At 65.9% G+C, this 66,465-nt stretch overlaps 5 protein-coding genes across 8 annotated transcripts in view; 3 read left to right on the top strand and 2 right to left on the bottom strand.

Moving 5' to 3' along the window:
• LOC109501063 (translation initiation factor IF-2-like) overlaps nt 1–2,348 on the top strand; it is a 3,387-nt gene extending 1,039 nt beyond the window's left edge. Inside the window, exons 2-4 of one of the 2 annotated variants that reach the window (XM_023256128.2) lie at nt 1–103; nt 699–716; nt 1,852–2,348. The exon at nt 1–103 is cut by the window's left edge and continues 267 nt beyond it. In XM_023256128.2, coding sequence (XP_023111896.2) covers nt 1–103; nt 699–716; nt 1,852–1,905 — 175 coding nt within the window. In that variant the 3' untranslated portion in view covers nt 1,906–2,348. Of the gene's footprint in view, nt 104–698 lie in introns of both variants that reach the window. The other variant, XM_019833722.3, reaches the window with a different exon arrangement.
• CEP170B (centrosomal protein 170B) overlaps nt 1–9,125 on the bottom strand; it is a 26,739-nt gene extending 17,614 nt beyond the window's left edge. Inside the window, exons 1-2 of one of the 3 annotated variants that reach the window (XM_045060627.1) lie at nt 9,042–9,125; nt 5,597–5,728 (exon numbers count right to left, since the gene is read on the bottom strand). In XM_045060627.1, coding sequence (XP_044916562.1) covers nt 5,597–5,701 — 105 coding nt within the window. In that variant the 5' untranslated portion in view covers nt 5,702–5,728; nt 9,042–9,125. Of the gene's footprint in view, nt 1–5,596; nt 8,034–8,259; nt 8,424–9,041 lie in introns of those variants that run through there. The other 2 variants (XM_045060629.1, XM_045060628.1) reach the window with 2 other exon arrangements.
• A 23,752-nt stretch (nt 9,126–32,877) lies between these two features.
• Nucleotides 32,878–35,964, top strand: LOC111560935. The gene is made up of 3 exons (XM_045060625.1): nt 32,878–33,014; nt 33,244–33,426; nt 34,233–35,964. The coding sequence occupies exons 1-3, from the start codon at nt 32,976–32,978 to the stop codon at nt 34,956–34,958; spliced, it is 948 nt and encodes a 315-aa protein (XP_044916560.1). The 5' UTR covers nt 32,878–32,975; the 3' UTR covers nt 34,959–35,964.
• ZBTB42 (zinc finger and BTB domain containing 42) lies at nt 35,604–39,228 on the bottom strand. Its single transcript, XM_023256126.2, has one exon. It carries the CDS (start codon nt 39,008–39,010, stop codon nt 37,787–37,789), a length of 1,224 nt encoding a protein of 407 aa, XP_023111894.1. The 5' UTR covers nt 39,011–39,228; the 3' UTR covers nt 35,604–37,786.
• A 5,976-nt stretch (nt 39,229–45,204) lies between these two features.
• On the top strand, nt 45,205–66,083 carry AKT1 (AKT serine/threonine kinase 1). The gene is given in 14 exon segments (NM_001322435.1): nt 45,205–45,317; nt 47,786–47,925; nt 57,686–57,814; nt 60,386–60,497; nt 60,664–60,811; nt 60,935–61,066; nt 61,136–61,201; nt 62,642–62,710; nt 62,903–63,028; nt 63,099–63,227; nt 63,313–63,527; nt 64,071–64,158; nt 65,647–65,749; nt 65,996–66,083. Coding segments are annotated over 13 exon segments (1,443 nt in total). The 5' UTR covers nt 45,205–45,317; nt 47,786–47,879; the 3' UTR covers nt 66,076–66,083.
• The last annotated feature ends 382 nt before the right edge of the window (nt 66,084–66,465 follow it).

The following is a 66,465-nucleotide window of genomic DNA, read 5'->3' as shown; positions in this document are numbered from 1 at the left end:
CCACAAGACACCCGGACCTATCTGCAAGGGCACGGGATGGCCCCTGGCCCAGGACCCTAGTGCCCGTGTGACCATGCCACTCGAGGGTCGTCAGCTCGCACAGGTGAGTGCCCAGACCTTCCCTCCCCGAGACAGCCGGACCCACAGAGCCCGCTTCCTCTCCGACACCCTCCACCTGCTCAGCCCCTCTGGCACCACCAGGCTGGGGCCCAGCACCTCCCACAGACTAGAAGCCCCTAGGGCAGGGCCTCCTGCCTCACCCAGAGACCCAAGGGCACAGCAAGGTGCAGGTGGGGGTGGACACGCGTTCTGGCCCCGCTCTGCCCTGCCCAGGTCACTCTGCTCGGCAGATGGGCCGAAGGCTCTGGAGAACAGACCGTAGTGGGTGGGCAGGGCCCCAGCAGCAGCCTCCAGCCCTGCCTGCCCACCAGAGGCCCCGTGCGGCCAGACCCACAAGGCTGCTGCTGCAGTGGGGGGTCTGGGGGGGGGGAGGGGCATGAGGAGGGGAGGGGGCGCAGGCCACGGGCCTCCGGTCCTCTGGAAGGAAGCAGGGCTGCAGGGGCGATCCAGAGGACAGAGCAGCCTGTGGGGCCGTCCCAGCACTGCGGAGGGAGGCAGGGGCCAGCCCTGCTGCGAGCATGTGCCCTGGTCAGCCCCCGAGCTGAGGCTCCCAGTGCCAACACATCTGCCTCCCACAGCAGCGGGCCTCTGACCGGGTGAGTCTAACCTCGAAACCCACGCCTCACCCCCCGGGCCTCACCTCTGCCCCCATCCTGGATCCCTCATCCAAAGTGGGCACCCACGCCAGCCAGGTCCTGGCCACCCCGGCCGCGGCCTCCTCCCTGGATGCTGGGCACCACCTCCTCCACCAGACTCTCCTGCTGGTCCCCGACGCAGGCCCGCCCAGCACTCACCCACCCCCACAGCCGGCCCTAGAGACCCTCCACGGCAGCCCCCCACTGGCCCTGGCCTGGGCCTCCCCCACCTGGCACGGGGCTTGCTGGGGGACACTGGCACTCCCTCACCTGGGCCTCAGGCCCCTGGCTGCAGGTGGGGTTGACAAGGACAGCAGCTCTCTGGGGGACCTGAGTGCTCAGCCCGCCTCGCCTCGGGCCGGGTAGCCGTCCCTCGCGAGTCTGCCGTCACAGTGCCGAGAGCCCGGCCTGGTGGCGGAGAGAGCTAGTGCTGCTGGGGGTCTGGGGGCTTGCCTCCACCCGCGCCCTCTCCCAAGCTCAGCCCAGGGCTCCAGGACAGGCCAGCTGCCCGCCTCTGCCCTGCCCGACACTCTGGGTGCCAAAGGAACCCCCCCCCCCGCCTGTGGAAAGTGAGCCTGGAGCCGGGCCTCGCCCTCTTTGCAGCCGGGTAGCAGATTTTGGGGGGGGGGGGGCAGCTGCAGGCCCGGGAAGAGCCCTGGGAAGGGGCATGCCATGGGGCTCTTGCCAGCTCCATACCAGGAACTGGTGCCACACGGGGCTGGCCCGAGGCAGCAGCAAGGGCACGCTGTCCCTCAGGGTTGGAGACCCCCTTTGCCAAGGAATAACCCCGCTGGAGGGGCTTCTGGGCTGACCCCCAGCCTGAACAACTCCCTTCCCTCCCCAAGCCTCACACCCCCACTCCCGGACACGTCCCTGGCTACCTTCCGGGCGGCTCAAGCCCAAACCTGACTCCTCCCTCCCTGCCCACGGCCCCACAGCCTCCCCCAGGAACACCACCAGCTGAGGGTCCACCTGTCCCCGCCCTACCCTCTTGCCCCCAGGCACCCACTGGCCTTCCTCCCCAACCCGTCCCCTCCGCAGCCACCTTCCTCCTATCCTCTCGGCCCCCATCGGTCCTGCCGTCTTTCTTCTGCAGAAACTTCCCGGGGCTCCAACCAGCCGGAGAGGAAAGGCTGGTCTTGTCCCGTGAGCCGAAGGCCCCGGAGGCCTCTCCGAACCTTCCTCTCCCTGCCCTGCCCCCGGCCAGCCCTCTGGCTCCTTGCTTGCCACAGTGCCCTCATCTGCACCCACGGCCCGGGCTGCCCCATCCAGTCCCCAGGCCCGCCCTCCACTCCCAGCCAGGGCTCTGGCACCAGGACCGATGGGGAGCAGGCGGAGAGGGACCTCTGGAAGCCTCCCTCCCAGCCCTGACACCCCAAGCCCGAAGCAGACCCCAATTCCACCACGCTCCGGTGCTCAGAGGCTGGGCGTCCACCATGGGAGGGGGAGGCAGCCCCTTGACCCCCCCAGCCGCCCCGTGGAAAGCAGCCTCGGCACGCACTAGTAAAATAGCCCCGAGAAGCTCCAAACGTTTCGAGCTTTGGGAAAAGGTCTAGCGACACTTACTTTAAAAGAAATAAAGACGTGCTTCCAGACTCTGTGTCTGACTCCCCCGCGGGAGGAAGCCCCGCCCGGCCAGGCTGACCCTGGCAGTGGCCAAACCCCGGGGCTCCGGACACGCCCTCCTGCCAGCCCACAAGCGCCCACAGCAGACGGGCTCGGCCTGTCCGCCCGCCCGGGGCTGTGGTTTCCGAGGAAGGATCTGAGCGGACAAATCCCAACAGGCTGCGACCGGGCAAACCGGGCGGAAGCGGAGACGACACCTATCCACGGGCACGCGCGTGCCTGTTACGTCCACGGGTGCACCCGCACAGGCCCCCACGAGTGTGCCCGGTCCCCCTGGGGGCAGGAGCCACGGCAGCCTGACCTGGGACCGCGTCCACACTCACGTCTGTGTTACTTAACACACCCTGGAGGGGCACCAGCTCTGGGCCAGGCTTGCGCAGCATGGACACGGTGGCGAGCCGCCCGCGGGGCTACTGGAGGACACGAGGTGGCACGTGGCCAGGTGGCCGTCTCTGCCTCCGGAACGCTCTCCCCACGTCCTCTGCCCCCGGGGGCCAAGCCACAGCCCCTCCTGCCTGATCTGCGGCACAAGCCTCCCGGACAGCCCCGTGCTCCCCGGCCTCCTCCCTCTGCCCCGTACGGCGGCCCCAGCTGCCTGGCACCCCTGCCAGCCCTCCACACCTCTCCTCCTCCTGGGTGCTCAGCTCCACGGTCCCCATCCTGTCCCCAGGGCCACCTCTTTTGGGCCTCTCCCCTGGTCCCGCTTACACGTGTGTGGCCGGCCCCACCCCTGGAGCGCTGACCCGGGCGGGGCGGGGGGGGGGGGGGTGCGGGGCGGGCAGGGTCTCTGCGTGGCCGTCCCAGCGCCAGGACAGGACGGTGCTCCATCACAACTGTTGAGCCACAAATGTGGGAACGAGGACGAGGACAGTGCAGAGGGAAAGCCCGGGCCCTCCGGGAGCATGAGGCAGGGAGCGGGTGAGGAGGGGCTGGCTGGTGAGGATAAGCAGGTGAGGGCACCCGAGGAGAGGTCCCAGACAGCCAGGGCAGGTGTAGGACGAGGCTGGGCCCGGTGTGCCTGTCCCTGAACCTGGGTGAAGTAGCAGTGGCACCTGCGGTGGCCCAAAGCACAGGTGAGAGAGGGGAGGTCAGGGCTGGTCCCTGGACCACTGACGGGGACCCTGGCTGGGACCCCGGTGGAGGGGAGGATGATGGGTTTGCTCAGTAGCACACAGCTTGGGCTGCCTCTGTGATGTCCAAGCAGGCTATGAACACAGGGGGCTCGAGGCTGGGGGCGGGACACGTCGGGACGCCACGTGAATCATCTGAGCTTGGGTGTGGACAGGACCCCAGGGAGGTGCAAGCTGCGGCCATCCCAGCATGCTCAGGGTCCGGGCAGAGAGGGAGGCTGCAGGGGCGGACGGCATCCCCGCACCCCCTCTATGCCTGCGTGAGCTCCTGGAGCCTCAGTTTCCCCATGTGCCGGAGGACAGCCGGGGGAGAAACACAGGAACAGCCAGGCTGGGGGCTGGCTCCCACGAACAGCTGAGAAGCCCTCACTGCTCCTGGCCCGCTCAGGGCTCCACCACGGGCTCACCAGAACTAGGAACTGGACCCCAAGCCCTGCGATGAGCCTGACCCCCGCCCCCTGACCCAGAAGCCTCTCCACCAACACCTGGGGAGAGAAGCAAGCAGAGTGAGGGTCCGATGCAGGGGGACAGAGCCAGGCAGTGGGCAGAAAGAACGCCCACAGAGGCCCCCTGTCAGGCACTGACTCCTCCAAGAGGCCCTCCCGGCCACCCTAGGGAGACCGGCAGAACCATCCATACGCTACACAGGCGCACAGCACCTTGCCAGGGGTCCGGGACAAACGCGGTGACTCCGAAGCCAGCACACGTTCGGATCTGCCTCCCATGACAGAGAGCAGGGGTCACATCCCACGATACCACCCGGGGGGAGCAGCGGCCACATCCAGACCCACGCGGGCCATCCCGGAGGCCCGGACGCACCCACAGCTGCTGCCTGCCTCGTGGGGACCCAGTGCCGTGAGCGCTCTTTACACTTGTAAGCAGTTTCTAAAGGTCAAGACCCCTTCGTGACCTGTGGGAACCATACGAGATTGATGTTTCAATGCCCATAAGGAGCATCCTCCTGGTCCAGCCGCGTCAGCTGGATTACCACCGCCAGGCTGCCACATCTGGATCCCGGCAAAGCGGAGTAGCTGCCGTGGGGACGTGCGGCCCAGAAGGCCCCCAACAGACACCCAGAGCTTTACAGAAGACACGTGCCCACCCTGTACAGTCACCGACTCGGTCCCTCCGGCATCCACAGGCGTGAAGAGAAATACAGAGACGGACTGTTCCGGATTAAAGACGCTTAAGAGGCCCAGCAACCAGACACGATGTGGGAACTTCGCTGGTCTGCGGTCAGGCAAGTCAGAGGACCTTGGGGAGAAGCCCGGGTGTCCAGACCGGGATGGGGTCTGCCCTCGGGAGAGGGAGACACACATGTGCTGCCCACGTGAATGTGCACGTGGCTGGGAGCCCCGGCCCCACGCGTCCTGGGGAACGGGTAGCAGCAGCCAGGTTTGCACAAGGAACCAGGGCCGTGCGGGCAGTGCACCACCCCCAGGACACCTCTCCTTCCGAGAGTCCCACAGCGGGTGGCATGGGGCTTGAGGGGCTGGGGGGCAGGGGCCCATGGGCCACAAGGGGCCGGGGCCGCGGGGAGCCTGACTCCGTCGCACCATGAGGGCAGGAAAAAGGACACCAGAACTAGGATGAACCCTACAGGGTCGTCCACCTCCCTTCCCTCCTCGTTCCCAAATAGCCAGATGCGTGAGCCCCACAGAAGCCAAACTCGGACTCTGAATCCCAGGGCCCGAGAAATTCCTGACTGTCAAGTGCCCGTACCCTGACTCCACCGGCCTCTTCTACCCCAGAAAGGCCTCTTCCCCACCCCAGGGTGCCTCAACGGGCTGCCCTGGACAGCTCTCATGGTCCGAGCTGGCCCCGCGGCTCCCCACTCGGCTCATGGCCCAGGTGGGGCCCCCGGACAAGAATATGGACATATCCACTCTGCGGCACCTTCCAAAGGTGGGTCCCTGACACCTTGAGAACCTGATAGAAGCCTAAGCAACTTCCGGTCAGAAAGCGCCAATGCGCAGGCGCAGGAACCGGCCCTGTGCACATGCTCAGGCCCTGATGCGCCCAGCCATGTGTGTGGTGCCCTCTGGCCCCGCCCCTCGGCCCCGCCCCGGAGGCGCCCCCACTCACCTGCAGCATAAGCTCACACTCATCACGCCCCACGAAGATGAGCTCTCGCGGGAGCCGGTGGCGGGTGCCGCCGCTGCTCACCAGGAACCAGGAGGTGACGCTCATCTTGGCGCAGGCAAGGCCCGTCCGGCCCTGAGGGGAAGGAGTCATTAGGGCAGGCGTCCCTCCTTGCACCCCCGCTCCAGGGCACGCGCACTGAACCAGGGGATCTGCTTCCCCGGCTGAGGGCAGGAGGGCCCGGGGGAGACAGCTGAAGACAGGAGTCCTGAGCCGTCAGTACACCTATCACCTCGAGGAGACCGAACACTTTGGGGGCAGAGGCCTCCACGCAGGCCAGCGCCAGGTGGCCAAGGAATCAGGTGACCCCTCCAGTGCCCAGGAGGGGGGTGCTTTGGTGCCCAAGGTCCTGGGGGCATCGGTGGAGGACGGGTGTGAGGGGCTGGTATGGTCAAGATGAGCAGGGAAGCGAAGGCAGGTGGACGGGCACAGTGGGGACAACCTGAGTGGCAACAAGGGCCAGTGTCACCCCGAGACCAGGCCCTGGGGCAGCCGGAGGCCCCCATGCAGCCAGCATGCACACGCTGTCACACGGAGCCCGCTCGCGCGGAGCCCCGGAGCCGAGCTGCGCCATCACGGCAGCACAGGCACTTGGGCCCCAAACACGCACACGCTCATGGGACACACGTGTGCGCATGGGTCACACCACACCTGGAGCACCGCCTACGAGCGCCCTGGCCCCTCTTCTCTGCACAGACACTGCTGAAGCGCGCGCGCGCGCACACACACACACACACACACACACACACACACACACACACACACTGGGGCAAGTCGTATCATGAGGGCCACCGCGTGCTGAGCGCTGTCCTGGACTGTGAGCAGCTGTGCCCTGCATCAGGGGCTCTCTCCAGCTGGGCAGGCCACAGCAAGGCTGAAAGGCTCTGAGGAAGTGTGAGTGTCCCAGAGGAAGAACAGGCAGGGGGAGGGGGAGTGAGGGTGTCTGGGAAGGCGCCCTGGAAAGCTGACATGTAACACCAGGAGGTGGATGTGCATGTCCCAGGCAGAGGGACAACCAGTGCAGAGACGTGGGGTCATAAGGCCTGTGGCTGGAGCCAAAAGCTGGTTCCAGGACACGCTTCACCTCTGGGGGGCTCAGCGCAAAACCCAAGTGTTGTAGTCTTGTCCAGAAGTCATGAAGGATTTCCAGTCAGTGAGAGCAGAGCACGGGCCCAGTTGGCGCCTGTGTGGCCAGCCCTGGAGGTCCCAAGGCCGCGATGTGACTCACAGGACACAGCACGGACGAGAGGTTAGGCAGACCAGGGTGAGGCGACCGGGAAGAGAGAGGAAGGTGCCGCCACCCTGGTGGAAGCAGAGGGGGTCCCCAGGCCCTGTCCCTTTGCTACCCGCACCCAGAGGCCCAGGTCTCAGCTCCCTTCTGGGCAGACAGTGAGCAAGGCCAGTACCAGCACATGCCAGTCCGGGAAGGCCCGAGTGGCCATGTGTCCCAACGCATACCCTCATGACACCTGAGGCAAGCAGGTGGGAGCCGTGGGAAAATCCAGCCCAGAAGGCAGCTCCAGTCCGCCAGAACCCCCTCCCCGGGGCCTCGGGCGCTCCCTGAGAGTCCAGCCAGAGGGGCAGGAGACCGAGGCCAACGGGGTGGGACCTGTGGAGGCCTCCCTCATTAGGGCAGCTGGGGGAGGGGACAAGGCTTTCTAGGGGAAAGCCCCCGCCCCATCATTGCCCTTCCCAGCCCCCACATCCCACACTCTTGCATCACCTGCTAAGGTCTCCAAAAGGCAGCGACCCCACCCAGAGGAGGCCACAGCCTCGACTTAACAGCAAAGGGAGGCCAGGCCCCCAGAGCCTGGTTTTGCGGCTGTTCCAGAGCCCACCCAACCCTGCCACCACCAGCCCATCCAGAAAGGGCTCAGGCCAGGGGAGCCGTGGACGTTCCCAAACAGCCTGCGGCTGGTTCGGGGCTGGGCTGGCCACCGTTGCTAGGAGGGAGAATAATAAACACCCCAAACTTGTCCCCCCGGTCGCCCCAGCCAGAAAAGCCACCCGCCAGGAGGTGAGGAGGAAGGTGGAGCCGCCCGGGGGCAGGGGCTGGGAGCGGCCGGGGCTGGGAACGGGAAAGGATGGGGGCAGGGGCCGGGAGCGGCAGGGGCTGGGGCTGGGGCTGGAGCGGGCGGGCGGCTGGAAGGAGCAGACGGAACGGAGGCCGGGGACAGGCCGGGAGAGGAGGCAGGGACCGCGGAGAGACGGCGGCGACATGGGAAACGAGGAGGAGGGAGGGACCGCGGGAGGAGAGACCAGGCCGGGCGGCGGCCGGGCCCGGAGGGGGAGGGACAGGCGCCTTCTGAATCAGCGCTCTCCGGGGCGGCCATGGCCGAGCCGGTGCCTGGGCGGGGACCCCGGCGCCCAGGCCTGCGCGCCCCTCTCCAGGCCGCGTAGACGCGCGCCGGGCGCCCCTCCCGGCCTGGCGCAGCCCTGGGCCGCCTCCGCGGCGGCGGGGACCGGCCCGGCCAGGTGTGCCCGCGGCCGCCGTCCCCACGCCTTTGTCCCGCCCGGAGGGGACCTGCCCCCCGGCCCCCCGCCCCCTTCCATCCCCGCGCGGCGCCGCAGGCGCAGGTGCGGGCGCAGGGAGGCCCCGGGCTTACCTGCGGCTCGGCCCCGGCGCGGCCCCGGCCCTCCCGCCCGCACCTGCCGGCCGAGCGCTGGGCGGGGCCGCCGCCTAGGACATGCCCGGCGCGGCCCGCACGCTCGCGGCAGCCCCGGCCGAGCCCACGGGCGGAGCGGCGGCCCCGCGGCCTGGCGCGCGGGTCCCTGACGTCTGCGGGCGCGCGCCCCGCCCCGCGCCCTGGCCCCGCCCCCTCCCGCCCCGCGTCCGGGCCCCGCCCCCGCCCCGCCCCCGGAAATCCAGGTTAGGGCGGGCCCCGGTGCCAGGTGAACACCGCCCTCGCCCCTCGCGCGCTCCCCTCCGCGTCTCCGCGCCCCCCGCAGACCCCTCCCGTCTCCGTCTGCGTCCCGGCCCCCCGCGCCCGCCCACCCCCCACCCCCTCCCCCTCCCACCCTGCCCGCAGATGCCCTCCCCTCCCAGTGTCCGCCCCGCCCCTCCCCGGCCTCGGCTGGGGGACCTGCCCCCGCGTGCCCGGCGGACCCTGGGGCCGGGAGCCGCCCGCAGTCCTGGCCCTGGGCCCGCGGCTTAACGCTTCACCGCGCTCCGGGAGCCCTCCCAGCCCCTAACCTTTAGCCCCGCCCGCCCAAATGCGGGTGGAGCCTGGGGGGAGGGGAAGGGAGTCCCCGAGGCCCGCCCGGGGCCTCCCGCCCGCGCCCCCGGCGCCCAGGCGCGGGGCGTTCCGGGCTGGGCTGGGGGCGGGGGTCGTGGGCGTCGGCTGGGGGCCGAGGGGCGGGTGCGTCCGGGCGCTCGGGAGGTGCTCACCGCTCCCGGGGTCGGGGCCCACGGGCCGCTGGCTCGGTGCTGGGCGTTACCGCAGAGGCGTCGTGGCCCGGGAGCTGGGAGACGGGGGAGGGCGGGGGCAGCGTGGGAGACGCCTCGCGGGGGGACGGCCCTGCCGGCAGCCTGCCTTGCAGGTGCGGGGAGGGCCTTGAGCGAAGGTGAGCCGCCGAAGGCCGGGGCGACGCCGTGGGGGCGCTGCGCTGGGCGGCCTGGGCTGTGGGACGGCCGCAGCCGCCGGGCGCTCACTGCCGCGACGGCGCCCACCCGCCCTGCACCTGTGCCGTCTGCCGCCCTCTTGGTCACCAGGCCCTGACCTGGGCGTGGGAGCGAGAGGAGGGGCACACGGGGTGGAAACCCACCGCGGTGGGCGGGGCTAGGAGGGGGCGGGCTGCCCGCGGCACAGGACCCCTGCGGGGAGCACCGGAGGGGAGAGGTCCGGGGTGAGGGGGAGCAGGCCGGGGGAGGGACCCGCATCTGGGTGGGCAAGGAGTTTGGACTTCATCTCAAGGACAACGTGGCGCCGCACGAGGGTTTGATGCCAGCCGAGACCTGCCCAGATCAGGGTGTTAGAGAACCCTGGGTGCCGAAGGGAGTGGGTGGGGAATCGAACCAGAGGCCCTGGGCTGGAGAAGGTGGGGACGGGGGAGAGGAAAGAGGTTGGACAGGGTATTCCGGTTTGCCCCCCAGACCTGCCGTCCTCCCGCCGCTCCCCGCCCTGGGCTCCGGACTACAGCAGTGGCCCCATCCCCCACGCCCTCTGGCTTCCGGGTGAGTTTGGCCCCCGGCCCAGAGGTTGGGGAATTTCCCCAACTCTTTGCTGGGCACAGACCTGCTCTCTCCCTGAGGCCCCAGCCCCTGCCCAGGGGCGCTTTTCCTTCCCTCTCAGGGCTCTGGGAGCAGCCCCTACCCAGAGCTTCACCTGCCCCTTGTACACACCTTGGGAAATGGCCCTTCATAAAAGTCCTTTTCTCTCTTTGTGTCTGTCTCCTCCCAGGATCCTGACTTCCTCCAAGGTGAGGGAGGGGGGAGGCAAGGGTGGTTCCCAGCGGTCACCTGGCCAGCCTGGGACCAGATGTGCAGGGGTCAGCCCTTGAGAGAGTGACACAGGGGTGCAGAGCCTAGAGGACAAGCAGGTGAGCTGTGCGGCAGCATTTGGGAGCTCAGGACTGAGCTAGAGGGTGGTTTTCGGCACCATCAGGTATGGGAGTACTTGGAGCCACAGGGAGGGGGTGGAAAGAATGAGGTACACGGAGCCAGGAACCCAGAGGAGAGCGGAGAAAGAAAGCAGGGTGAGCGGGGCCACAGTCCCACCCAAACTGATCTGTACATTGAATACAACTCAGCAAAAGCAGCCGCAAGATGTTGTTTTAAAGCTACATCAACCAGTTCTAAAGTCCAGGTAGGGAATAAAGATGCGAGAATAATAGCCTGGAAGCGCTGAACAGACGTGTCCCCAAAGAAGGTGCTCAGTGTCGTTAGTCACAGGGCAGGGCAGGGCACGTCACACCACACGAGACGCCACCTCTGGTTGAAGCTGCTATCGGAAAAGATAGGCAGACAGACAAAATGAGTGCTGACCAGGATGTGAAGGAATTGGAACCCTGTGCACTCTTGGTGGGAATGTGCAGTGGTGTAGCTGCTGTGGGAAACATTATGGCCTCGAAACCTTAAATCCAGAATTTGTATGATCCAGGATTTCCCCTTCCGAGCAAACACCCGAACAGCCGTGTGTAAGTCTCCACTCACAGCAGCGTTACTCACAGTAGCCAAAAGGTGGCAGCACTCAAACGTCCTCTGATGGACGAATGGCTGAGCCCGCGGAGTATTACTTGGCCTTAAAAAGGAAGTCCTGGCTCCAGCTTCAAGAGGACACCGAGCGGCATAAGCCAGTCACAAAAGGACAAACACTGGGAGTCCACGTCCATGAGGTCCCTGGAGGGCTCAGACCACAGGGAAGGAAAGCAGGATTGTGGGGGGTGGGGAGGGGGAGGGGTGTTTAAGGGGTGCAGAATTTCAGTTTGGGAAAATGAAAACGGTTCAGGAAGTAGGTGGTGGTGATAGCTTCACAAAGACGCGAAGGTACCGATGTCCCTGGAAGGTAGCCTTCAAAATGGTTAAAACGGTAAATTTTATGTTATCTGTACTTCACCACAATAAAAAAGAAAAAAGATGACTAAGCAGAAGGTTCTGGAAAGTTCTGGAACAGAAGGCTCTAGTCCTCCCGGAGGGCAGACCATCAGAGAACCAACCGGAACGTTTTGTTATGGGCAGTTCACCACACACACAGATCAGAGGTTTCTGTCATCATTCAGCATACGATTGTTTGGCATTCAAAAGCCACGAGGAAAAGGGCATTATTTAATTAAGGGTTTGGGACAACTGGCAGCCATCTGCAAAAAACCAAACCAAAACAAAACATCGGACTCCTACCTCCACAATAAATTTCCTCTGGCCCAGAATCAGGACTGCAAAAAAATCACAACCACAAAAGCATTCCAAGAAAACAGGAGACTTCAATAGTCTCAAGATGAGGAAGGCTTTTCTCAGCGTGATACAAAAGCAGAAACCAGTTAAGAAAAGAGTTTATCACTCTAATTAAATTACAAATTGTGACATTTTGCATAGAAATAGCCTTAAAAATTTTTTTTGATGTTTATTCATTTTAAAGGGACAGAGAAAGAGAGAATCCAAAGCAGGCTCCAGGCTCTGGGCTGTCAGCACAGAGCCCACAGCATGGGGCTCGAACCCATGAGCTGTGAGATCATGACCTGAGCTGAAGTAGGACGCTTAACCGACTGAGCCACTCAGGTGCCCCGAAATAGCCTTTTAAGTCAAGGATGTGTGACAAACTGGGGACGGCTTTGTAACTCACATGCCCACCACTGGGCTGACCCCCTCCCCCGCCAAGGAAGCACTCTCATGAGTTACTAAGGCCCAGGCCGCAACCTCCTAGAAGCGGGTCAGGCAGTCTGGGCGTTTGGCAAAGGAAGCAGGAATGGCTGTCTGCGGAAAGATGCTGAAGTCCACCCGTAACCAGAGAAGTGAGGGTACACGCCGCCCAGAGATAGTACTTTCCCCCTGGGGAAGCTAGGCAGTTTGGAAAAGGGTCAGGAGGGGACGGGCAGAGAGACAGGCACCCGCTTACCCCAGAATGGGAGTTTGCAGTTTGGGGTGGGGAGTGCCTGTCAGCCTTATAAAGGCTTGTGTCCCGCCAGCCCGTGTCCTTCCTGGGATCCGTCCTGTGGGAACATCCACATGGGTGACCGTGCACGGCCTGATTTCCATCACTGCCCTGCTCCTAAGGGCAAAGCCAGAAACAGCCTGAACGTGGGTCCACGCAAGGGCGCCCCGGAATAAAGCTGGACCGTCTGCAGCCTCAGGCACAATGTGGCAGCGTCCTGGGCTGGCGCAGGGACATCTCCGTGATACTCAAAGTGAACCCACAGCCCCTCCGACTCCCCCACACTGTGCGGTCTCCATGGTGGCCTCTGCATATGGGAACTGGGGGCGGGGAGACCTTGATCCCACCATCTGCCCTTGGCTCTGCTTGAAATGTTTTAAACCAGGAAGCCGTATCAAGGATGACAAAATTTGCTGTATCTCTTAGGGAGGGGAGAGGAACGGGGCGAGAGTCCCCCTGCGGAATGTGTCAGGTCTAGGGAGTGTCCAGCGGGTTGGGTGGGCTTGGGCCGGGGACACACGGCTTCAGGGCCAGGCAGGGCCTCATTTGGTGCCTACCGCTTCAGATGGAGTTTGCAGACCCCTCCAGGGGTGGAGTGGAGACAGGGGACCAGTCAGAGAGAGAAAACGGGGGTTGTCTGTCCCCAGCCCCAGGGTCCTGTGGCCCTTTGAAGCCATTGGACTCAGCAGCCTCCAGGTGGGGTTGGGGCTGGGCCCGGCCTCCTCCTGGGCCTCACAGCCCGCTCTCCAGAGTTTGGGCCCGGAATCTCTGGTGGAGCCCAGCCGCCTCGCCTTCCGCGGGGAACTCTTACTGTCCCCTTGCCTTGGGACTTTTGCATTCAGCCGCTGGTGTCACGGCATTAAAAGCTTCGAGTCTGAGCACTGGGCATAGCACAGCGAGCAGAAGGCACCTTCGGGGCTGGCACGCAACTTGTGACGCCGGGGCGTCCCTCACACAGCCGGCGAAGGGACCGCACACGTCCTTCCCTTCCCAGCGGTCAGTCTGGGCCTCACACAGCCCTGCCGGTGACCAGAAGCCAGGGACCAGCTGCAGCCAGGCGCCAGGCCTTCCTGGAGGCCAGGCCAGGTGACATCTGCTGTGTCTGCGTGGGCCTGTCCAGCCCTGGAGAGGAACCGTTGTTTGTCTGCAGGCCCTAATCCCGCCAGCCCGCAGCTCGGGAACCCTCTGTGGGGCTTGTCCGGGCAGCTGGGGCAGGGGCCGTGCTCAGGGGCTGGAGACGGTGGCCTCTCTCCCCTTCAGAGGCATGGAGACCCCCCGGCTGCTCTCCCAGGCTTGCTGGCTTCCTGGAGACCCGTCCCCGAGACTCAGCCTGATGGCCGGGGTCATTATCTGCAGGCAGCGGGAGGGCAGGGCCCACAAACCGACCCCCCCCCCCCAGCAGCACTGAGTCCGCGCTCAGTTATTCGCCCCAGCTGAGACCCAGGCACAGAAAGAGGACGCCGTCGACTCTGGGACCGGGGCATCCGTCCTTCCAGGGCCTAGCTTGGGAGCAGCAGGGCACTGGGCTGGGGCAGACCTGGCACGAGCCCCAGGATGGGTGAACCTGAGGGCTAAGGCGCGGGGGGGGGGGGGGGGGAGGGGAGTGGCTGCGAGCCCACGCCCCCTCAGGTCCTCTCTGAGCCTCCTCCTCAGGGAGTTAGCGTCTGCCTGCACCCTCCTGGAAGTGATCCCTGCACAGGGGTCCACGAGCAGGGAAGGCAGCACCCCACTGCCCCCCACGTTTCCGCCCCCGCCCCGTGCTTCCCCCACATATCCAAGTCCCTCCCCCACCCATACTGCCCCTCCTCCTACTCTCTTGCCCCCTCTGCCCCGTCCCCCCACATCCATGTCCCCACCGCTATGGGACAGAGAAGGACGGTGAGAAGCCAGAAGGTCTCTTGCACACTCAGCCGGAACACAGAACCCGTCTCTGCTGAGCGCCAGGCTCATCACACCTGCCCACGGCCCTGCGGCCCCCCTGGTGGACAAGGCAGGTGATGAAGGGCTGTGGGAGTTATCCCCCCACCCATGGGGTCTTCTCTCAGGGTGGCCCTCAGACAGGAAGGGGTGTTTTGCTCACCTTCCACAGTTCACAGCCTCAGTCTCTCCCGGCTCGGCTGCGGCAGGTGCTGGTGCACGGGGGTTGGGGGAGGGGCAGGTGTACAGGGGGCGGGCAGGTGCGCAGGGGGAGCAGGTGCATGGGGGGCAGGTGCGCGGGGTGGGGGCAGGTGCATGGGGGGCAGGTGCGCAGGGGGAGCAGGTGCATGGGGGGGCAGGTGCGTGGGGAGCAGGTGCGTGGGAGGGCAGGTGCATGGGGGGCAGGTGCGCAGGGGGACAGGCTCATGGGGGAGCAGGTGCGTGGGGGGGCCAGGTGCAGGTGCATGGGGGGGCAGGTGCACGGGGGGGGGGGGCTGATGGCCTAAAGTACATCCCATCTACAGTCAGTAAGACTGAACCTGGCCTTTCACTGAAGGGTGGCAGAAAAGCCTTCTGCTATAGCTCTAATCAAAGACTTCTTGAGATATTGAAATATCACTTTTTATTAACCAAGATGCTTTTTATTTTGAGTCGCATGATGGAATTTTTTATGTCTCAGATTTAATTTTATTTGTACATATTTCTATTTATTTTGACACTCGACATTCACGTCCTTTGTGTATTTTGACCCTTTGTGTATTTTGACTCATGCACATAGGCTCTTTGTATAGTTTTAAAATTTTACTAAAAGTCAACATATTTTTAAAATGTGTTACAACAGCATTTATAGATACTATTTTAGGCGTGACCTACCTGTGAGTCCCACCCCACAGCCAGGGCCTGGAGCCCGGCACCCACTCTGACCCCTGTCCGTTGCCCCAAATCAGGGACCTTGCTTTACAACCTCAACACGTGTCACACGGCCCTTCCGTGTTCGTGGCATACCGGACCCGTACGTCGCACCGACTGTTTCTCCTGGTTCCGTGGCTCAAAGAAAGGAGTGCTGAAAATGTAGCAAGGTTTTGTGGCCTCAAGCTGGACCCAAATCAAATGAGGCAGAAATCCGAGTTCTTCCAATACAGATAAGTGGTTGCAGCCTCCCAGAGGAGGGCAGAACCCAAAGAGCCAGCTCCCAAGCATGGGAACGAGGCGTGCATGTGCTCGCTGCTTCCTTTGTGGTCGATACACTGCGGCTCGCAGACTGTTCCGGAATTGCACTGGCGCCGAGCTGAGCGTCAGGTTCCCACCGGAAGCCACGTGCCAGGGAAATCAGAGGGTCTTGATTCAAGGTTTTGCTCTCAGGTCAAATTTTATGAGGAGGAAAAGAAAAGAAAATGCTCTATCTAGGTATGTTTTCTTTCTTAATTTTTTAAATGTTTATTTTTAAGAGAGACAGAGAGAGAGCGTGAGCAGGGGAGGGGCAGAGAGAGAGAGAGAGAGACACAGGATCTGAAACAGGCTCCGGGCTCCCAGCTGTCAGCACAGAGCCCGATGCGGGGCTTGAACTCACAGACTTTGAGATCATGACCTGAGCCGACAGCAGATGCTTAACCGACTGAGCCACCCAGGCGTCCCTGTTTTCTTTCTTAATGTATGTTTCTTACTAAAATAAACACAACCTTCTTTCTTTCATTATTCTGTTATACAATTAAAATGCACACAAAGGTATATAACTCTAACACTCTTACATCAGAGCATCCGGTAGATGAATCTTATATCACGTACGCACCAAATCTACAGCACTCGTTATGGTTTATTCGACCACTTAATTTTTTTCAACGTTTATTTATTTTTGGGACAGAGAGAGACAGAGCATGAACGAGAGAGAGAGGGAGACACAGAATCGGAAGCAGGCTCCAGGCTCCGAGCCATCAGCCCAGAGCCCGACGCGGGGCTCGAACTCCCGGACCGCGAGATCGTGACCTGGCTGAAGTCGGACGCTTAACCGACTGCGCCACCCAGGCGCCCCAGACCACTTAATTTTTAATCCCATTCACAAGACTCCGCGCACCCAAAAGTAAAGTCTCAGCACAAAGCAACAACCTCTGCTTCTAGCCATGAAGGATAGCAAATATCAGACAAAACCCTGCACCAAAAACAACTCTGAACGTTTGACTGAAAAGCACATAGCAGATTGCAGCTATCAGTGAGCCCTGAGGAAGCCAGGACCTGAGGGGTGGAGGTCCTTCCAGAGGGATTCACGCTGAGGGGAGCCCTCCCCATCAGCCCCTTCCCTCTGGGGAAATGTGCTCGTTTGTGGCTGGTAATGGGCCTGGAGGCCACGCAGGATGCAGCTCAAGGCTTGCAGTGTTCCCACAGGCCTGGGGAGACCGAACTACACCCAGCCCCCTGCTCCTCCTTTCCCCTCAAGGTATGTGATCGTTTCCGGGCTAGTTGGGGTGGGGGGCTAGGAAGCGAGGCGAGAGAGCGGCAGCTAAATGCCAGGCAGAATGGCTAGCGGTCTGCTGACCCTGCAGACGGAGGCTGGAGCGCTGCTGGACGAGGCCTCCGGAGGACGTGAGGCTGTAGCCAACTGGGATCAAACATTGGCCCCAGGGGCGCCCAGGGGGCTCAGTCGGTTGAGCGTCCGACTTTGGCTCAGGTCATGATCTCACGCTTGTGGGTTCGAGCCCCGGGTCGGGCTCTGTGCTAAGAGCTCAGAGCCTGGAACCTGCTTCAGATTCTGTGTCTCCCTCTCTCTCTGCCCCTCCCCTGCTCATGCTCTCTCTCTCTCTCTCTCTCTCTCTCTCTCAAAAGTAAATAAATAAACATTAAAAAAATTTAAAAAACAAACATCGTCTCCACCTTGGACAGCTTTCCTACACAATGTCTAACATTCGCTCAGAAATGACCAGGCATGCCAGGGAACCGAAACAAAAGACAACTAAAAAAGAAAAGAGAGAGAGAGAGAGAGAGAGAGAGAGAGAGAGAGAGAGAGAGAGAGAATGCAAGAAACAGATTCACAGGTGACCAGATATTGGTGCTATCAGACATGGATTTTTAAATGGCTGTGATTAAAACATTCAAGAAATAAATGACAGGATGGAGAATTCTACCAGAGGCCTGGAAGCTCTGAAAAAAATGAGATGGAAATTCTAGAATTAAAAATAAAATAACTGAAATTAAGAACTTGGTGGATGGAAGTCTCATAGCTGATGAGCCCTGGAAGACGGGGTGAGGAGAAGCTGGCGCCCCGTGGCCCCTGCGCCTGGGGGGGCTGGCTCCTAGCTCTGTCCCACAGCCTGCTGGTGGAGAGGCCTCCTGTGCACACCGTGGCTGCCACCCACCGCCTCTCACTCATCCACTCCCTTCTCACCGCTCACTTTCTCCTCGTCTCAGGGTCTGCTGACCAGGAGTGCCCGCAGGTCGGGGAGTCCCCGCTCCGGGTAGGGTGGGCTGAAGGCTGCAGGCGCAGTGGGAACACCAGGGTCTGGACGGGCCCCGCTTGTGGGAGGGGAGGCCGCTTCGGGAAGAGGGGGAGTCGCCGGGGCGGAGGAGGGGAAACCTGCCTTCTCCGAAGGCCCGCGGCCTCCCCTTCTCCGGGGTCAGAGCCACCTCCCCGGAGACCAGTCCAGAGGACAGCAGCCATTCCCTCGGGTCTCGGGACCCAGGCCGGCACATGGCAGTGGGGCCTGGCCTCCTTCACCCCTTTTTCCTGACCTGTGATGTGGCTCCTGTCCCCGCCCAGCACAAGCGGGCTCCCTGGGGCCCCCAGGGCCGAGCGGCCAGCCTGCACCTGCAGGAGGCCCGCTGACCCAGCCTCTCCCCTCCGGCCCCATCACCAGCCTCAAGCTGGGGGCCACCACCTTCGGGACTCGGGCTTTTGCACACGCTATTGGCTGCTGCCCCCTCCCCTTTGTCCGGCTTGACGGTCTCTTCCCCCAGGAGCACCTGCCGGCCCCACCCTCTCTCTGCCCTGCTGTTTGTCCCTGCAGCCCCTCGACGTGGCCCGCCGGCACGCATTCGTCCCACTTTACCCACCCAGACCGTGTGCGTGGCCGCGTGCGGAGGCGACGGCCGGCGGGCAGCTGAAGGGAACCCTGAGGCCCCCCGGGCCTGGCCTGCAGGTGGCCCGGCCGTGGTCTTGTCTTCCTTCCCAGACTCCAGGCTCGAGGGAAGGCCCCCTCCGCACCCGCTCTGTTCCCTTCGCCACAGTGACGCAGAAATAGAAAACACTGAAGGGGGCCCCCAAGGAAGGCCGGGACCGAAACGAAGAAAGCCATGCAGCCTTACAGAACAGGGCTGGGCGAGAGCTGGGCGAGGGAAGCGGTCAGTTAGCGCCTCGGGGGTCTTTCAGCGGTGTGTGTATGGGGGGGGGGGCGCCCGGGGGGCTCGGGAGGTGGGCGTCTGGCTCGATCTCGGCTCAGCTCATGATCTCAGGGGTCGTGGGTTCCCGCCCCTGCCTCGGGCTCCGGGCTGACGGTGTGGAGCCTGCTCGGGATTCTCTCTCTCCCTCTCTCTGCCCCTTCCACACTCCCTCTCTCGCTCGCTCGCTCTGTCAAACCAAAAAAAAAAAAAACTTAAAAAGTAAGAAAGAAGATACCACTCGCCTCCGACCAGAACGGCTATCAGCCGCGAGACGCCCGCCAACAAGTGCGGGCGAGGACACGGAGAGACCGGGCCCCTCGCGCCCTGCCGCTGGGGGCGGAAATGACGTAGGCATTCTGGCTACAGCCTGACTCTTGTCCAGCGGTTCAAACGGAGCCACCACGTGAGCCAGAAATCCGGCCTCCGGGTAATTAATCGAGAGCAGGAAAAACGCACGTCCACGCAACACGTGGACGTGCGTCCCCCCGGCAGCGCTGTTCGTAAGAGAGACGGCCCAAGTGTCCGTCCGCAGACGACCGGAAACACAAAGTGCGGTCTGTCCGTCCCGCGGGAAACACTCCGTCAGAATAAGGAGTGCGGTAGCGGCACAGGCTGCCCCGCGGGGGACCCCGAATCGCTCCGCCAAGCGAAAGCAGCCGGTCACGAAAGGCCGTATATTGAGTGACTCGTTCACGTGAAGCTTCCGGAACAGGCGAATCCAAGGGGACAGAAGGCGGAGCGGCGGTTGCCAGTGTGGGGTGGGGAGGCACTGCTCACGGGGGACCACGGGGACGGGGGGGGGGGGGGTCTTTGAGGGGTATGGGCCACGACTGGGTCACCGTGACGGACGGCGTCTGCACAGCTCTGTGAATAATACTAAAAGCCACCGAACTGTAGATTTTAAAGGGGTGAATCTTACGGTCTGTGAATTGCTATTAACATTTTTTAATGTTTATTTATTTATTTATTTATTTATTTATTTTTGAGAGAGAGACAGAGCACAAGCAGGGAAGGGGCAGCGAGAGACGGAGACACGGAATCCGGAACAGGCTCCAGGCTCCACCCGCCAGCACAGAGCCTGACGCCGGGCTCGAACTCACCAACTGTGAGATCATGACCTGAGCCGAAGTCGGAGGCTCAACCGACTGAGCCACCCAGGCGCCCCTATGGTAGGTGAGTTATATCTCAATTTTTTAAGTTTTTAAAAAGAACAAAAAGCAGGTAAGAGGCTTTGCATATAAACAATATCTTACAAATATCTGGCAGGAACGATCTGCGCCTTCATTAGATGCAAATTATACTTCGAAAAAAAGGAAAGGAGAAACACAATCAGGGCCTGCTTATATCCACCAGAAAATAGACAAAACAGTCAGAGTGGCTTTACTGCTAACCACCCCAAACTGGAAACGGCCCACGTGCCCACGGCCAGGAGGGTGGGCGGTGGCCTGTCCGTAGGACACGGGACGAATCCCAGGGACACATTACCCATTGAGAGAAAGCTGAAGCCGAAAGCCAGGCAGAGCTGACGTGTGAGTGAAGGTCAGAGGCTGGTTGGGGGGGGGGGGGGGCGCGGCGAACCGACTGCCGCTGGGGCCTCCACACCCATGACGTCATCTCACCGCACACTTAAGATTTGGGCTCCCGCACACCTCAAGGAAAACATGTTCGTTCCCTAAAGACCCAGCATGATTTTTAACACATTGTCATTCTTGTAAGTTTAAAACACACACGTGAAATAAGCTTAAATAAACTTTCAAACAAACACAAACACTTTATCCAGCCAAGGCCAGGAGGGACCCGGAGACAGTCCGGGTGAGGCGATGGGGAGGCTCTCCGCTTGCCTGCCCTCCCCCGCCAAACCAGCCGCGTCCCCCACTCACAGTGGCCCCGGGGCCCCAAACCTCTGGGGACCAGTGAGCCGTGTTACCAGCTGCCCCCCTGCGGCCGGCCACCTCGTGGGGGTCCCCTAGGGAAGATGCAGGCCGTTTTCCCCAGGACGACTCTGACAGCACCTGAGGGCACCCTGGACAGTGCCTGGGGCACGTAGGCTGGGTGGCCACAGAGAACACCCTCCGGAGACCCCAGATGGAGCCGCTTTTGGGGAGAGGCTGCAGGGACTGTTTGGGAGAGAATCGAGCAGATGGAGCGGAGGAAGGGGCAGAGGGCAGGCTGAGTGTGGGCACCGGAGTCTTCCTTGAGGGACCCCCCCCCCGGCACTCCTGGGGGTACAGGAGCGCCTCCAGCCCTTCCCCCCACCATGCTGGCCCCAAACTGCCCAGGGACCCCAGCTGGGTCCCCACCTGAACGCTGCCTGCCCTCCGCCCCGCCCCCGCAGGGACCGCGGCTACCTCTCCAGCCCCCCACCCCCACCCCCGTGTTCTCCGACCCCGGTACCAGACCTGGGGTCCCCCTCCCGGCGCCCCCCAGCCCTCCCCGTCCGGCAGATCCCGGCCCTGGGCACCTGCCTCGCCGCCCCTCCCTCCACACCCGGCCGCCAGCGAGGCCTTTCCCGCTTACCTGGTCCTCGCCCCCTCCTCTCCGCACGCGGCCCCCGTGCGTCCCCCCTTCTCCTGGGAACCCCCGCGACCAGCCCTCGCTCCCCTCCGCCGCTCCCCCGGGTCCCCCAGGGCCGCCGCCGCGACCCCGCCCCGCACACACCCCCTGGCCCGCGCTCCGGGAGGATCTCCCAGGTCTTCGGTCCCCACCCCCCGGCGGGACCCCAGATTCCACCCGCTCCAGCTGCACTCAGGGGCGGCACCTTCCCGCAGCCCCGCGCTCGGGGTGCGCAGGGGGTCTGCCCCGAGGAGCCCCCCGCGCGGCCCCAAGAGAGGAGGGTCCTGCGCGGGGTGCTTGGCGGCGCAGGGCCGCCAGGTGGCGCGCTGATCACGGGGACGAGGCCTCCAGAGAGGTCCCCAGGGTGCTGAGCGCTTCCCCCCATGCTGAGCGGATGCTGAGAGCCCCCGCCCCGTGCGGAGACCCCCTATGCTGAGGACCCTTGGGATGCTGAGAGGGTCCCTCGGGATACCGAGCGCCCCTCGATGCCCAGAGCCCCCCTCCTCCGCATGCAAAGAGCCCCCAGGGCTGGGTGCCCCAGTTTGCTAAGAACATCCGGGAGGCCCAGCACCCCTGAACTCCAGGAGGAAGAGGGCCTCTCCATGCAGACACCTGGTTTCAAGCTGCTGCAGAGCAAGTGTCCAGGGCTCGCCTCTGTGGGACCCCTGTCCTCCACCCCTCCCCCACGTCCCAGCCCGCAGAGCTTCCCAGATGGACCAAACCTTTCCCCCGCGAACCCTCATCTGCGAACTTTAAAGTGCTTGATTTCCCCGGGGGCCCGGCTGAGCGAGCTGTGGTCCACCGTCCCAGGGGCAGTGTCCCCCCCCACAGCCTGAGCATAAGGACCAAGGTCCCCCCGCCTCAGCAGGACCCCAGTCCTCCCAGCCTCCCCCCAGCCCTCCCCCTGCACTACTATCTTGCACAGTTGCGGCACCGCCTGACCTTCCGGATCCTTCCGCTTTTGCGTGTGTGCTGGACACGCGGCAGCCAGGAAGATGCGGTCGGAATCCACGTCTGACCCTGTCACTCGGGGGATCCAACCCCCCAGGGGTTCCCACTCACTCAAGGTGAAAGAAAGTGAAAGAAAGTCAAAGTCTCTACAATGGCCACAGACCTCTACTCTCCCCTGTCCCCTCTGCCCTCCCTCCTTCAGCTCCAGACTGGCTGCCCTCCCGGGCGCCAGCGAGCCCTGTCTGAATCCTCTCCAGCCTCTGCCCCAGCCAGCCAGGCCGTCACTGCCACCACCTCACCCCTGTCAGCATCTGGCGTCCCCAATATTTACTTTCCCATTTGCATGTGGGGCCACAGGAATCTGCTGCCTGCTGTTAATCACACCCAGAAGGCCCTGGGGCCTTCTAGCATCATCTGGAGTCCCCAGGTGAGCTTCTCCAGCAGCCCCCAGACCATGCCCCTGAGCATACCTGCACCCCGTTCCCACCTGTGCCTCCACACCTCTGCCCCACATCGGCCACTGCCCCCGACCTCGGCCAGGAAAAATGCTTCCCCACTCCTGCATCCTGAGCACACACGACGGGGCACTGGGTCAGGCTGTCGCCGGCACAGGCACAGGGTCGGCAGGGGCAGACGTCATGGCAAAGCAATCCACTGGAGGACGTGATCCGTTTCCAAACCCTGCGCGGTTCTCAGGCCACATCCCTGCTGATCCCCCATCCGTCCAATCATCTTCTATGCACCCACCCCCGAGCCGCTGTCCCCGCGCCGCCGCTGGTCACCTGTCTGCGCGTCCAGCCCCAAACGTCCATCCACGGATCCGTCCTTTCCTTGTCCGCCCATCTGTCCATCCGATCTTGACCCATCCGGTCACCCACCACCCGTCCGCCGTCCGCTCTCAAGCCATCCCGCCATCCACCGGTACCTGTCGTTTGGAAGCATCTCGGCTCATGCAGGGGTAAACCCCTGGTGCTCTGTCCAGCCCCACCCGTCCCCCTGTGAATACCTCTCAGGCTCAGGCCGAGTCCACACGGGCAGGCCCCGGAGTAACCTGGTTCGTTAAAAATACCCATCTCATAGCCGGTGTAAGCACCATCGTCCTCCGCTAATCCCTCGTCGCTGGCCATACCTGTGACTCAAGGGACCTAAGTTGTGGCAGGGGTGCGGTCCGCTCATCGGCTCAGCACCTGGGACTGGGAAGGAGCGCGGTGGGGCTGCCTCTGGGACGAGCCTTTCCCTCCTTCTCTTGTGCCCTCTTGGCTCGGGGGGCAGGAGGGTCCAGCTTGGGCCGGGCAGTGTGGGCACTTCCATTCGTGCCCTCGTCCAGCGCTCAGCCAATGCTAGGGTGAGTGTCGTAGCGGCGACGCGTTTCTAAGGTTCACCGAACCCGGCCTTTTTTGGTTTGTTCGGATCCTCTCCTTCCCTCTGCTTCCTACAAAGAGGATTAGTAGCGGCTGCCACCACAGGACAGAGCTGGGTTGGAAGCATGGCCACGCTGACTTTCCTCTGTGACTTCATTTCTTTCTTCTTGGGTATGAGGGTTACACGCAAGTGAAGGACAGGTGTGGACGCCGAGCCGCGAGGTGTGAGCTGTACTGGTCTGTTCTCCCCCAACGCCCGCCCCCAGGCCACCGGCTCAGAACGACACATCCTCTGGCTCCCTGGCCAGCTGGGTTCCCACAGGAAGTGGGAGCCACTGGCAGGAGCCTGGGAGGGGGCGGGAAGACGTTTGGGGCACCCCCATCCCCCCTCTGGCGCGCCCCCCACAGCCAAATCCCCACACCTGCGGCGCTCCAGGGCTTAGCGCCCCCTGGGGTCCGGACACGGGCAACTGCAGGTTCGTCCGGCCTGAAATGCACACTTGGGAGCTCCTCCTCTTCAAGGAGAAAATAAATGAAAAGCTTACACACATACGGATCTGTATTTACAGATCTATTCACAGACAGTCACACATATACCTAGTGTACGCATAGTTATAGGCATGAGCTGAATCGTGTGCTCCTGGAGTTTAAAAATTTATTGTTGGGGGGGCACCTGGGTGGCTCAGTCCCGTAAGTGTCTCCTGATTTCGGCTCAGGTTCCGATCTTACTGTTCGTGGAATCCGGCCCCAGGTAGGGCTCTATGCTGACGGCGCAGAAGCTGCTTGGGATTCTCTCCCTCTCTCTGCCCCTCCCCCTCTCAGGGCCCCTCCCCCTCTCTGCCCCTCCCACCCCTCTCGCGCTTGCATCCTCTCTCTCTCTCTCTCTCTCTCTCAAAATAGATACAGAAACTTAAATTTTTTTTTTTTTTACTGTGGAAGCCCTAGTCCCCAGCACCTTAGGCTGTGATCTCACTTGGACATAGGGTCTTCACAAAGGTGATCAAGTTGAGATGAGGTCATCAGGGTGGGCCCTGACCCAGTGTGACTGGTGTCCTTAAAAGCAAAGGAGATTGGGATGCAGACACGCACAGAGACAGTCTATAGCGCTGTTTTGGTGGCCGAAACATGTGCGTGTGCGTGTGTATGTGTATATACATGTGTACATATATGCACGTGTGCACGCACATTACACTTTCATATATTTCTACACTTTCATGTGCTCATAGTTTATGTTTTATCTTTTGTACAACTGTTACACATTTTCAAAAACACGTGACTATGTGCAGGCACTTCTGGGGTCCCCCCACCGCCCAGGGCCCGGGAAGGGCTGATGGGGGTAAGCCCCTAAGCTGCCGCTGGGCCACCATCAGCACCCCTGCCCCTGACCTGACGGCGGGAGCCCCACGCCCTCCCCGCCCCTCTGTAAACACCCTAACCCCCCCCCCCCCCGCACCCAGGTCTTTCTCTGAGAGGCCCTCCCCCTCCAAGCCACGGCACTGGGCACCTCTCAGCACCCGTGCCTCCCACAGGGAAGCCCCCCGGGGAGAGTGTGCAGCCCAACTCAGGGAGGGTGAATCCAGCCCCCGGGGACCAAGGACGAGGGTCCCTCCAGGAAGGCTGGGGGGCGGGATTCCCAGCCCACAGGTGTTTCAGACCCTCTTTCTTGGAGTGGAGCACTCCCTCACCTGGCTCCCAGGGGGCCCGGCGGTGGAATCCACCCATCCCGCTGTGAACACGGTGCTCCCGTGAGGCCAAGGACTCCCCCGGGCCTCCCCTCCTCCCCACCCCTTTGCACAGGTAGGCAGGACAGTGGGGGGAGGGTGCCTGAGGGCAGCTGCCAGGTAGGGGAGTTCTGTTGCTTCTTTGAAAGCACAGGCAGAAAACTCTGGGCCAATCACTGGGTCTTAAGGGTGCGGGAGCCTCATCACTAAGCAAACTCCACCCCCTGGCACTTGGTTACCCGTCCACCCGCCCCCCTTTCCCTTCCCCCCCCCCCCCCGCCCGTGACACTGTGGTTTGAGGAGCCACTGGGTTCTTGGTTGCTGCAGGAGTTCGCTGGGCTGCCGGAACTAGAGACCACACACTGGGGGGCCTAGAACAGCAGAAGTTTCCCCTCTCACTTTCTGGAGGCGGGGTCCGGAACCCAGGAGTCGGCAGGACAGGACGGTGCTCCCTCCGGAGCCTCCCCGACACCCTCCTAGCTGCTGGTGTGGCCGTCAGTCCTGGCCCTCCCGGGCTCACAGCTGCACCACTCGGGTCCGCCTCTCCCCTCCTGTGTCTGCATCCAAGTGTCCCTCTTCCTGCAGACACACGGGTCATGTTGGATTAAGGCCCACCCTGATCACCTCTTCCCAGCTGATTACGTCTGTGAAGACCGCTTCCAAATGAAGTCACAGTCACAGGTCCTGGGGATTAGGACTTCAACATCATGTTTGAGGGGACACGGGTGCAGGCCACAGAACCCACTTGTTCAGCAGATACGGATTTAGAAGGAGCCGTGAGGTGGCTTGAGGATCAGGCTAAGCTTCCAAGAACAGAACACGGACCCGTCGCCAGAACCGGTCTGCGTAAGGGATCTGCCGCCTCCACCGAGCCCAGAACTGCCAGAACTGCGGTGTCCAGCAGCGGCAGGAAGCAGACCCCACCACCTTTGCCCCAGTAGCCCCCCCACCCAGGACCGGCCAAGTCGGACATCTGCCCCTAGTGGCAAGGGGACAGGGGATGCATACCCCGGGGGAAGGGGGAGCTCCGAATTCTGAGCGGGAAGGAAGACGGGACTCACAATGTGGGAGCCATCAAAGACACTGGACAGCCACGGTGACAGATGTCCCCCCCAGCCACTAACCCCACTCTCTTCTCTTTTACTATGCTGCAGGAGTGTTGTCATGTGACACAGTTCTGGCCAGTGACGTAGCCAGAAGCCTACCGGGGAGCATCTGGGAACTGTTTCCATGATAAAAAAGACAGACCTGGGGCGCCTGGGTGGCGCAGTCAGTTAAGTGTCCGACTTCAGCCAGTTCACGATCTCGCGGTCCGTGAGTTCGAGCCCCGCGTCAGGCTCTGGGCTGATGGCTTGGAGACTGGAGCCTGTTTCCGATTCTGTGTCTCCCTCTCTCTCTGCCCCTGCCCTGTTCATGCTCTCTCTGTCCCAAAAATAAATAAACATTGAAAAAAAAAAAAAGACAGACATCTCTGTCACTATCCTTTTCCACCTTCCTCCAGCCTGGAACATGGATGTAGCGTCTGGAGCTATGGCAACCCTCTGTGACCATGAGGAAAAGGCCAACAGGATTACAGTGATAGTTCACCTGTGGGCTGCTGAACTCACAGAAACCTTCCTGCTTCCAGGTTTCCCGTTATGGGAGAAAAACAAAGCCCCAATGGTTCAAATGACTGCACTTGTCAGTATTTCTGCTACTTGAAGCCAAAAATGCATCAATTCATACAGCAGTGATCCATTCATCCGACCACCCCTCCATCCAAGCTAAGGTTAAGATAGCTTTTTTTTTTTTATTTTCTTCCCAATTTATTTTTGAGAGAGAGAAGCAGGGAACAAGCGGGGGAAGGGCAGAGAGAGAGAGAGAGAGAGAGAGAGAGAGAGAGAGAGAGAGAGAGACACGGAATCTGAAGCAGGCTCCTGACGTGGGGCTTGAACCCACAAACTGCGAGATGACGACCTGAGCGGAAGTCGGATGCTTAACCCACTAGGCCACTCAGGTGCCCCAGGTTAACAAAGCTTTTAAGCAAATGAGTGGCGTCCGTTTAAACTTACTTCAGGAAGTTTCCGCAGTAAATTAAGCTTGCTTTTACAAAGGCTGGGAGAAAAGAGAGGGACACAGACCGCCTGGAGGCAGAGGCGGGGGTGGGAATGGAGTTTATTCCGAAGTCATCTGTGGAAGGTTGCGCACTGTCGGAGGTAGGCTTGGGGAAAGCGTCTCAGGACTCCCAGATTTGCAGCAAACCAGCTGTCCGGCGAGGACGGCACCTGCACTAGCGCCCTCCAGGGTAGCAGAGCTCCGGATCTCAGCCTCTGCACACGGGGTGGGAATTCTCCATTCCACGGCTGGCTCCAAACCTTTCCTTCGCCTGATCTGCACGCCACCCGGCTGCGTGCGCGTCGTCCCGCCCGGCCGGGGCCCGGCGAGGCCCAGGCCGAGCCCGGCCACGGGCAAGCCCAGGATCGTCCTCCCAAACCCGGGCCCAGCCGGGCCGCGGAGAGTCCCCACCGAGAGGTTTGCAGGCGCTCGGCAGGAAAGGCAGGCTGCCTTGGGCAGCGCGGAGGATCGGACCCTGAGCACCCCTGGCCCTCCCACCCAGCGCCAGCAAGGCCCAGGCCCCGCGGCGGCCACCCGTCTGCAGGGCTGCGGCCGCACGGGAGAAGCCGGAGGGCTCGGCAGGGGCTGAGGCCTGAACACAGCCAGCCGGTAGCCGCCCGCGGGTGCGCGCTCTGCGTCTCTCCCCCAGGCGCCCGGAGCCCCTCGACCAGGTCCCGCCGGCGCAGCGAGGACGACCCGGGGTCCCGTCCCCCTGCCCACGCGTCCGGCGTCGTCCCCGCGCGCTCCGTCCTCCGCGAGCGCACCCGTCGGCAGACTCAGCCCCGCGCAGCGCCGCCGGGCGGAACCCGAGGCCCCGCGGCTCGCGTTTCCCGGGGGACTTCCGGGAGCGCCGGCGCGCCGTCCCACGTGACGGGGGAGCGCGCGGGAGGCGGGGCGAGCATGCGCGGTCCGGCCGGCACTTCCGGGCGGGCTGGGGGCTGCGGGCCGAGGGTCGAGTCCTCCGTGTCGGTGGCTCTGCGCCCCGCGCCCCTCGGCCGCTCTCCTCGCCACCCGCCAGCTCGGGGAGGGCGGGGCGTGACGATTGTCCCCTCGAGAACCTCCCCGGGCGGCATCAAAGACCGGCGGCCGGTGGGAATAGAGTGAGGAGGAGGCGTGTAACCTGGGACCGGAGGGGCGAGGAGCGGGAGTCCCGGCCTCTCGGACCCCGGACCCTCGGCCGCCAGACTCCCCGGACCCCCCGGTGCCCCCGGGCCTCTGGCTGGGGCCCCAGACCTCCGGCCGCCCCTCACCAGGCTGGGCAGGAAAGCACACAGCGCGCTGTGGGACGTGGTCCGCGGCTGGTGACCCCAAACCTTAGAAAAGGCCCGGGACAGGGTGCTGGGAGGCGAGGTCGGAGGGAAAGAAGGGGCAGGATGTCCTTGCGGGCGGGACGAGGAGCGCACACCCGCGGGGATTCCACACCCGCATCTGGTCTCAGGGGTGCCTCGGAAGACCGCCGCGGTATCTGTGGACCACGATTGTGATTTGGACTAGGGTGTTGCCAGTGGGGGCGGACAGGCCCAAGATAGGTTGTGCAGACAGGGGCCCGGAACTTTCTGTGGAACCTGGGGACTAAGAAGAAGGAGCTCCCAGGCTCCCAGCTTGAAGGACGAGCTCATCGGGGCTCTCGTTTGCTGGAAGGGGGGCAGCTGGGAGCGAACCGGTTTGTGGGGGGATCCGGGTTTCATCCCGTGCTCCTGGAAGGCACGCAGGAGGCGTGTGTAGGCGTCGCATCTGTGACTGGACGCAGAGGGGAGCTGGTGGCAGGCAATGCCCGCTCAGGGGGCACCAACAGGAGACGGCATCTGTCGAAACGGAAAGGGCGAGGCTCCCTAAGGAACCGGCGCCGATGGAGAAGCCCGGCGGGGGGCCGAGTGCCGGCGTGTTCGGAGATGGAGGTGGACGAAGCCAGCGGGGTAGAAAGGAGCTGGGAGAGCAGCGAGTGAAGCGGGGAGTGGTTAGCGGAGCAAGATGCTGTTGAGACGGAGGCCACGTGACGGGAAGGCAGCGTGGAGGTGGCTGGTTTCGGGAGCAGTGCGGGGGGGGGGGGGGGGGGGAGCCGTGGGGAAGGGGCTGTATTGGCGGGGATCGCGGAGTAAACAGCTTTTCCCTCTGAACTAGAGGAACCGGTTCTAGAGTTCACCTGAAACACCAACAAGCAAAAGCAGTAAAGGAAAAAAACCCAAACTGAAAAGGCAGGAATGAGCAGCTACCCTGCTGCAGAGTAGTGCAGCAGCCTTTTTGGGTGACACTGGGGACAAAGAATATCCGCATTTACAGGAACAGTGGAGAATACCCAAGAAACGAGTCCTAGTGGGAGCCCAAAGGCAGGGACAAACGGGGTGGGAGGGGGCACGAGCCAGAGGGAGCAGGTCCACTGTGTCCGTTTTAATGCCAGAATGAAGATGAAAACGCAACACTTCGGGAAGGAAGGAAGGAAACCCACACAGAATTAAGCCGTGGGTGAGAAGGAGCGGAGGAGGGAGGGGTGAGGGGTAAAGGGCGGGGTTTCAGGTGGAACCTAATTCACGTAGGTTGGCAACTAATGCCCAGTGACCCGATCCAAAATGAAGCCAGGTCTCCCCACTTCTCCCCGTCCTGCAGGGACCAAGTCCCCTCCCCATGAGGGACCAGCATTCCCGAGTTACCGATCATTCTCTTCGACACCTTTTAAGAATATCTTGTTAACTGTGCAAACGCATATTCACGTGCTTACAATTTCCGCTCTCCGCGGCGGGAGGGTGGCACGCTGCCACCCGTGTGCTCTGTGACTCCCACTTGGTGGGGGCTTCCGGAGGCCGTGCGGTGCCACGCGGGCGCCTTTGTGGCCGTGGTGTTCCGTTTAACACCGCGGCTTGGCGGGTCCCCTGCCGACAGTGCCCGAGCCTTCAGCGATGCCCGGCCGGGTGGAACAGCGCTCCGCCACCCGGCCTCGCACGCCGTTCTGCACACGTCCGAGCTTATCTGAAGACAGATCCCCAGAACTCCGGGGTCGAAGCGCTCGCGTCGCCGTGATGTGGGCAGCAGCTCCGGACTCGGCCCGGAATCAGGTGTTGGCCGACTTCGCGCCTGCCAGGCGTCTGTCACAGCGCCGCTGCCCCGCGGCCCCACCAGGGACCGAGGTGACGGAGCCGTCGTCATCGCCAGTCTGATGCCAAACGGTGTCTCTTAGCATTTGGTTTGGTTTGAACTTTTTTAAATGTTTGTTTATTTTTGAGAGAAGGACAAGAGTGTGAGTTGGGGAGGGACAGAGGGAGGCACAGAATCCGAGGCAGGCTCCAGACTCCGAGCCGTCGGCACAGAGCCCCACGGGGGGATTGAACCCGGGAACCGTGCGATCATGACCTGAGCTGAAGTCGGACGCTTAACCGACTGGGCCACCCAGGCACCCCTAGTGTTTCTAAGCATTTTGTTAAGGCAAGTGTCAAATATTCAAGTTTTTTAAAAGAATATTTATTTTTTGAGAGACAGAGACAGAGCGTGAACAGGGAGGGGGCAGAGAGAGAGATGCACACACACACACAGAATCCGAAGCAGGCTCCGGGCTCTGAGCCGTCAGCGCACAGCCCGATGCAGGGCTCGGACCCATGAACCCTGAGATCGTGACTTGAGCTGAAGTCGGAGCCTTAACGGGCCGAGCCCCCGGGGCGCCTGGCGCACGCAAGTGTTCGAGGTACAGTAAACCCCCTGCGTGTGTCATCGGTCTCAACAGCTGCCCTCTTCCCGCTTTCTAGCTGCTTCTACGCCTCTGGTCTTGCCCTTTAGCAACTATTTTTATCATTTTTTTAAACGTGCTTCAGAATGCGCCAGTCTTCACTGTAAATCTTACCCACTCTGACAGCTACGTAGCACTCCGCCCTATAAAACTCAAGAACGGCCCATCACCCCAGAAAAGTTCGCAGGTGCCCCCGGCCGATGCTCGTCCCCCCCCCACGGAGGCTAAAGTCTGGTTGCTCTGCTGGACGTGACTTCGCTCTAGAAACTCACGCCAAGGAGACTGTATGGCAGGCGCCCTTCCTGCCCGCCTTCTCTCCCTCAGAACAGGGACACTGGCCCACGCCGTGGTGGCCTGCCAGCCACCCCTCCTCATTGCTACTCGCTGTCCCGCGGGGAGAGGACCGTGCAAGTGGTCTGCCCGGTCTGTGGGGGATGGGCTTTCGGGTGGCTTCTGGCCTTTGGTGCTGCGAACACTTGAGGAAGGTCCCTCTGGGGGACACGTGTTTCATTCCCGCTGGATGGTCCCCACGGCAGAAGTGCCGGGTCAAGTAGCAGGTGCACGGCTGACCTCCTGAGGGGCTGGCCCTCCCCTGCCGAGGGGCCGGCTGCCCCCCTGCCCCCCGCCTCCCCGGGGCTGGTGTCGCCTTCGGGCTGCGGACAGACGCGCTCTGGGATCTCGCCGTGGTTTCCATCGACACCCCCGCCCCGTGATGAGTGGCGCTGAGCACCCTTCCGCGAACGTGCTAAGTTCTTTCGAGAAATGTCTGCCCGGCCCGCCACTGCACACACCTCCCGGCCACACTGGGCGCTTCTTGTGTGGACACCTGTCCGCGTGCTGCCACCTGCCTCGCCCCCCGGTGCCTTCAAGTCGTCTTCTGAAACGCGGATGCTCGTGTCCAGAATGTCTCGTCCTCTGTGGTGGCCTCACTGGCCCCTGGGAGCCACTGGTTCTGCAGTCCCTTTTTTTTTTTATGTTAATTTATTTATTTTGAGAGAGGGAGAGAGAGAGAACATGGGTGGCGGAGGGGCAGAGAGTGAGAGACAGAATCCCAAGCAGGCTCTGGGCTGTCAGCCCAGAGCCCCACTGAGCCGAGTTGAAGAGTCGGACGCTCCACCGACTGAGCCCCCCAGGCCCCCCTGCAGCCCTTTCAGAACGCTGTCGGAACGGGGTCAGCAGCCCTCCCGAGCCTCCCCTCTGCGGGCTGTGCGGTGAGGGGAGGGCTGCGTGTATCCGGGCTTGCCAAGGACCAGGACAGAAGGAGACAGGCAGAGACTCCCGGTGAGGACCGGGGAGCCGGAGGAAGGCGGGGGCAGACGGTAAGGAGGTGGCCACGGCAGTGGTCCATGTCGCAGAAGCTGCTTGGTCGGACGGGGACGCGGCTGGTGCTGTGCCCGGGGGATCTGGACTCGAGGTTCCGGAGGGGGCGCTGCTGTTGGGCGAGCGGGGGCGCGGGGGCAGGGGGAGAGGCCGCCGAGCGCAGCAAAGGGTGCTGGATGTGTTTGGCCGCAGGCCGTTGGACGCCGAAAGCCTTAGCCTCGGAGACGGGACGCGGAGCCGGAGCGGCGTGAGCTCTCTGTGAACACAGGGACCTCGGGTGCGTGCGGAGCCCAGCAGAGAGAGGGTGGGGTCTTGGGAGAGGCGGGGCGGGGGGCACAGACACCCCCGCCTCCCTTCCTGGCCCTGGCTGGGGGGCAGATGGAAGAAACTGGGTGTACCTGACACTCTGCAGGGGGCAGAGTCTGGAGGACAGCCGGCAGGGCCGAGGGGCCGAGCCCTGAGCCGCAGCCGGCGCGGGGTGAGGCTCAGGTGTGGAGGCTGTGGGCAGGGCGGGGTCCTCCCTGAGCTGAGGCCCCGAACGCCGGGCAGAGGCAGGCAGCTGTGCCCCACGGCCCGTGGGCAGGGCGGGGTCAGAGCCCATGGGGTGCCCGGCACATCGGAGGACAGAATGGGACCTCGCCAAACCTACGGGAGCACGGCAGCGGCTCGCTCAGACGGGGCCTCCGCACTCTTCTGGAACACCGCTGGCTAGGGGTTGGATTGCGTCTCTCCAAAATGCCTCTCCAAAAACCCGAACGCCCGGCCCCTCAGAAGGTGACGGTATTTGGAAATGGGCTCTTTACAAAGGCGTTCAGGTTACAACGAGGTTCCCGGGGTGGCCCCAGAGCAATGGTACCGGTGCCCTTCGAGGAGGAGGCCATCAGGACACAGGCACTCACAGAGGGGTGGCCTCGTGAGGGCACGGGGAGAGGACGCATCTACCCGCCCGGGGCAGAGGCCTCGAGAGCCACCGGCCCTGTGACAGCTGATCTCACACTTCCAGCCCCAGAACTCCAAGGAGATAAACGAGTGCCGTGGGAGCCGCCCGGTGCGCGCTGCTCTGTCCTGGTGGCCTGAGCTCGCCATGCAGCGGCGGACAAGCCAGCGACAGGAAGGCACGGCTGGGTCTCTGCACACAGGCTTTTGTTCAAATTGCTGGAAACGTCATTTGGTCCTGATCAGGGAGGTGAGTCCCTGCCGCCCCCCCCGAGATTTCCGGGGATGCCCAGATCCACTGACGTCTCTGCAGGGCCAGCTGCCAGCCAGGCTGGGGCTGGGCTGGGTGGGCGCCTGGGCGCCGTGAGCCCGGCTGGTCTGCTCCCGGAGCTGCCTCCCGCCCGCCTGCCCGCCTCGGGCCCGGAGCAGATCAGCTCCCAGGCCCGCAGCCTGGAGCCGCCCCAGGCCCCAGACGGCTGTCCCCATCCTCCTCCCACGGCCCGGGGGCTCCGCCAGGGACAGCTGCAGGGGCACGCAGCAGGGAGGGTGAGGGCCGGGGGCGGGTGGTTCCGTGACAAGGCTCGGGGCCCACGGCGCCGGTCCCCAAAGCGCAAACTGCTGTCACCTGCAACCTGACACAGCTCGGCCGGCTCTGCGGTGCCCTCTGTCCTGGGCGCCTTCTGACCCGGGCACCGCCCCGGGGAGGCGGCCCGCACTTGGTGGCCGCTGCCCGTGCGCCTGCCGGGCCTGACCCCCTCTTCCCCTCCAAAGCTGTGCGCCCCGCCCTTGCTCCCGTTGTGCACTGAGCGGCCGGGCAGAAGAGCCCTGGGGACAAGGATGAGGGCCGGTGGCCCTGCCCGGAAGGACTCTGACAGGCAGAGGGCTGCCTTCCCTGTTGCCGTGGGGGAGGTCAGGTGGGGTGGCCGGGAGATGCACAGACCCGTTCTGCCCTGAGTGCGGACAGAGGGGGTGCGGCGGGACCCGGGGAACAGCCCGGAAGTGAGGGCTGCAGGGAAAGGAGGGACAGGGACCGGAGCTCGCCCCCGTCTCCTGCAGGTCGCCAGCGCGCAGATGGCCAGCACTGCGCCCTCCACTTGCGAGTTGGTCCAGACTTCAGGGGTCCGTTTCTGTGGGGATCTGCTGGAGGTGACGATGCAGGAGGAGCTGGAGGCGGAGGCGCCAGACCCTTCCACGTGCCTCGGTTTACCATCCAGCCAGAGGGTCAGGCTGGGTGGCTCCAGCCTGCGAGGAACGGAGCTGGCAGCCTGGGTGACAGACCGGGCAGCGGGCTGGGTGTGGACGCAGCTTGGCAGCGCTGGGCCGGCGGGCAGGACCCTGGAAGCCCGGGCCCCGGTCGGCCCCTCCCCCGCCCCCCTCCCCTGCCTGGTTAGCATGGCAACAGCCTCCTCCCTGGTTCCGAGAGGGCCGCTGAGTCACGGGCCCAACTGGGAACATGACAGGGTCCCCCTGCAGGACAGTGGCTCCGGTCCAGGAGGAAGGCTCAGTGGGAGGCAGGCTGCGTGGGGGAGGGGAGGCACCAGGCACCACCTCCGAGAGCTGCGGTTGGGACCGGGACGGGTCGGGCCTCAAAGTCTAGCCACAAACACAGCAGGCTTTTCAGCACCAGCTCAGCTGAGCACCACCTCTGGGGACCCCTTGGTCCCTGCCCTGCCCCTGGGTCTGTCTGCTTCCGCTCTTCCTGAAGGACACTTTGGCCAGAGCGAGGCTTGGCCTGCACGTGAGGCCATGTGTTCCTCTGCCCCGGGCCCAGGGACGTGCTGAGAGCCTCCAGCTTCCTGCTCCCACGCGAGGGCCAGGCAAGGGCTGGGGCACCCACCCGAGCCCACCTGCCAGCTCTGATCTGGCTCAGGGCTCCAGAGCCCCCCCCCCAGGCCCCCACCCCTGGGGCCAGGCCCACCAGCACTGCCCAGATCCAGGCCTCTGAGGGCCCAGCCCCACCCTGAGGGAGGTGGGAGGCACCGGAGTTGCTGTGGGAGGATAGAGGGCAAAGGGCATGTGGGGGGGCACACGAGAGTTGGGGTTGCCTCTGAAAGGCGGGTGGACGGGAGGACCCAAGACCAGAGCGTCGGGAGGAGCCTCAGATCCAAGCTCCAGGGCCTGTGGCTGCTCAGCAGGGGCCCCCTTTGACACCCCCTCCCCCCGAAGAAGTTTGAGGCCTCTGACCGGGTCCCAGCCTGCATCCTGTTCCCCTCACTCAGGGCAGTGGAGGCGACCCATCCGCAGCCCTGCCCTGGACCACGCCCCCCCACGGGGCACAGCAGGTGACGCCACCTGAGACAGGGCCCCCCCGAGTGGCCGCTGCCCACCGGGACCCTCCCCCGCCCCCCCCAGACCAGCAGCACCCACACCTCACACACACACCCGGGGACGCGCACACCCCGGTCCCCAGGAATAATCCTGCCCATCTCCACCTGGGGCGGACTTTATTACCACGGTCATCATCAAGACGATCACGTGAACACAGGAAGACAGCGCCGGTTTCCAGACTGTCGTGGCAGGCGGGTGCGTGCAAAGGAAACCTCCCGCCAAACGCTACGCACAAACAACTGTCCTCTGGGTCACCGGGAGCCGTCACCCCAGGGGCAGAGCAGCACGAGGCCGTGAGGAGGAGGCTGGACCAGCCTGCGAGGACCCCACCCGGCAGGCTCCCCTCGAACTGCACCTGCTCGCGCCTCTAATACACGTTCCCACACAATCAGGGCGTTAAATATATAGAGATTTCGTCGGAACTGCGTTGGTTAACAAATAAACTCACCACCTCTCTTTACATTAACTTCACAGTAACTGTTTGCAGAAGACGATGAATCCAGTGTTGAGAACTCAGGGGAGGACAGTAAGTTTCTTCCCCGTGGAAACCCCTGGGGAGAACCCAGTCTCCCTTCTGCCCACTGGGCTGTGGGCGTGGCTTGGGGACACACACACACACACACACACACACACACACACACGGAACCCTGACTCGGTACAGGACACCAAGTGTGAGGTGCCACCAGCCCTTCCGGGATACTCACAAGCAGGGGGTCCCCTTCCCCCAGCTCTCTCTCAGTCTGCAGCCAGTCCAGGGCCTCTGAACCCCAAGCACCAATGGGGAGGGGCCCCCCCCGCACTGCACGGTGGGCGGCCCACACACCAGGAGAGCCGGGAGCCTGTGGGGGGAGACGGCCCCTTCGGTCCACCTGCTGTGAAGGTCACCGGTCATTTCACTCCAGACCAGACAGATGAATAAATAGGACATCAAGTGTTGCCAGGAGACGGGAGAATAACTTAAACTTGGCTGGACTCTGTCCTCAGTGCCTCCAGTCAGTGGGAACCCGGAGTCCCGGGGGTCTGCCACCTGCAGGGCCCCCGGGAGCTGTGGCAGGCCTCCCTCTGGCCTCTCTCCTGGCCGTCAGCGAGGACATTCCGGCAGCAAGATTTGCTGAGTGAGTAGGCGGGCTAGGCGGGGTGACCCCCTCCAAACGCACACTCAGAGGTCTGCCCATTCTAGGAGCTGTGGACGACAGTGGGGGCTGTGACCCCAGCCCATCAGGGGCTTGCCCCCCGACCCCGTGCCCTCTCTGTCCGATGGCAGCTTTCGCCCAGGCCCCACTGGAGGGAAGGGAAGGCCTGCAAACGCTGCCCCCGATCAGAGAGAGCAGCTTCGGGCCCCCAGATCACGGCTCTGGGAATGACCGGCAGCTCCAGGGAGACCCTGAGCAGGTAGTGACCTCAGGGCGAGGCCCACAGCAGCCCAGGGGCAACCTGCGGCCACGCCGGTGGGCGGCTCCCTTCCCAGGCCCTTCCCGGCCCCACCCGAGGGATGCGCAGAGGCACCGTGGACCCTGTGCTCAGGCAGGGAAGAGCACGGCCCATCGCCCACGGGAAGACAGCTGGCAGCCTCAGGGAGGCTCCTTCTGCGTCTAAAGAGAATCATTTCCAAGTTCCGATTCCCTCCCTCCGCCGGAGTTCCCGTGTGGTCGGGATCACGAGCTCTGGGGGACCCACCTCCCACCCCGGCACCTGGAACCCCGGAGCCACTGAGCTTCTGGCAGGTTCTGCAGAACCCTGATTTCCCCTGCCCGCGCTCCCTGTGCGCGGGGCCTCCCGAAGAAGCTCCCACTGCCACCCGCCGGGGCGGCCTGTTCGGTCCAAGTGCCCTTTTTGGGACACGCTGACAGCTTCTGACACGCTTTGGGACACGCTCTGCCAGTGCGCCAGTGCGGGTGGTCAGGAGAGCCCTCGGAGGGGGACACACGTGCCTCCTGGAGCCAAGGAGCCTGGGCCGGAGCTCGGGGCAAAGGAGACACTGGCTGGAGGGGGAAGGAGGGCAAGACGGTGTTTAAGATCAGGGCACGGGCTGGGGGCAGACGTGAGTCGGAGGAAGGGAGCAGGGGCCGGGCGTGGAAGAGGGCTGCCCCAGCCACCCTGAGTCACCCCCAGTCTGAGGTCCCCGCCAGGGGCAGCAGTGGTCTTCCACCGCTGGGAGCTCTGACCCCGGGGCTCCCCCCACCCCCGCCGCAGCTCCATCCCAGTGTCCCAGCCGGGAGGTCCCTCCCCTCCCTTTTCCAGCCCACCCCCACCCCCACCCCCTCGCGCCGCACGGACACAAGTCACACCAGCAGGGACTTGACCAGCCCACAGTGGAATTTTCGGACGTGGCGGTAGAGGTCCCCCGACTGCGTGAAGCGGCGCTCGCACCAGCGGCAGGCGTGCGGCTTCTCGCGCGTGTGCACCACCGCGTGGCGGCTCAGGTTGTGCGAGTACTGGAAGCTCTTGCCGCACTGCGCGCACGTGTAGGGCTTCTCGCCCGAGTGGGTCCGCTCGTGCCTCTTCAGCGTGTACGTGCACGAGAAGGTCTTCCCGCAGAGCGGGCAGGTGGGCACCGTGCCGTCGGGCGAGAGGCGCGCCCGGCCGCCGTCCCGCTCCCGGAAGTGGGCGCTCAGGTGCAGCTGCAGCACGTGGGCCCCGGGGAACAGCTTGCCGCACAGCGGGCACACGCACGGGCGCGCGCCGGGGCCCAGCTCGTCCCCGCGGGCCCCCAGCTCCGCATCCGGCTCCGGCTCCGGCTCCGGCTCGCGGCCGCCGGCCGACGGCTCGGCTGCAGGGGCGCAGGGTGGCTGCGGGGGGCCGTGGGCGCCGCCGTCCCGTTCCGACGGCGAGTCCCGCGAGTCCCGCGAGTCCCGCACTGGTGGCTGCGCGCCGTGTTGCATCTGGACGCGGGGGGCTGTGTGAAGGACGCGCGGTGCGTGCGCTGGCTCCCGCCTGCGGCCGGGCTTCAGCGACAGGTCCAGGGCCCGCTCGGCGTCTCCCGGGGCCTGCCAGGGAGGGGGCCCCGGGGCTCGCGGGGGGAGCGCGCGGAGCCCAGAGCGGGGCGGCCCGGCCTTCTCCGGGGCCCGGGCGGGCTGGGTGCGCGGCGGCGGCCCGAGCGGCTCTGCCCGGGCGGCGGGGGGCCCCCGGGGCAGCGCGCGGCCCCTGTCCCTCAGCCTGCCCTTGCAGACCTTGACGACGTCGTACATGTGCAGGTAGCTGGCGGCGGCCAGCACGTCCTCCACCGGCAGGCTGCGCAGGTCCAGGCGGCCCCCGTACATGAAGTCCAGCAGGCGGCCGAAGGCGGGCGCCGTGACCACGTCGCCGTTGAGCCGCACGGCGTCGCGGCCGCCCGCGGGCCGGTCCCTGTAGAAGAGATGGAAGTAGACGCTGCAGGCGGCCAGCACGGCGCGGTGGGCCGGGAAGCGCGCGGCGCCCACCAGCACGGTGCAGTCGCACAGGAAGCCCTGCTCCCGCTGCTGCCGCAGGCGGCCCAGCAGCCGCGCGCCGTGCTCCGGGAACTCCATGCGGCCGCCGGCCTCCGCGGGCGCGGACGGGGCGCCCCCGCGCGCCCCCGCACCTGCCCCGGGCGGGACCGGCTCGCCCGCGAGTGAAACAGAAGCCGCCGGCCGCGGGGCGGGTCTCGGGGCGCGAACCTGCGCGCGTCCCCGCCGGGCCGCCCCCGAACTTCTCCGCGGGGCGCCGCGTCCCCCGACGCCCGCGTCCCCGCCCGCCGCCCGGCCCTCCGCCGCCGCCGCCGCCGCCGCCGCCGCCGCCGCCGCGGGCCCCATTTATGGTAGCGCGGCCGTGGGGAGCGGGCCGGCGGGCGGGGCGGGCGGAGCCGGCGCCCGCCCCCCGCGCTCACCTCCGCCGCCCCGCGCCGCTCTCCGGCCGCCGCCCGCGCCGCGCGCCCTCCCCGGTGCGGCCCCGGTGCGCGGGGCTCCGGGCGGCGTGCCCCGGCGGGGAGGGCGCCGGGCGGGGCGCGCTCCAACTTGGCCGGCCCGGCAGCGGCCGCCGTCGCCCCGCCCCGGAGAGAGCGAAACTCGGGGCGGGGGCTGGAGGGGGCGGGCCGAGGCGACTTCCCGGAGCGGCGGAACCGCTGAGGTCACCCTCGCCGCCCCTTCCCGGCCCGCCCCGCCTCGCCCAGCCGGGCCCCCGGCGCGCCGCCAGCTGGGGCACCGGGGTGGGAGGGGATGAGGGGCGCGGCGGGGGAGGGGGCTCTCTCGCGATATTTGCCGCCTACGCCGCCGTGTCCCCAATCCTCTCCCCCCCCCCCGCGGTGGGGTCCCCACTGCGCCCCTCGGCTGAGGAACCCCTTCCGAAGACCGGATCCCCTCCGGCCCCGCGTGGGGCTGTCACCCGAGGGCGCACCTCGCGGGGCGCTGGCCCTGGGACGAAGCAGGGGACACGCGGAGGGGGTCGTAAATTTTGAAAAGATGACACCCCTTCTTCGTGGAAAGCCTCTTTCTGAGGTTGCAGTGAATTTGGCTGGTACCCTCTTCCAAACACTCAAGCAGGACCTCGACCGCGGAGGCCGGGACGGGGGGCGGGGGGGGGAGGCGGGGGGGTCCCACCCGCTCAGCGGAGCTCGGCACAACCCGTGCTGGGGGCCCGGAGCCCCGAGCTGGGTGTCCCAGAGCCTCACGGACAGGGCGCGCCTCCGCAGACACGGTGGATAGGGCCACAAGCGCCTCGTCAGAGGGAGGGAGGCCCAGGCGCCCCAGAGTCCAGAGGAAAAGTGTTTAGGGACGGGGAGACCCTGTGGAGGGGAGGAGTTGGCATCCCGGGGGCCCGGTGCAAGAGCAGCCCCTCCGGCTGCTGGGAGACGGAAGTAGCCTGAGTGCAACAGAGCGAAGCGGGCGCCTGGGAGGCTTGGTGGGTTAAAGCCTCCGACTTTGGCTCAGGTCATGATCTCACACCTTGTGAGTTCGAGCCCCGCGTTAGAGCTGTCTGCTTGGGCTTCTGTGTCTCCCTCGCTCTCTGCCCCTCCTCCTCCCGCATTCACGCGCTGTCTCTATCTCAAAAACAAATACAAATTAAAAATAAGTTAAAAAGAAATAGAAAGCGATGATTTTGGAGCAGTTGGGGCCCCAGGGGCGGGGGTGGGGGTACTGTTGGCTGGGAGTCTCCCTGGGGCAATGGTCTAAAGGGGCTGCCCTTGACGGAGCAGGATTGAGGCACTGACCACTGCTCGGCTCACCTTCACAGGAATCTCCTTACTTGGGCACTCGTATTATTACACCCGCTTGATGGGGGAGGTTTTTAGGTAAGGGGTTCATGGCCGCACCGCAGGCATTAAGTCCCTGAACCAGGATTCGAACCTGAACAGTCTCCTGAATTCCCACCTGCACTGCCCCGCTGCCCAGGAGTCGGAGGTGGGGCTGGGGAGGAGGAGTCTCAACCAGGGGCCTGGGGGGGGTGGGGAGGGGGAGAGGGGGCCGGGCTGCTGGGGAGGGGCGGGACCACAAAGGATGGGACCTCCAGCGCCAGTCGCCAGAGGCCTGTGAGATGCGAGTGAGCAGCCCCCAGGGGGGTCCTATTCCAGTCCTTAGGTTGGAGACCTGAGGACTGGGCCAGCACAGCTGGTATCTACAGCCTGTGGGAAGGAAGGCCACATTTTTTTTCAAGTTTATTTATTTTTAAGTTGAGAGAGACAGGCAAGCAGGGGAGGGGCGGACAGAAGGAGAGAGAGAACCCAAGCAGGCTGTGTGCCATCAGCACTGAGCCCAACTCGGGGCTGGAACTCACAAACTGTGAGATCATGACCTGAGCTGAGATCAAGAGTCAGACGCTTAACCTACCCAGGCGCCCCAGGAAAGCCACATTTTTATTTATTTAAAAAAAAATTTTAATGTGTTATTTATTTTTGAGACAGAGAGAGAGCATGAGCGGGGAAGCGGCCTTGAGAGAGGGAGACACAGAATCTGAAGCAGGCTCCGGGCCCCGAGCTGTCAGCACAGAGCCCGACGATGTGGGGCTCAAACCACAAAGTGTGAGGTCATGACCTGAGCCGAAGTCGGACGCTCAACCGACTGAGCCACCCAGGCGCCACATTTTTATACTAAAACTTATTCCTTATTCATTTGCAACTCAAATCTGACTGGACATCTTGTATTTTTATTCCCCAAACCGGGCAAGGTTTGGAACCCTTGCGACCCTTTGGAACCCTTGGAAACCTTGGAACCCTGAGCTCACCCTGTACTCAGCCACGGGGACTGCCCCTGGCTCCCAAGCTCCATCCACTCTGGGGCCCCCTCCTCAAGCACGCCCCCCTCCTGGCACCCCCAGCCCAGGCCCCCCCAGGAGGAGGGGAATTCAAGGCAGGTCAGAGAGAACCCGGACAGGACTGCCCCTGGGGTCTTGGGCTCACAGCCTACCGCCTGCCCCCTGCCAACCTCGGGCACAGCCACTCACCTCCTTGAGCCTCAACACCGTCACCTGCAGTGTGGAGTCTTACCTACCCGCCAGGCCCACAGCAAGACCTCCCCTCCGAGAGCCCTTCTTCCCCGGCTCCTCCCCCACTCGTCTCTGCCCAACCCCCTCCCCTCCCCCCCTCCCCCTGAGAGTGGTCTCCCCTGACCACCCCGGCTAAGAGCACCCCCAGGCCATCTTCTCCTTTCTGGGCCTTAGCCTTTTCCAGAGTGCTCCCCATGTCACGTGACCACACTACCTCACGAGGCCAGGAAGTTGGCTGGGCCTGACACAGGGAGTTCAGTAAATGTCTCTTGAATGCATGCGGTGGCTTTGAGGAATGTCCAACCGAATCCCGAGTGCTCCGTGGCGCCTACCTGTCCCGCGTTGCTTCCCCAGGTCTGGCCCCTGAGGCCACGGAGGCAGGGCTGGCCGTCCTGCTGCGGACAGCTCCCCAGCCAGGCCCGAGGGAGGCCCCGGGGCCGGCAGGGTGTCCTGCCCTGCCCTGCCAGGCTGTGGGGACAAAGCGCTCCTTGGGGCCCTGACAGAGGCTGTGGGTGTAGAGAGAGGCCGAAGCAGGTTGGGACACTGCCTATGGGAGCCGGGGAGGCCAGCCCAGGTAGGGATGAGCCACGGAAGGCGGGGTGTCCCCGCCGTGAGGGAGTGCAGGCCCCCTCCCCCGTACCTCTTGGGTGGGAAGGTCTGACTCAGGTCCTCCTGTCCCACCCCCCACTCCCAGGAGAGGCTGTCCCGGCTGGCCACCCCAGCCCTCGGATCCCCTCTCTGGCCTGGCGAGGTCTTGGGCAGAGGGATGACAGGAGGCCACGGCAGGCGGAGACCCCTGGATGCAGCTGGCCGGGCGGCCACCTGGCCTGGGAGCCGCCCTCAGGCCCCGCCCTACAGCTGCTGCTGAGACCGGGCAGCCGGGGCGCGAGTCCTGCCGGATGGCTGGCGGCAGCAGAAGGTGACGGGGCCCGAGGCCCCTGAGCTCCGAAGGCGGCAGGCAGCCACCGTCCTCGTCCTCGGGGCTGCCACAGCAGTTTTTGTGGGGAACATCTGGCGAGGGGCTCCCCAGGGGCCCCAGCACGGGCCAGGGCTGGCTGACAGGACTGGGTCTTCATCTATCTGGGCCGCAAGGGGGCTTCTTGGGGGCAGCAGCTCCGCCTTCCTCCGGGGGAGGGCCCCGCCTGCAGCCGGGACTGGGTGCTGCCCGAGTGGGGCTTGCTTGGGGCTCACACAGGTCTCAGGCCCTCGGCGGGCCCCAGAGCTCCGTGCAGAGCAGGGAGGGAGGCCTCCTGGAGATGGGCCGGGGGCCAATACGGCGGCGGGTTTTGGACCACCGGGACGCAGCCTCCCGGCCAAGATGCCTTTACTCAAATGGCCATCGGGCTCCAGACAGGCTTGGGGAGCCACCACATCTTCCAGGAGAGGGCGCCCTCCCAGACCCCCAGGGGCTGCCTGACCCCACCCACCCCGCTCTCTTCTTGTCCTCGGCCTTCTCCGTAGCACTGCCAGCCCAAGATGGGGGTGGGCGCGGACCCCCTTCCTGGGAGAGCGGTGGGTAGGTGGCACAGTCCCAGAGGGGCCCAGGGGCCCAGAGGGAAGGTTTGCAAGGTACGGGATGGACAGATGGGGGACATCTGGGGGTGACCCTCAGGGCAGCTGTCGGGTCCCAGGGTCCCAGAAGCATGGAAGACTGGTCCAGGCCTCTCACTCGGCCCCCTGGAGGCAAGGCCCCACCTGGGGGTTTTCAGTGAGAGCCGGAGTGCTGGTCTGGGTTGGGGAGAGGGGCACACGGGCAGCGGGGAGAGGCCAGGGTCCGGCAGTCATCTCCCCGAGGTTCGAGTATCCCCTGATCAGGGACAGTCCTTCCCTGAGGAGTATAAGTCTCTGCCTCAGCCCCAAGAAGTCCGGCAGGAGCCCCCTGTTTTGGGTGTGGACGCTTTGCTGGACGTTCGGCTGGGCTGCACCTGCCTCTGACCCGGGTGAAGCAGCTATACCTCCCAGGCTGAACCCTGACCCTGGATGAAGAACAAAAATGCCCCCCTCCCCCACAAAATACATACCAACTCCAGGAGGGTAGCTCACTAGAGTCTCCCTTTTACCAAAGGATTCCTATCAACTTGGAGACCTTGGGATGGGGGGAGGGGCAGCTGTTGGGAGAAACTTGTGGCTCTAGCTGAGCACAGGGCCCAGGGAGGGGTCAGGGGTTGGAAGGCCTCTGCAGTGTCCTGGGAATCTGTAGGTGGGCGGGGTCGGGGGGCGGGGGGAAGTCCCCAGTGGACTGTGGGAGCCTAGGACCCATGGATTCGGACAGCAGGGAGGGCCCGGGGCCGCTCTGCTGTGACAGCCCTTCTCTGGAGTCTGACCCCCACCCAGCCCCCCACTCTGGGTGTCTGTGTCTGGCTCAGGGCAGGTGGCTCCCGCCAGGTGGATGCCCCTCCACCGGTCCCTGGCGCCGTGGTCTCCCTCTGTGGACCTGGGAAGTCTCCCGCCTGCTTTTGTAGCCAAGCCGTCAGTGTCTGTCTGCATTCCGGTCAAGGCCCTAGTGAGCCCCTCTCCAGAGATGGAGGGCCCTGCCCGGGGCCAAGGGAGTCCTTCGGCACGGGGATCGATGACCCCTGTCTCCCTAGCCTTCCCTCTCCTGTCTGCCTTCCAGCCGGCCCTCCAGGACCCCTCAAAGCTGACCCCCACCAGCCTCCCGCAAGGAGCGCCCCGCCCCCACCTGCAGGGGACCGCTAGCTTGCCAGGCTCCTCGGATCACGCCTTTTAGGGTCACCGGGGCTGCTCCCTCCCCGGCCCCCAGCTCGGAGCTGCCCACCAGGGGTGGGGGGAGGGGCTGGGGGCACGTTTTGAAAGGGACACTAACCTGCCCCGCCCCCACGCCACGGAGGCAGAAGCGCGGGGTTCGTCCCGGACCGGCCCTCCCCGCGCGCTCGGGGCGGAACCGGGCCGGGAAGTGAGGGCGCGCCGGACGCGCCGGGAAACCGAGGCCGGGGAGCACGCGGCCGGGGGACAGTGGGCGGCCCGCCCCGCGCCGCGCGCTCCCGGCGCCGCGCCCTCGCCCCGGCCGCGCCGGGGGCGCCCCGGGCGGCGGAGGCGGATGTGGGCGGGCGGCCGGGCGGGGCGGCGCGGGGCGGGGAGAGGGCGGGCCGGCGGCGGCGGCGGCGGCGGCGGCGGCGGGACCGAGCGCGGCGGGCGGGCGGCCGGCCCAGCGCAGCCAGCGCAGCAGCGCAGCCGGAGGACGCGAGCCGGCGGCCGCCACGAGCTCCGGGCCCGGCGGCGCACGAGGCCCGCCCAGCAGCGCCCGCCCGCCGCCGCCTCCAGCCCGGCCCCGCCCGGCGCGCGCGCGGGGATGCCGAGCGGCGGGCGCCGGAGGCCGCGGCCCGGCTAGGCCCGCGCTCGGCCCGGACGCGGCGCCCGGTGAGTCCCCCCCGCCCCCCGCCCCGCGCGCGCCGCCCGCCGCCGGGGCCCGGATTTCCTCCCGCGGCCCGGCGCTTTGTTCCCGGCCGGCGGGGCCCGGGGCGCGGGCCGCGCGCGGCCGGGGTGGAGGAGCGGAGCAGGAAGTGGCCGAGCGCGGCCTGGGCGGGGAGGGCGCGGGCCCGACCGGCGGCGGCGGCGGCGGCGGCGGCGGCGGCGGGGGTGCGGGCCGCGGCCCCGGCCTCCCTCATGACCTTGGGGAAGCGGCCAGGGCCGGGGCCGGCGCGCGGGGAGGGGAGGCGAGGCGGGCCGGCCGGCCGCGGTGCCCAGGAGGTCCTCAGGGACCCCTCGGAAAGGCTCGCTCCAGCCCTCGTTCAAGTTTGTGGGTGGGCCTTGGGAAGGAGACCTCGTTTGCCCCGAGTCGAAAAGTTGTACGCGATGGCGAGGTGCCCGGGCCGGCCCTCCTGGACCCCGCAACTGCTTTCTGACCTGGGTGGGCTTTGGAGGTGCTGCCCACCCTCCCTGGCCGGGGCCCCAGTGGGCGCCTGGGGCTGGGCCCCCAGACTGGGGGAAGGTGGGGCAGCTGGTGAAGTGGTCCGTGAGCAGGCCGGGTTCCCACAGGGCCCCGCAGCCCGGCTCCCCGCTAGCCTTGACTGCTCTGAGCCTCTGGCCCGAGTGCAGGGCGGGGTGCACCCGTGGGGCTTGGTTCTGCCTCCCCCAACTGAACGTGCAGTTCATAGATCGGTGTTTGGAGAGAGAGGGAGGGGGCCCTTTAAGAGCACGGCAATGTTTTGGTTAGTTGTGACTTAAATAATACCAGCAGTGACACACTTTTACGGTAAAGGCGCTCACGGCCCGGTGGGAAACGGCCCTGCACCCGGAGACAGCCCAGGCCCCGGCTTGGTGTGTACGTTTCCGTGCAGATGCACAGCCCCTGTGTGTGCACAGATATATTTTTACACACGGGGCTCGACAGCTGTCTGACTCTGTCAGCAGCAGGCCCTGATTAGGCCAGGGTGGGGGCGGGGGACATCCAGAGGTCTTTGGGTCCAGCCCTCTGCCTCCAGGCCACACCCACTTGTGTCACCAGAGGGGTTCCCCCCCCCCCACTGTCGGGCGTGCTGTGCAGGGGTTCAGAACCCTGTCCTTGGAGGTATCTTCAGTCTTGCTTCCTGTCGCTGCCGGTGCCCTGTTGCACACGTTGGGCACCGTGTGTCTTCCCTGGCCTGGCATTAGATGCAGGCAGGGGGGGGTCTTTCAGTTCTTCTAAATTTAGCCTAAGACTGTCAGTGCCAGGCAACCTTCTCTGGGTCCCAGTCCCCTGCCTCAGGAGGCCAGTAAGGTCGAGGGAGAATGTCCATGCAGCTGTAGGTGAACCCATGCTGGGCTCCATTCCAGAGGTCCTCAGGGGCCTTCCTGCCCTGGGGGTCCCAGAGAGGAGTGTCTCTGGGCCTGCCCTCTGGAGGGCTAGCCCAGGACTGCTCATGGGAAGACTGCTCAGAATGATGTGTGAGCTGGGTTTTGAGGGATGCCTAGGAGCTCGTCCAGCCGGGAGTGATGGGGATGGTTGCTCGGGTTCAGTGGCCGAAGTATGTCCAAGAGAAGGCTGCTGGTGGCCACTGCGGGCGCCAGGGCCTCTGCGTTTGTGCAGGCACCCCCGTCTGTTACCTCCTGAATGCTGTAATTATGGGTCTGTAACCACCCTGGACTGGGTGCTTCTCACAGACAGGACCCATCTGAACCTCTCTTTGTCCCCAGCGCCGAGCCTGGCAAAACCAGGGATGCCTAGTACATGTTGGCCGAATGAATGAACCAGATTCAGACCAGCAGGGGTGCTGTGGTTTAGGAGGGCCTTGGGTTTCTTGAGGGGAGGTTTTTTCTTATGTCGCCTTGGAGGGCTCTGGGTTCTCATTTGTGCCAGCCGCCTGGTCTCCTGGCCCTACTTTCTTCACACTTGAATTTCTTTTCTCTCCTAGGCTGGGGCAAGAAGGAGGAGCCCGGGGCCCTATGGGTGGGAACAGGGGCGCCCTCGCCAGGGGCTTGGGGAGGCCAAGCAGCTTCGAGCAGAGCCAGAGGGCCTGCCTGGAGGAGGTGGCCTCTGCTGGGTTGGCAGCTTAGGGAGGCTGGAATATGCCAGGAGTGCCTTTTGGGGGCCGGGGTGAAGCCGGGGCATCAAGCCCCGAGGGCCTGGGCTCAGGTACCAGGGGGATTGCAGCCCAGGCAGAGGGGAGGCCCGGCCCCAGGGGACTGGGCGCCTGTCTGGTGTCGTGGCAGAACCACGCGCCGGGGGGGGGGGTGGGTGGGGGGGATGCGGCAGTGGCTCAGAAGGCCATGAGGGGGGGGCAGGCCACATGGGAGGGTGGGCCCCGACTGGGACCCTAGGTGCGGCGGGCTCCCTGGCCTCACTGTGGGGTTGGAGGAGTGGGCCCGGGCCGGACACAACCTCACACACTTCCCTTTGACTCTTCCAGAGGCTGGGTGCACTGGCTGGGCTCGGGGAGACCCTGCTGAGAGGGGACGGTGAGCGGCGCCCTGGCTGGCCCGGCCCTACCGGAACAGGGCACCATGAACGACGTGGCCATCGTGAAGGAGGGTTGGCTGCACAAGAGAGGTCAGTGCCCTCGGGTGCTGGGCCTGGGGCTGGGGTCCCTCGCGTGGCGTGGAGCCTGTGTGGGCCGGCCAGCACGGTGGCTGCCTGGCTGGGTCCCTCAGGCGGGAGAGGCCCCGCCGCCTCCCTCCCCGCTTTCCTGGAAGGCAGTGAGGACACTGGGGCCCGTCCAAGGCCTGGCTCGCTGGCGGCCCGGGGCGCTGCCCGAGGGCTCCTGAGGGCAGGGCAGTGTTACTTGGCCTGGCCCAGTGCCCGCCTCAGGCCTGGGCTGTGGGGCGGTGTGGGGGTGGGGGGTGGGGGGTGGGGGGCTCTGCACCAACCAGGGGCCCGGCCCCGGTGTGTTTGTGCTGGACCTGTGAGCCGTCCGAGCCCAGCGCCCGTCCAGCCTCTGCTGTCCGCGGGCTCAGGGCCCTGCGCCCAGGGAGGGGCTTGGCGGGTCCTGGTGTGACAGGACATGCGGCCTTGGCCCCTCGCCCGCAGCCCCCTGCCCCGCAGCCCTCTGTGACTCGGGGGTGGGGAGTGGGGGGTGGACAGGCTTCATGTTTAGGTGTCCCCTGGGGAGCCGCTCCCTCCTGCCCCAGGGCGGGGATTAGCAGCCGCCCCCTTCCTCTTCCTCTAGACTTGTTCCTTCCCAAGGCTTTGGTGATCCCAGCTAGCTGGTTAGCCTGCCCTCACGGGTGCCCTCCGGCCGATGGCGTGAGGGTTTCCCCTCCCCACCCCGGGATCCCACAGGCTGTTGGGAGGGGGAGCCTCGGACACGGGGAGCAGACGGGGAGGTATGCTAAGGCAACCGGCCGCAGGCTGGGTTTTGTGGGATGCGCGGGAGCCCCCAGGAGAGCAGGCTGGGGAGCAGCGGGGCCTGGAGCGGCAGAGAACGGGGGTCAGGGGCTGCGGAGGGGCTCGAAGCACAGGGTCCAGGATGTGGTCAGCCATGTGCTGTCAGGGCTGGCTTTGGTGGCTGCAGGGAGGACGGCACACTGGGCCTCGAGACGGAGGCGAGGAGGCCCCCGGGCCCCGTGGTCCGTGGGGAGCCCTTCCGCCTGGCTTCTCCCAAGAAGCCCCAGCACGCACCTGCCGTCTCCATCCCCGCCCCCAGTGCTCAACCTGCTGCCATCCCCGGCCTGCTCCCTGTGTCCTGTGCCTGGAGCCCCGTCACCAGGCCGGGCTCCGTCTGCCTCACCTGACAGCCCTGCCCTTCACCCTTCACCGGTCCCGGGCCTTTCTTTCCTCCGCGCCTGGCCGCAGCACAGGAACACGGTCCCCTACCTGAACGAGCAGCAAACATTTGTTGACTGACTGTTAGATTAAGATGCTCCTGGCCCAGTTGCTGGGACGTCCCCCAGCCGGGCTGGAGCAGGGGCGCCTCTCTGACCCCTGGGTGAATTTCAGGTTGCCCCTCAGGGCACGTGCCTTCTGAAGGGGCGGGAGGCTGGGGTATCGGGCCGGGGTGGGGGGAGGGTGGCCGTCCAGAAGGCTGGGTTTGGATCTGACCTGGCTGCTCTGTCGCTGTGTCCCTCTCCAGGGACAAATCTGTTGAGCTCTTCGGCCCTCGGTTTCTCACGTATGTGAGGGGAACGGTGGCAGGGAACGGCCTGGTGAACTCTAGGGGGCCCCCAGTCTGGGCACAGCCAGCCTCAGCAGCCTCACTGGGAGAGAGGGTCCGTGCTCCCTCCGGGAGGTGGGCATCCTGCTGGGGGGAGTGACCTCTGGGCTGTTTCCTGGGTGTCCTGATACTGTGTACTCTGGGCAGAGAAGCCACGGAGGACAGTGGGGAGTCCAGCCTGCGTGGGGATGCCCGGGTTTGAGTTCCAGCCCTGCGCTGACCTGTTCTGGGGTCCAGGCGAGCCCTCCAGGCCTCAGGGTCCCAGTGTGTCCAGTGGGGAGTCCGTCCCCGGGAGACTGAGTTCAAGCTGCTGACGGCTCAGAGGGTGGCTGGGAGGCAGGCTGGGCCGGCAGGGATGGTGGGCAGACGGGCGGCCCCAGAAACGGGTGGCTTCCCGACCGAGAGCTGGACATCTGGACGTGCGGACAGCCCGAGTGATAGGCAGACACCCCAGCTCTAGGTGGAGCCCCCAGGCAGTGGGCAGCTGAGCCCACGAGCCCCCAGCGCTGATGGCTGGAGCCGGGCTCAGCACCGCTCAAAAACTTGTGCACTCTCTTGAGTCTTCAAGGCTGACGATTTTTGAAAACGAGGCCTGCTCCAGGATGTAGGTCTGGCTGAGCTTGGCCTGTGGCCTCTGGTTTTGTCTTCAGACCGCTCTGTGCTGAGGCCACGGCCTGTCTGTGCAGCTGTTTTGGGACATCCCTGCCCGGTGGCCTCACTCTTGGAGCCCAAGCTGTGGGCTCTGTCTACCCGGCCAGGCCTGTGGTTGTTTTCCTGGGTGTCCCTGACCCACAGGCAGGCCAGCTGGACCAGGAGAGGGGAGGAAGGCAGTGAGGAGCTGGGCCACGGAGGCAGGAGGGGGCTCTGGGCCGGGGTGGGCGGCCCTGGGGACCCTTCTGCTCACGCAGACAGGCTCCTGGCCAGGAGGGTCTGGCCCAGAAGCGTGCTCGGCAGTCCTCAGCGGAGCACAGCCTGGCCCCCGGGGGTGGAGGGGTGGGATGAGGAGAGCCGGCCCTGAGGTCTGCGAGCACATGTGCCGAGCGCACGGGGCGCAGTCGTGTCTCCCTGCCCTCTCGCCCCCAGGGATGGTGCCGGCCGGGGCCCCGGGTTCGCGGAGCTTAGCAGGTCTGGTCCCTGCCTGTCTCCCGCCCTGCTGTGCCCCAGCCCTGAGCCCTTTCCCAGCAGGGATCCGGCCCTGGTTCCAGGCAGAGGTGGTCCGAGGCGTCCTGGTGGAGGTGGGCTTTTGGGCCGGTGGTTTCTCCCACCTCCTCTCCCTCGGTGGTGACTAGGTCCCGTCTCCCGCCGTGGCCACGGCCGTTCCCCGTGTCTCACGTGTGGCTCCGATGAGGAGACCATGGTTTCCCCTTGCTGACACAGTCCCCTACCCCATCCCTGGTCCTGGGGTGCCCCTGGACCTTTGAAGGAGGCAGCGGCTTTGCTAGGCAGACACCAGGGGACCGGCCTGTGGGCCTGCTGAACGCACTTCTGAGCGCAGACCTGTGGGGTTTCCCGTGAAGGCCCCGTACCGTTGCCTGCGCACGGGTGCCACCAGGGCGAGGGGCTCAGCAGGACCGCCAACGGTGGGTGTCGCTCCCCTTACCCTGTGCCTCGGGCTAGAGGGCAGGGCTGCCCTGGGCCTCCTGGGCCTCAGTTTCCCTGGCCGTCAGGTGAAGGGCGGCCCCAGTTCCTGTACAGGTCACACCGATGTGGCTATGGCTTCCGTCCCAGCAGCCCCTTGGTCCGCGAGGCCGACCGCGCAATGCCTTGTGTCTGTGAGGGTCCGGAACTGCCCCTGGGACAGGTCAGGGCAGTGTGGCCGGGCCTGGGGGCGAGGGCAGGTGCCTAGGAGGGAGGGCCCCGAGGTGCGCTCCAGGGCCACTGGGCCTGGCGTGTGGCCGTGGCCGTGGCCGCCATCGGTGGGGCTGTTTCCTGTTTTGTGAGCGTGTTGGGTTCTCCCCGTAGAACAAACAGCAGAAGAGGAAGCTGGGGCGATGCGTGGGGGGTGAGGGGTCACTGCCCTCCTGGCCCTGGGTCCCTTGGCCCTTGCTGGTGGCCCCAGCGGGTGGCTGTCCCATGGTGAGCCAGGCGCCGGGCAGGGGCGGGGGAGGTGGGGGTCACGGGCCGGGGAGGGGTGAGGGGCCACAGGGTAGGCTCTGCTCCCTCCAGCCGGCCCTGGGTAGCACGTTGTGCAGGGGAGAGGGTCCCGAGCCCCCTGCCCAGACCCCCACCGGCCAGCGGCTCTCCGCAGAGGCCAGGCTCGGTTGCATCAGGCCGGGTTCCTAGAAGTGCTGTGGGCTGGCGCGGGGTGGGAGCTGGCCCGGCCACCGCTGGCGTCCCTCCTGCCCAGGCACACCCAGCCGGGCTCGGGGCCAGCGCCCTCCCCGCGGGCCCTCCCGTAACTGGAGCCCGTGGCTGTGGCTCCGTGCCTGCTCCCCAGGGCCACCCCACGGTGGGCACATGCCCACTGTTCCTGCCCACTCGACGTGCCCGGTCCCTGCTTGGCGGCCCCCCGGCCAGATCTGACCCCGGACAGGCCGGCAGAGGTTCCTGGGGTTCCAGGCTGGGGTGGGCCGGTCGGGTGAGCCACGGGCCAGACCCGGGAGCTCTGCCTGGCCGAGCCCTCGCCTCCTCTCTCCTGCCTTCAGGTGTGTTTCTTTAACCATAAGAAATACTAGACCCGTATTTTGGGGGTGTTGCAGTCGACGGCCGGGTTTGGGAGGGGTTCCTTCTGATAACACCAGGTGCTTGACCTAGATCTCTGGGCTCTGGATTCGGGTCCACAGATCCCCAGGTGGGCCCCAAGACCGCAGGCCTCTCTCCCCAGGCCTGTGACCCAAGGTGCCAGCAGATAGGAGTGAAGCTGGTGGACTGATGGGTGGGGGGCTGCCCCCTGGACCGTCCAGCCCCCTGGGATGCTTGTTTGTGGAGGTGGGGCTGTGGCTGCCCCCTCACCCTCACCCAACTGGGTCTCTGAAGCCCAGCCTCCCCGAACCCCACTGCGGTGAGGCCAGGCGCACATCGGACGGAGCGGGCAGGTGAGGCGGGTGACCAGCCGCCGGCTTGTGGAGGGAGACTGAGAATAGGCGGTGGGGAGGCCCACGCAGCCCCAGGCTGGAGCCGGGAGTGAGCAGGGCCATGGCAGATGGCGCCTGGGCAGTGGGGCTGTGGCCTTATCTGGGGGCGCTGAATAAGCACCCAGGGGTCTCTGGGCCAGGGTCTCTGGGCTGCCTGGGGCAGGAGACCAGAAATGAGACAGTGGGTGTGGGCAGGGGGCCCCCGGACCAGGGCAGGGGTCGTGGGGACTAAGCCACGTGGAGATGTCCCAGGGGGAGCTGGGACATGTGGTGGGCAAGCTGGGACTAAGGGGCAGCCCCTCTGGCCTGCGTGTGGGGGGGTGCTCAGTGCCCAAGGAGGAGGTGGGATTTGCAAGGACGATGGCATCTGGGCTGAGATGGTCGACAGGCAGCTGCACCTGGGGTGGGGTGGGACGTGCTGGTTGGTGAGGGGCGCCGTCCCGGGCGCTGTCCTGATGAGGCAGGCAGGGCCCGAGCAGCCCCCGGCACCGTCCCCGTGTTCTTTTTTTTTTTTTTTTTTTTAATTTTTTTTAACATTTATTTATTTTTGGGACAGAGAGAGACAGAGCATGAACGGGGGAGGGGCAGAGAGAGAGGGAGTCACAGAATCGGAAACAGGCTCCAGGCTTTGAGCCATCAGCCCAGAGCCCGACGCGGGGCTCGAACTCACGGACCGCGAGATCGTGACCTGAGCCGAAGTCGGCCGCTTAACCGACTGAGCTACCCAGGCGCCCCCCGTCCCCGTGTTCTGAGTCGACCTGTGTGCACTGGGCCGTGACTTTGGGACCTGCCTGCTTGATGGCAGAACCAGAGACCTGTGGGGAGGTCGGCAGGTGTCACGGAGGGAGCCTAGCCTGGGCCGCAGGACCGGGGTCTCCGCTCACCGTCTGTGACCTTGAGAGTCCCTTCCTCGGGCCTCGGGTGCCCTGGGAGCTAGCGGGCACATCACTCCCTGCCCTCCCTGCCTGCCAGGTGGGCCTTCTGGGAGGGCTGGGTGGGATCGTGGGGGAGGGCCCAGCGAGGCTCAGGGGCCGTGGGCGGGGGGGGGGAGCGTCTGCCCTCCATGTGTCACCCCTCTGCTGGGCGGGGGGCGGACGCCTCCTCTCATCCAGCCGTGCCCCTGGCCGGACCCCGTGGATGCTGGGCAAGGCTCAGTCTCAGGAAGCAGGTCGGTGCCCCGCGGCCCCGCCTGAGCGGGGGTCTGACACTGCCCGGTTCTGGCGCTCCTTCCTGGGGGCTCCCGGACCCTCAGGGTCAGCCTGTGGCCTAGTATCCTGCTAGTGGGACGGGGACGCAGGGACCGCAGCTTGTGCACAGGCAGAGGCCTGGCAGGCCGACCCCCCCCCCCCCCCCGCCAGATGACCCACGCCGGGTGCCCGCCCGCTGCCTGCCCCCTTCCCGGTGGGCGGCGACGGATGGGCCGCCGTCAGCAGGGCTGTTTGCTCACTGTGCTGGAGAAGGTAAATGGACGCCCGGCAGCTGTCGGCCTGCGATGGATGTGCTGGCGGCAGGGGACCGCACGGTCGCCGCTGTCAGCTGGCGCCCGCTCCCCGGGCCTGCTGGGGCTCGCTTTGCTGTGGAGAAGCAGCCCGGTGCCGCCTGGCGCCCTGCCAGCCGCCGCCGCCCCCGCAGCAAAGTGTTTATCCGGCAGTTTCCCCGAGAACCGGAGGCTTGGAGGGAAGGTTCGCGGGGCTCGGGCGTGGTGGCTGAGCGGGCCGGGGCCTGGCGGCGCGGGGAGGGGGGGCCCTTTGGGGCGCCAGGCCCGGGCTGCGCCGTGACTCCCCGCGTGCCCACAGCCTGGGTCCCAGCCCCCAGGTCCGCTGCCTGGGGCGCCCCGATCGTGACGTGGCTCAGGACCCACGGCTGGGAGGCACGGAGGGGACAGGCCCTCCGCCTCTGCCCACCTCGTCCCCAGCTCCTGGCGGTGTGGCCCCGGTGGGGTGACTTGGGCTGCAGGAGGTCAGGATCTTCCGGCATCTTCCTGGAGATGAGCCGGCCCCAAGATGAGCAGGGCTATTAGAAGGGCCCTCCTGGTGGAGGACGCACGGGGACACCACGGCGGCCGGTGCCAGGAGCTGAGGGTCCCTTAGAGGCGCAGGAGGAGGTGGGGGAGCCTGGCTGAGACTGCGTGTCCCCCTCCCCCCACCACCCCAGCCAGGACGCCTAGGGCCCTCCCTGGGGGTGGACCGGCTGCGAGTGAAGGGCTGGGGGGGAGCATGGGTCCCCTTCTCTGGTGGCAGGCGGGGCGGGGTCTCTGAGGGCCAGTGTGGGTCTCTCCCCCACCCCAGCCTAGGGCTGGGCTTCTGAGAGAACCCTGCCCGTCCCACCTGCCTCCCAATTTTGCCATGGCTCCTGTTTCCTGGCTGCAGGGGTGGGGGCCCTCATGGCCGGGCTGCCCAGCTGTGCGGAGGGGACCCTGAGGCTGGCCCCCGGGACTGTGAGGACGCCCCACGTGGGCCTTGGTCAAGTGTCTGCCTGCAGTGGGGTGGGTGGGTGGGGAGCCCCTCCGGGAGACCCGGGCTGTGGCCGTGAGTGGCAGGGACCAGCGGTGCACTGCACGGCTTCCCGGAGGTCACCCTGGCTGTGGGCAGGCATCTGTCCCCGGGGCAGTGGTGGGGACCCCCATTTAGGGAGCAGTGACCTGAAGGGCAGACTCAGGCCTCCCTGTTCGTCACCCGCCCGTGCCTGTGCCCGGAGTGAAAGCTCCTAGGTTCCCACCGCCAGCAGCGGCCCGCGAGTGTCTGTCCCCACCCCAGCCCCCGTGGCCCTAGTCCTGTGGCTGAGGACGGGGGTGGCTGTGTCCCCCCTTCGTTACATCCTGTGTCACCCCAGCCTCCTCGGGAGTGAGCAGGGCTCCGGCCCCCCATCCGCCTGGGCCGGTTGTCTGGCCCGAATCCTGTGTGGGCTGAACTCACTCGGATGCAGGCCACAGCCCAGGACGAAGTCAGCACTGCCTCGGCCCCCAGGTGACCGCCTGGCTGCACGTGGCCGGGCAGAGAAGGGTCCGTGTGTCTCAGAGCCTTGGCCCCAGCCTCCCCTGCCTCCCCAAGGGCTCTGTGGGCCGGGCTGCCCAGGCGAGGGGCCGAGTGAGGCCGCCTTCCCTGGCCCTCCCGTCCCACCCGTGTGTCCTGTGGCTCTAGGGCTCAGCCACGTGGGGTGTGGCAGGGGAGCAGCTGGGGGCCGACCGTGGCCCCCCTTCAGCGCCCTGGGTCAGGGGGCTGCTGGAGGGTCCGGCGGACCCACTGCCTGTCCTCCTGGGCCCCTGCCCAGGGCTCATGCAGACTGGGGGCCTGTCCCTCAGCCTCTTCCCCTCCAGGGCCGCTCCCTTGCCCCGCCCCCCCCCCTCCCGCGCCCCAGTGCTGGATTGTAGAACCTTCCTGGGCCCGGAGTGGACCAGGTGCAGGGTCAGGTGGCCGGGGTGAGTCCCGGTGGCACCCCCGTTCCGGGAATCCTGCGGCCCGGTGGGGAAACTGAGGCCCAGCCTGGCGTGCGGGCGCTGCCGAGCAGGTGTGCACGTGCCGGCCGCGTGCACAGGGTGCGGGGCCGGGCGCGGTGGGGGCTGGCGGCAGTTGGCGAATCAAGATGGATTTTCGGGGCTGCGCGGGCGAGGCGCTCATCACTCTCCCCGCTCAGTTAGCGTCCCGGGGAGCGGCAGCTGGCGGGATGAGCGACACTCCATCAGGGGCCGACAGCTCCAGCCTGGCGCGCAGGCGGGTGGGAGCGAGCGGCCCGGGACGGCGCGGGTGGGGGGCTGCGCACAGCCCCCGGCGCCCCGTCTGCTCGTGCCCACCCGCTGCCCCGGCGGGAGGCCCGGTGGAGCCGCGTGGGCGGGCGGGGTCCCCGGGCGGTCGGAAGCAGCGGGTCCGAAGGGGGCCGACCCCGTGGACACCAGCCTTCCACGGGGCCGGGGCGGGGGGCTCGGCGGAACCGGATGCGGTTGGGGCAGAGGGCGGGCCGCCGGCTCTCACGGGGGTCCTCGCCCTGCCGGTGGGGGCGGGCCTGGAGGTGACCCCCCTCCGCCCCGCCCCCCCCCCCCCCCCGTCCCTCCCTCCCCGTCGTGTGCAGCGGAGTGAGGGCTGGGTCACACCCGGAGGCCCCTGGCCCGCAGAGGCGGCTGGGCAGCGGGGATGGGGGAGGAGCACACTGGGAGCTGCCGGGTCCTGGGTGGGGCCTTTGCGGGTCGCCCTCCCCTGGGGCCCAGAGCTTGGGGACCCCAGCCCCCTCCCCACCTGCTGCCTAGTGGCCCTTCTGACAAAGCCGTTGTCCGATTAGTAAGTTTTCTCTCGTCGTTCAAACTCCTTGCTCGGCAAAATGCAAATGAAACGCTCTTTTTTCTGGGTGTCAGAATGAAAAATGACAGTCGCTGCAACATCGCAGAGGACATCTGCTCCGGCTCTTAAGTGCGGTTGCCTGCCTATGGCTGATGTGGCAAGACTCGGGGGGAAACTTCCCCGAGCACCTGGGTGGCCCGCGGGTGGGACGCGGTCGAGGGTGGCGGGTCTCGGCCCGCGGACCGCACGGACGCCTCCTGGGTCCGGCTTCCCCGTGGTGCCCAACACTGTGCTCTGGGCTCCTGGGCAGGGCACGTGGTCACGTGGGCGGTGAGGGGCTGCGGGGGCCGTGCTGCATCAGGGCCCTCGGTCCCACTTGCTGTCCCCTGGATGCTGGGTGCCGGGCTCCTTCCCGTGGGCCAGGGAGGGGCCGCTCCGGCGGGCAGTCCGCTTGCGACGGCGGTAACGGCGTGGCCGACACCTGGCTGGACCGAGCGGGTGGGGGGAGCTCTCCGCCCTGAAGCGCTGGTGGGTGGCTGTAGCTGTGTGTGCTGGGGACCTCCTGGCCTGGCGGCGCCCCCTCCAGAAAGGCCCCCCGGATCGGGCCGGCCTCTCGTTAGCTGTGCCCCTTCCCCCCACGCCCAGGTCCCCTCTCCGCCACGGGGGCCGGCTCTTGGTCGTGTCCCCGAGTCACGGCGTCCCGGGTGCCCCTGTTCTGGCACAGCCGGCTGCGAGCCTGCCACAGGGACGGGGCTCCCGGGGGGCCTGGGGACAGGGCCCGGCGGCCTCGGCCCTCACCGAGCACGCGTCCGCAGGGGAATACATCAAGACCTGGAGGCCCCGGTACTTCCTCCTCAAGAACGACGGCACCTTCATCGGCTACAAGGAGCGGCCACAGGACGTGGAGCAGAGAGAGTCCCCGCTCAACAACTTCTCTGTGGCGCGTGAGTGTGCCCGCGACCACCCTGGGGTGGAACCGGGGAGGGCGGAACAGTGCCCAGCGGCCCCCAGGCTCGGGTCCCCTGGGCCTCTGCGTTTGGGGCCAGCAGCTGCCAGGGGCCAGGCTGGGCGGTGCTGGCTCTGCATCACCTTGGGAACTGGTTAGCGGATGCTTCCGGCTGCCGGGAGGTCTTCGTGCGGAGGCCCGAGGCTGGAGACCCCAGACCTGTTCGGGGCACTCTGGCTCTGGGGGACAGAGCCCCGCCCGGGACAGCCGGCTGGCGCTCCCCAGGGTCTCTCCACAAAGCCTCTGGGTGGGGACCCTTAGCTTCCGGGAGCCTCTGTCACCCCTAGGAAGAGCCCTCAGAGGCCTGGGCCCCGCAGTGGTTTCCTTCTACCCTCAGCAGGGGTGGGGTCGGCAGGCACAGCGCAGCCGGCCGCGGCGTCTGGCAGAGCTGGACGAACTGGGACCTCTTCGAACCGTGTGGCCGCGGCCTCATCCCGTACCTGTGACGGGGAGACCCGGGCCTGGAGAGGGGCTGCTGAGCCAGGCAGGCCTTCCTGTGGGCTCTCTGTTTCCACCCTGGAACCTGGCTCTGCCTTGGGGCCAACCCAGGACCCAGGCCGGGTCGGGGGCTGGGAAATGAGGGATGGGCTCATCAACCGGCCGACCTCCTGGGTTCCTCTTGGGACGCCATCAGGGGTACCGAGTGCAGTGCCCACCGAGGGGTCTGCCCCTCTCCCCCGGGCTTCTTCCTACACCCCGTCTCTGGCCGGCCCTGTCTTCATTCAGCCTGGGAGCCTGGGGCTGCCCCACATCGTCTGGTGCAGGTTCTGGTCTGGGGTCCCAGGAGGAGGAAGCACAGGCTGATGGGGAGGGACTCGTGGCTTCCGTGCCTGTGGGTATGGCGGGGGGGGGGGGGGGGTCCTGGCACCTTGGCCGTCCTGCCCACCCTCCAGGGTGCCCGGCCCTGTGCTGCAGGGACAAGGGGCATGGCCAGCACACCCCACCCCAAGGGCTTCTGTCGGGCAGTCGCTGCCTTTCCGTCCTCCAGCCTGGGGGTCTCCCAGGGGGGCTTTACCACGACCTGGGTCCGGTGAGTCCCGCCTCTCCATCCTCAGGCTCCACAAAGCAGCTGTGAGAGTAGGGGCCCTGGGGTGAAGGAGGACCAGGGAGGCAGGCGCCGCTGCCCCCTGCAGCCTGGTGGCCATGCAGGGGACCTTACTGCAGTGCCTCTGGGCTCCCCCCAGCGCCTCCTTGTTTGGGGCCAGGTGGGGCTTCAGGAAGGAGGCCTGGCTGGGGTGGGGCTGGGTGCCACCGTGCTGGCAGGGGCACGAGGGGCCCCAAGGAATGTTCCGTACAGGCGGAGCGTGGGGGGATCGAGGGGGACTCTGCAGAGGCGCACAGGAGGTAGGCACCCTCCAGAGGGCTGCCTGAGCAGAGCGGGAGGTGCTGGGGCCTCGAAACCGGGCCGCAGTCCAGCTGGAGCGCCAGCCAAGGAGCAGAGCCGCACGGGACAGGGGCTCATCCTTGGGGAGGGGTGCCGGGGCTGGGGAGACCGGTGGTCTCCGATGGGCGAGTGGGGGGTGGGTGTCAGCACCGAGGAGACCGCCACGGGATTTTCCAGCCCCCCACCCCTGGGCCAGCACGGGCCACCGGCCCCACGAGGCTGGCCCCCAGCCCCTCCTGGCACCCGGCCCTGGTTCACCCCTGGCTTACACTCTGCTGAGCCCAACCAGGGGCCCTCGAGGCTGCCGGGGCACAGGCACCGGGACGTCGGAAGCCCCTTCACGGGCCCCGAAACCCGTCTCCTCTCCCGCAGACGGAGCTGGCCTGGCCTGGGATTTCTCGGCACCCCCTACTGGTTCCCACCCCTCCGGGGGCTTGGTGCATCCCCACAGCCCCTTTGCTCCCGGTGTGCGCGCGCCCCAGGTGTAGGTCTGGGTGCTCCCAGTGTGTGGGTGCTCCCGGTGTAGGTGTGTGTGCTCCCGGTGTGCGTCTGGGATCCCTCTGGAGGGTGGCGGTAGGGTGTCGCCAGTGTCGGGTGGCCGGGTACAGTCCGAGCAGCCTCCAGGGAGGGTCATCTGCCGGGACAGGCGGCCCCTGAAGGGTGAGTCGGCACCAGCCTCTGCCCTGGGGTTGGCCCCGCTTGGAGGGGCAGGGGGCCGGCAGTCACGGCTGGGAAATGGCGGGAGGTTCCTGCTCAGAGGCCAGCTGCCTGCCCTCCCGGGGGCCCCCATACTGCCCACCCTCTGTCCAGTCGAGCGGTGTCCTGGCGCGCCGCATGGGCTCAGCGACCAAATGGCCAGGGGAGACGGCCCGGGGCTGAGGAGACCCAGCCTCAGCCCGCCCTGCAGGGGCGCGTCTCCCGGCCGGAGCACGGCGTCTGGGCCGGGACAGGGGTCCCGGCTCAGTTTTGTGGTCGGGGAAGCCAGAGCATGGAGCGGGGATGGGACAGGACTTCCCAGGACCCGGTGGGGGGGGGGGGGAGGAGGGCCTGGGGGGGCGGGGGCAGGGGGGCTGTGTGGGGCCGGGGGTGTGCAGAGGGACACTCACATGCCAGCCCCGCCCCCAGAGTGTCAGCTGATGAAGACGGAGCGGCCCAGGCCCAACACCTTCATCATCCGCTGCCTGCAGTGGACCACGGTCATCGAGCGCACCTTCCACGTGGAGACCCCCGAGGAGCGGTGCGGGACGGACACGCGGGGGTGGGGGGGGGCCCCTGCTCCCCAGCGCTCCCGTGCCCTCCTCAGGCCCCTGGTGGGGTGGACGCGCCAGCCTGCGGGGGGCCAGGCCTCGGTGTCCCCCAGCATCTGGGCCTGAAGCACGGGGCCTCACCGGGCCGCCCTGCAGGGAGGAGTGGACCACCGCCATCCAGACAGTGGCCGACGGGCTCAAGAGGCAGGAGGAGGAAATGATGGACTTCCGGTCGGGCTCGCCCAGCGACAACTCGGGGGCCGAGGAGATGGAGGTGTCCCTGGCCAAGCCCAAGCACCGCGTGGTGAGGCCCCCCCCCCCCACGGGCAGCACAGTGGGGGGCGGCGAGGGGCAGGGACGCAGGACCCCCGGAGGGCCGGGCCCCCATGCGGCCCCTGACCCCGGGCACCGGCCCGCCGCCCCGCAGACCATGAACGAGTTTGAGTACCTGAAGCTGCTGGGGAAAGGCACGTTCGGGAAGGTGATCCTGGTGAAGGAGAAGGCCACGGGCCGCTACTACGCCATGAAGATCCTCAAGAAGGAGGTCATCGTGGCCAAGGTAGGGCGCGGGGCCGGGTGGCCTGGGGGCGGGTGGCGGGCCGGCGGCTCACCTGGCCCTGTCTTCCAGGATGAGGTGGCCCACACGCTCACAGAGAACCGCGTTCTCCAGAACTCTCGGCACCCTTTCCTGACGGTGAGTCCTGGAGGCGCGAGCTGTCTGCGTGAAGTCCCCCGCCCCTGGCCTGAGGGACCCTCGTGCCTTTCTCCCCGCAGACCCCGGGCTCCTGTGCTTCGGAATTCAGGCCCATGGGGGCAGGGGTGGGGGGGAGGTGCTGTTTGCTGCCCCTGCTGTGCAGGGGTGGTGGGTGACCCTGTCTTCCCTCTGCTCTGCCTGAGGCCCCGGGAGGCACCAACCCCCCCCACCCCCGCATGCCGACCCTTCTGCACACAACCTTCCAGCTGTTTCCCCTTTGAGGCTCCGGTCAGGAGGGTCTCTGTCCCCGGGGAGGTTCTTGGCCCAGGAGGGGTGTAGGGAAGCTCTTAGAGAGCATCGAGAATGAGCTAGAAGTTGTTTCCCGGCTGAGCCACCCAGGAAGGTGTGGGTGAGCTGGTCAGCAGTGCAGTGGACGGACGGGCTGCCGCTCACCTGGGGGGTCGGGACCGGGCCAGGCACCACTCGGGCTCTCCTGAGGACCCCCCCAGGCCCGGTCACCCTCCGCCCAGCACGGCGTCCCCAGCCCAGGCGCTGCCTGACCCAAAGCGGCGGCAAAGCAGAGAAGCCCCTTCCCTCCAGTTCGTGCTCCCTCAAACATTTCCTTGTGAGGCGTGACCGGCCCGCCCCTGTGGGGGTCTTACCTCGTCTCGCTCGCCGCTCTTCCTCTTCCCCAGGCTTCGTGCCCTGCCCTCCCCCTCTGCATGCCCCTTGTCACAGGCGACGGAACTCAGGCCACGCACACTGGCTCCCCTCCTGCGGGCTCCCCACGGGATAGGGCATGGGACCTGGAGAGTTGGGGACGGTGGCCTCGTGGCACAAGGTCTGGAGCTGGTCTCCTGGCCTGTGTTTCCTGTGAACGGGGCTCATCCCTGGCCGCCGGGTGAGACCCAGGGTCTGTCCCTCGTGGGGAAGACTTGGTCCTCCAGGCCTTTCCTTTTAAAGCAAGGCAGGAGGGGCGCCTGGGTGGCTCAGTCAGTTTGGCATCTGACTTTGGCTCAGGTCATGATATCATGGTTTGTGGGTTCGAGCCCCGCATCGGTCTCTGTGCTGACAGCTCGGAGGCTGGAGCCTGCTTCGGCTTCTGTGTCTCCCTCTCTCTCCGCCCCTCCCCTGCTCATGCTCTGTCTCTCTCTGTCTCAAAAATAAATTAAAAAACATTAAAAAAATAAAAAAAAAAATAAAGCAAGGCAGGAAGGGGGTGCCAGGGTGGTGGGGAGGAGCCTCTCCGCCGCCGTCCTGCTTCCCATGTTTGTGGCCTGGAGCTCCACGGCCCTGCAGGGAGGCCTCCACATGTGCACCGGAACCTGCTGGCCCCTACCCTGCCCGAGATCCGACCCGGAGCCCGCGCCTTCTTCAAGCACGGCCGGTGGGCGTCAGGGGTCCCACAGGGCCACGGTACCAGCTCTGCCTTCCCCGTAGGCCCTGAAGTACTCCTTCCAGACCCACGACCGTCTCTGCTTCGTCATGGAGTATGCCAACGGGGGCGAGGTAGGCCGGCCTTCCGTGAGCCTTGGGCCACCTTCCCCGGCACGGGGACGGTGCCTGCCTCCCCCCGGTCCCAGCACCCCCCCACCCCCGCACCGTGTGTCGGGGTCTTGCCCCGTGGACGGTGCCCCCCACCCCCGGCCCCGAGCACTGCGGTCTCGCTCTGGGACCCTGACTGCGGCCCTCGTCCCCCAGCTCTTCTTCCACTTGTCCCGGGAGCGGGTCTTCCCCGAGGACCGTGCGCGCTTCTACGGCGCCGAGATCGTGTCCGCGCTGGACTACCTGCACTCCGAGAAGAACGTGGTCTACCGCGACCTCAAGGTGGGTGGGTGCGAGCGGGCGGGGCCGCGGCGGGGGCAGGGCTGGCGCTGACCCGGAGGCCACCCCGCAGCTGGAGAACCTCATGCTGGACAAGGACGGGCACATCAAGATCACCGACTTCGGCCTGTGCAAGGAGGGCATCAAGGACGGTGCCACCATGAAGACCTTCTGTGGGACGCCCGAGTACCTGGCCCCCGAGGTGCGCACCCGCCGCGCCCGCCCCCCGCGCCCCGGAGGCCCGGGACCGCGGGGCGGCCCGTGACCCTGTGCCCTGCGCCCCCCAGGTGCTGGAGGACAACGACTACGGCCGCGCGGTCGACTGGTGGGGGCTGGGCGTGGTCATGTACGAGATGCTGTGCGGCCGCCTGCCCTTCTACAACCAGGACCACGAGAAGCTCTTCGAGCTCATCCTCATGGAGGAGCTCCGCTTCCCGCGCACGCTCAGCCCCGAGGCCAAGTCCCTGCTGTCGGGGCTGCTCAAGAAGGACCCTAAGCAGAGGTGAGCCCCTGGCCCCGGGCCGGCAGGGTGCCGGCGAGCCGCCCCACCCCCTGCTTCCCCTAGGAGCAGCTGGGCGCCTCCCGGGCCACGTGGCTGACCCACAGCGTCCTCGACCGGGGCTGGCCGGGGCCGGACGGGCACCTGCGCCCGGACCTCGCAGCCTCCACACGTGCTCAGGAAGACCCCACCCGGTGTGCCGCACCTCCCTCTTCCTCCGGCCCCACCGCCCCGGGGCCGCGCCGTCAGCTGGCACTGTCCCCCCAGCCCACCCCCGGGATCGAGCTGTCCCCCCTCACACGATCTCCCTGCTCCCTTGAGACCGTGCTGCCCCACCCCCCGCCATCCCCCACCACCCGGGGCCAGGCCGTCCCACTCGCTGTGCCCCCCCCCACCCCTCCCAGGATCACGCCGACCCTCCTGTACCGTCCCCCGACCCCCAGGGACCCCAGCGTCCAGTATAGTCAGGCATCCCAGCCTCACCCAGCAGGAGGAGGGGCCCCGTGCCAGCGGGCAGCGTGAGGCACTGACCAGTCTCCTCCGCAGGCTGGGAGGGGGCGCCGAGGACGCCAAGGAGATCATGCAGCACCGCTTTTTCGCCAGCATCGTGTGGCAGGACGTGTACGAGAAGAAGGTGTGTGGGGGCCTGGCGCACGGCCCCCCCATCCCCGCGCCCCCTCCCCAGGCTCGCAGGGTCTGCACCGTGGGATTTCCTCCTGAACACTGTTCAGGGCCCCCCTCCTGGCCCCCTGGAAGGAGCCGTGTGCACGGACTCCTGGAACACGGTGCCCCGCCAGCTGGGGGCACCAGGCCTTTTCCAGCCCCGCCGCTGAAGGCTGGCCTTTGCTCTCCCAGCGCCTCCAGTTATCTGACCTCAGTCCCTCCTGCTGCAGGGAGAGCCCTCCCCGCCCTCTGAGCATGCAAGCTGGGGGGAAACACAGGCCTGTCTGGCACATGGGAGGTCTCCCGGGAGCCAGGCGACTGCTTCCTGCACACGTCCCTCTGTCCCCCGCCCCCAGGGACTTGGGAGCGCCGGGCCCTGGCCCAGGCCGGCGCGGTGGCCCGGCAGGCTCAAGAAGGCCGTGCTAGGGCGTGCGGGGCGCCCTGTCTCCAAACACACTTCCCCCTGGTTTCCATCGCACCCTCCCCCGTAGGCCCGTCACAGGCCACACGCCCTGCCTCGAGCAGAGACCCTGAAGCTCATGAGGGCCAGCCCGGTGTCCTGGGGGGGGGTGGGTGCTGGCCTGCAGGGCCCTCCTCCCACATGCACACCCCCTACGGTTACCTGTGCGTCCTCTGTCACGGGGAGGCCTCTCTGCAGCCTGACTTAGCCAGCTGCACTGTGGCCTTGAGCGCACGTGAGGCCAGCCAGGCCCCGCGCTCGCTCGGGTGGGAAGCCTGGAGGGCGAGGCCCCAGCAGGACGTGCGCAGGAAGGCCTGGCCTCACCTCCTGGTGGGAAGTTGGGCAGGGAGGGCCCTGGGAGCCCTCTGAGTTTGGGGGCAGGTCAAGTTCACTTTGTGCCCCGGGGCACCTGGCTGGGGCTGGCACGGGCACGTGGCGCTGCCTGGCTCCGCCCTGGGTTCCCTCCCAGGGCTGCGGTGGGCTCTCTGGACCCACTGCGTGGGAATACTACCCACTGGCCCAGGGGGCTCCAGGGATGGGGGAACCGGGATTGTCCCTCTATCAGGAACGGTCAAAGTGGGGCCGCTGGCAGCTGGGCCCCGTGGCCATGGTCAGGAAGGGGTGCGTGTGGCCCCTGGGGATGGGGCTCTGGGGCTGGGAGCCCACCCGTGTTCCATGGTGTCCTTGTTCACCCCCTTCCCGCGTCCGAAGAAAGCTACAAAAGAGAAGAAAACCGGACTTGTCTCCTTCCACCTGGGGGTACTAGGGTCCCGCAGAACTGGTCACCTGCCGGGGCCTGCTGTGAACAGGGCCCGGCCTGCCCTTGTGGGGGGCAGGTCTGCAGGGCCCGGGCCACCGCCCTCCCCTGTGGCTCCTTGCTGCAGCCCCGTCCTCGGTCTCGCGCTGCCTGGAGACACGAAACCCTTCCTGGGGGCGGCCCCTGGGGGGCAGTGCAGAACGGGGTCTGTAACTTGCCTCCCCTCCCCTTGCCCCCTGCAGCTCAGTCCGCCCTTCAAGCCCCAGGTCACCTCAGAGACGGACACCAGGTATTTTGATGAGGAGTTCACGGCCCAGATGATCACCATCACGCCCCCCGACCAAGGTGAGGGATGCCCCACCCCCCGCCAGCCCCCAAGTCTGTTTCCTCCCTTCTCTTCAAACCGCAGAAGTTAGCGGCTGCCCCTGGCAGAGAGGCCCACAGGGTTCACCGGACAGGTCCCTCTGGAGGGTGGCGATGGGCGCGGGAGGGCACCGTCCCTGTTCCTGGCATCAAGAGGGTCCTTTTCCCCAGCGCATGGTGGCCGCGATCCCGGCACTGGGGTTGAGCGTGCCGCCCACTCACCCACAGGCGACAGCGTGGAGGGCGAGGACAGCGAGCGGAGGCCCCACTTCCCACAGTTCTCCTACTCCGCCAGCGGCACGGCCTGAGGAGGCCAGCAGCGGACTCCCGACGCCGGCTTCAGGGGACGGGGAGGAAGCCTCGCGGACAATCCGATCCCTAGTTCGTGTTGTGTCCGAGGGGAGCCGCCTCGGAGCGCGGTGGGAAGGCCTTCGTGCTGCGGGAGGGGCGGCCCGCCTGGGAGGGAAGGGGTCCTGCGGGTCTTTCTAATTTATTTCGTCTAGCTCTCCAGACGTGGCCTTGGCCTTCAGAACAATTAGACTCACATAGGAAAGGGTCGAGGACTTCTGCAGCCACGTGCAATTGGGGGCCCGGGAGGGCTCTGTCCCCGGCCCCTCCGTCCCTCCAGCCAGCGGTCCCTGGCTGCCACCTGTCTCGGCCCAGCCCCCGGGACCCCAGAAGCGCCCGGCGGTGACGCG

Source organism: Felis catus, chromosome B3, assembly GCF_018350175.1.
Source record: "Felis catus isolate Fca126 chromosome B3, F.catus_Fca126_mat1.0, whole genome shotgun sequence".
NCBI lineage: Eukaryota > Metazoa > Chordata > Mammalia > Carnivora > Felidae > Felis > Felis catus.
This window is presented reverse-complemented; position numbering and strand designations above follow the sequence as displayed.

Excerpts from the sequence above, each read along its gene's own strand:
- LOC111560935 (XM_045060625.1), top strand. The coding sequence starts at position 32,976 with ATGCCTCTCCAAAAACCCGAACGCCCGGCCCCTCAGAAG. Across the intron at positions 33,015-33,243 it reads AACGCCCGGCCCCTCAGAAG|CCCCAGAACTCCAAGGAGAT; the intron begins GTGACGGTATTT and ends TCACACTTCCAG. Across the intron at positions 33,427-34,232 it reads ATTTGGTCCTGATCAGGGAG|GTCGCCAGCGCGCAGATGGC; the intron begins GTGAGTCCCTGC and ends CGTCTCCTGCAG.
- ZBTB42 (XM_023256126.2), bottom strand. The coding sequence starts at position 39,010 with ATGGAGTTCCCGGAGCACGGCGCGCGGCTGCTGGGCCGCCTGCGGCAG.